General features: G+C 46.2%; 6 protein-coding genes and 1 long non-coding RNA gene across 8 annotated transcripts in view; 5 read left to right on the top strand and 2 right to left on the bottom strand.

Moving 5' to 3' along the window:
* Positions 1-6,887: 6,887 nt before the first annotated feature.
* LOC101758294 lies at positions 6,888-8,443 on the top strand. Its single transcript, XM_004973270.3, has one exon. It carries the CDS (start codon positions 7,017-7,019, stop codon positions 8,247-8,249), a length of 1,233 nt encoding a protein of 410 aa, XP_004973327.1. The 5' UTR covers positions 6,888-7,016; the 3' UTR covers positions 8,250-8,443.
* Positions 8,444-17,280: 8,837 nt separating this feature from the next.
* On the top strand, positions 17,281-20,349 carry LOC105914639. The gene is made up of 5 exons (XR_001164310.2): positions 17,281-18,295; positions 18,395-18,918; positions 19,103-19,229; positions 19,890-20,070; positions 20,215-20,349. It is a non-coding gene; the product is annotated as an uncharacterized LOC105914639 (long non-coding RNA).
* Positions 19,438-23,492, bottom strand: LOC101755192 (probable LRR receptor-like serine/threonine-protein kinase At3g47570). Of its 2 annotated transcripts, XM_022827374.1 has the most exons (3): positions 22,870-23,492; positions 20,194-22,782; positions 19,438-20,038 (listed from the first exon to the last, which is right to left on the bottom strand). In XM_022827374.1, exons 1-3 carry the CDS (start codon positions 23,207-23,209, stop codon positions 19,635-19,637), a joined length of 3,333 nt encoding a protein of 1,110 aa, XP_022683109.1. In that variant the 5' UTR covers positions 23,210-23,492; the 3' UTR covers positions 19,438-19,634. The 2 variants fall into 2 exon arrangements, with proteins under 2 accessions (XP_022683109.1, XP_004974655.3); XM_004974598.4 differs by having other exon boundaries at positions 20,194-23,492.
* Positions 23,493-38,122: 14,630 nt separating this feature from the next.
* LOC101757876 (putative pentatricopeptide repeat-containing protein At3g25970) lies at positions 38,123-41,883 on the top strand. Its single transcript, XM_004973269.4, has one exon. It carries the CDS (start codon positions 38,188-38,190, stop codon positions 40,279-40,281), a length of 2,094 nt encoding a protein of 697 aa, XP_004973326.1. The 5' UTR covers positions 38,123-38,187; the 3' UTR covers positions 40,282-41,883.
* A 1,492-nt stretch (positions 41,884-43,375) lies between these two features.
* LOC101757481 (nudix hydrolase 15, mitochondrial) lies at positions 43,376-49,882 on the top strand. Its single transcript, XM_004973268.3, has 4 exons — positions 43,376-43,695; positions 44,457-44,599; positions 48,966-49,085; positions 49,355-49,882. The coding sequence occupies exons 1-4, from the start codon at positions 43,455-43,457 to the stop codon at positions 49,595-49,597; spliced, it is 747 nt and encodes a 248-aa protein (XP_004973325.1). The 5' UTR covers positions 43,376-43,454; the 3' UTR covers positions 49,598-49,882.
* Positions 49,883-63,483: 13,601 nt separating this feature from the next.
* LOC101757090 (nudix hydrolase 15, mitochondrial) lies at positions 63,484-66,685 on the top strand. The gene is made up of 4 exons (XM_004973267.3): positions 63,484-63,845; positions 64,126-64,268; positions 65,739-65,858; positions 66,156-66,685. The coding sequence occupies exons 1-4, from the start codon at positions 63,611-63,613 to the stop codon at positions 66,378-66,380; spliced, it is 723 nt and encodes a 240-aa protein (XP_004973324.1). The 5' UTR covers positions 63,484-63,610; the 3' UTR covers positions 66,381-66,685.
* A 2,831-nt stretch (positions 66,686-69,516) lies between these two features.
* The window catches only part of LOC101756670 (receptor-like protein kinase HSL1), a 3,601-nt gene continuing 2,465 nt past the window's right edge, over positions 69,517-70,652 (bottom strand). Inside the window, 2 exon segments of the mRNA XM_022827430.1 lie at positions 69,517-70,172; positions 70,273-70,652. The exon segment at positions 70,273-70,652 is cut by the window's right edge and continues 278 nt beyond it. Coding sequence (XP_022683165.1) covers positions 69,814-70,172; positions 70,273-70,652 — 739 coding nt within the window. The 3' untranslated portion in view covers positions 69,517-69,813.

Raw genomic sequence — 70,652 nt, 5'->3', positions numbered from 1 at the left:
TTCCTTTTAGTACTGAATTAGCAGTACCGGTTATGAAACCGGTACTAAAGGCACGTTCCTAGTAGTGTGAGTGTCCCCTCCATCTCCATCTCAAACGCAGCACGGGCTTTGAGTCCAGCATGGTGTAGTGTCTATCTCGGCCATGTAGGCACCTCGACGAGCGCCGATGCCACCACCTGCCGCTTGGACCTGTCCCCAAACGCGTGACTCAGCCAGTCAGCCTGCCCTACACCCCCACGCCGCGGTGCCCACCCGCCCTAGTCATCCTACCCTCACCTCCAAATGCCGGGAGGAAGCGGGCAGGAGCTCCTCGACTCAGCGGCTGAGTACCAAACATCACCGTTGGCAAGGACCATCAGGTCGTTGTGGTTGTGGGGGTGCTCGACGATGGCGAACAGCAGTCCGTGCACCTTGGCCATCAGCAGATTAGCGAAGGTTAACGTTTGGAGCTCGTCTCCCCGATAACCCGTTCGATGAAATGCCCAGCCAGAAGATGAAGAGGGACGAGAGAGGAGATGCCCAATCATCGTGTCGTGTTAGCGCTCGGTGCACATGTGGAGGTGTTTGGATCTAAATAACACAATATTAAAAGTTTATGGATCTAGAAATGCTTAATAGTTTTTGAGTCTAACCTTTACGAACCCTAGTGCATTTTACTCCAAAAGAAAATAGTAAAAATAAAGAGTACACGCCTCGCATAGTTACACGTAACACGGATATGGGGACATAAGCAAATTAACAAGGGATACATAAGCAAATTAACCACTAAATGCCACAGCATAAATGTACGGCAGGTCACGGCGTCAACTGCTCAGAGGCTACCACAAGAAAACAGGGGCAGGCAGGAGAGCTGCCAATTATATTAATAAAGAAGATGAAATCTAGACTAGATGAAAAAAAGAAAAAAAGATGCAGGCACCGACACGTTAGATTAGGTCCTCAACGCATGCCGCACCACGCCCTCACACGCAACTCAACTCTACAACACCTTAGCTGGTTGGATTGGGATATCAACCGTCGCCGAACTCCACTCCTCACAACTCCTCGGCGATAGAACCGAAGCCTTACCGTAGCCCGTACCACCATACACACGGTTGAGAAGTCGCCCAAACCTTACAGTGAAACCTAGCATCGACGTAGAACCGAGAAGCAGATAGCACCACACTGAGAAGGTCACCACCATGCAGGACCCCCGCCGTAGTGCCGCTGTAACACCATTCTCCACCTAACAGGGTGATAGCACCGAATTCGGACCTATCGCAGGCTGCCTCGCAGTCGCCGCCATGATAACATAACGCGCGGGGGTCTCGACACATCCGTCGCTGGAATCCTCTCTCTCGTCGCCTCAAAGATACACCGTGCGCGAGGGCCTCGCTACGCCCCTACAGTACTCCACATCACGAATCCGTTTCTTTTGTCACTGTCAGAGTGTTGAGTGATATTGCCCCGCTCCCCAAGATCTTCACTGATTAGCCAAGCCACCTTAGTGTGTCGACCTTGCCTCGTTGCTTCACCCTCGTATATAGCCTTCTCCGCCGTGTCAGTAAGCCAGGGAAGTGGTTTGCGCCATCTTCCGACGATGTACCGTACCAAATAGTCCAGCTAGGCTGAGCAACCCGCCGTGATCCGCTGCAAGTCTAGCCGTCCCACGCTGTCGTTGCCACAAGCGCCATCCTCTGACGCAGTCCCACACCGTACTGATTGCTGCCAGGCAACGTTAGCCGTCGTGGTCTGCTGCAAGCAGCCAAATCCGACAACCGTGCAACAACCCCTGACAGCCACCATAACTTCAAACACCTGCACATGGGCTCAGCAACACCCATTCAGCTCACCACGCGATGGAGTTCCCACCCTCGGCTATGACCTCCCGTGACAATGGCTTAGTAGTGCCACGAACTAAGTTGGGTCTCTAGAGATGATGCCTCCGAAGAGGGTACGACGCCAATGACGCTGCCATCGCTCGTCCAGGATTTGGACAGGGTTTTCACCCAGAGAACCCCGTGCCGCAGGGTCATAGCTCCAACATGACGCCCCCAATGGGGAAGGCGACGTTCCACGCTGCCATCATGTCCACTAGCATGAGGGCTGGTGAGGGCTTTCGCCCGAAGCAATACAACCCCTCGCTGCACGTACCTGGTTCGGCACTCCCGGGCCACTGCTACGGCAACCCAGCCGAGGCGACGTAGCTGCCGCACCTCCACTCGCCATGCCACCGTACCTCCACCTCCATTTCTGTCGCCGTCCTCCATTGCTGCCTACGCACAGCACCCTCCACCGCCTGCACCTCCCTACTGATGCCGTGCGGCCGTTTGCCGTGCTCCTCTTGGCTGCCGCACTCCTCCTCGCCACCGCACGCTCTCCCGGCCGCGCAGCGCCCAGCTGCCTCCCTCTCCTGTCATTGCCTCCGCAACTCCTCAGCCAAGGAGAAAGGTGGCCCGACGACGCCCGTAGCACCACCCGGTGCCACAAGCGCACCTCTGCGCCAGGTGTCCCTGCCATGCCTCCATGGCATCACTGATACACCTTGTGCAAACCACCCCGACCACGACACCACGCCACCACCATTGAAGGCATGAAGGGACACGCAGCCAGCACGTCTCACCTCTGGCCATTGTCGAGGCCTCCACCGCCTCAGGGACGCACGAGGGCCGCACCTGCCGCAGCTAGCTCTCCACTCTCTGCAGCTTGGGCACGCCAGTCTTGCAGGAGGCGAGGTGGCAGCCGTCGTGGAGCCTGACCCTGGGCATCGTCACAGGCGGCCCTCCCTCAGTGCCACAGGCCCGTGGTGTGCGGGAGAGCCAGGCGTCGAGGGAGCCTAGCCTAGCGGCGTGGGTGAGACTGCGACGGCGGCACCCTTGGCCGCCCCCTCCTCGTCGAGGACCGTAGCACCTCCTCGCTGTCGCCGCCGACGTCGCGTCCTCCTCATCCTCAAGCCTAGGCCTTCCGTGCGTCCCAACTTCTTCGCGCCGCCACGCCACGCACGGCCACTTCTCCGTACCGCGTCGGGATTGGCTGGGGGCGGCAGATCCACGCCCCTGATGCCAGAAGCACGCCGGCGGCGGTGGCGGCCAACAACAGCGCATCGCCGCCCGCAAACCACATCCTTCTCCTCTGATGCAACCTCCTCCTCGTGCACCTTCGCCACCTCCTCTTCACCTCGGCGGCGGCCTCCTCCTCCACCCAACACCGCGCACCCCGAGCACCTCCGTCTCCTCACCCGGTCGTTGGCCGTCGCCACCCCCGCGCCGCCACACGCCGTAGATCCGGCACCGGTCTGCAAGGCCACGGATTCGCCGCCCTGCGCTGTCACTGGCACTCCGGCCAGCGAGGCCTCCGCACCGCTCCCCCGCCCGAGAGTGACGCACGCTGGTCACAATGCCCCACCACCGCCGTCCTAGGGGCCCGCGTGGACTTCTGGTTGGCTCCTCCGGCGGCGGCAGGGGAGGAGGAAGGGGAGAGGGGGCGGCGGAGAGCGGCGGCGCGGCCGTCACCCGAGTCGCCCGAGCGGGGGCGACGCGGGCACTTGTTTCTATGTTGATTTTTATTTGACACAGGGGCTTAGCCATAGGTAGCATCAAAGTGTTGGGGTAGTCAGTTGTCCAGTTTATTGATGTGAAACACCAGTCTAGCTACTCCAGGAGAGGCTCATCTTGCATGCTACTCCAAGTGAATTGCTCGCCTTTTAAAGGTATTTCAAGCAGACCTAAGTTACCGTGCGTTGAAGATATTCATGTCATTTATATTGCCCCCTGGCTTGTTTCTATCCTCTGATGGTCGATATTAATTGAAGTCTCCCACAAACATCCAATTTTCAAAGGTTTGATCTCTAAATCATAAAGCCATTGCACAAAATGGACTCTTTCTTCACCTTGATATGGACCATAGACAGTTGTAAGAGTCCAAGATTCTGCAATTGTGTCTTCATGAGAATTTAATTGTAACTGCAAAGTTTGAAATTTGTACTACTTGTCCAGAAAAAAGGTTGTCATTCCAACAGACTAGAATACCTCCAGAAGCTCCAACTGATGGAGCATAGGAAAATTTACTAAACCTTCTTGCAGCAACCTGCTTTATGAAAGAATTATCTATGAATGCCTTTTTGGTTTCCTGGATGCAAAAAATGCAACATGAGCTCTCTTCAATTTTAGCTCTCATGGCTTTGCATTTGTCCTCCATTTGTACATCAATTGGAATCGGTATGATCATAGCTGCATCCTCCGGCCAAAAATTATCCCAGATTAGTTTCTCATCCCATTCCCCTAGGGGTCATTAAGGTCATTAACTCTTGTCAACAAACCGGATCTCCTAGGGGTAACTGGCTTTCTTGTAGAGCCTCTGGGTAGCCAAGGGTCCTCCCATATCTTCACCTTTTCACCATTACCAATTCGCCATATAAGCCCTTCCTTCAGTAGTTGAGCCCCTCTCAAAATGCTTCTCCACATATATGAAATGCCACGTCGAGGTAAACAATGGAGAATATCTGAATTTGGGAAATATTTTGCCTTTAGGACTTTTCCACACAATGTATCAGGGGTAGCCAACAATCTCCATGCTTGTCTGCTCAACATTGCCAAATTAAATAAGTTCAGATCCTGAAATCCGAGACCACCCTTTTTCTTTGATCTTGTAAAGCTTTTCCCAACCAAGCCAATGAATTTTATTTATTTTATCCTGCTGACTCGACCAGTATCTTGCAATAATCATGCTCACATCATCACACATGCCCTTTGTAAGATCAAAACATGACATAGCATATGTGGGGATAGATTGTGCTACATGCCCTTTGTAAGATCAAACATGACATGCCCTTTGTAAGATCAAAACATGCCCTTTGTAAGAATTTCTTTACCAGCCTTTATTTGATGACAAAAGTTTCTCTTCCAGCCCTATATTCTGCTCCAGATATTTTTCTTGATGTACTCTCTTTTTTTCCCTACTGAAACTGGTAGTCCCAAGTATCATTCACTCCTTGCTTCAGACCCAATAGACTGGGTGGATCTCACATCTCAGTATGTCACTTAAACTTCGAGACTTGTGTTTGGACTGAACATAATAGATGATTTATCTCTATTGATAACCTGTCCAGAGGCCCTTTCATATACCTCCAAAAAATGTCAAAGTTCTTGTGTCACTTAATCTTGCTCTCATCAGTATCAAGGAGTCATCAGCAAAGAATAGATATGGTTTACACTTGGTGCACCTCGACAAATCTTAATGCCCTGAATCCTGCCCTCATGTTCAGCTTTTTGCAGCAGTGCTGATAAACCTTCTGCACATAAGATAAACAAATAAGGTGAAAGAGGATCACCCTGTCTTAAGCCTCTTTGAGGGAAAATTCGATGAGTATATAAACCATTAACCTTAATTTTATAAGAAACCGTGGTGACACATTTCGTTATAAGTTGCACCCATCTTTCATGAAAAACCATTTATGTCATAAAGAAAAAAAACATTCCACCCTATCATATGCCTTTTCTTTTACTGCTTAAAAAATGTGTTAACTCATAAGCCAACAGGACATGGTCCATGATTAATCTTCCTGGTACAAAAGCACTTTGAGATGGGGAAATGATATCTGACAGGATCTTCTTTAATCTATTAGCAAGGACCTTTGAGATGAGTTTATATGAAACAGTGCATAAACTAATTGGCCTCAAATCTCTTAGTGTTTGCGGTGAGCTTTGTTTTGGGAATCAACACAATAATAATAGTATCATTCCAGCCTTTGGCCCTCCATTAAGGACAGCTAGAACTTTTTGTTTAACATGATCACCAATTAAAGATCAAAACTTCTTGTAAAAAATAGAGGGCAAACCATCAGCACCGGGGGCCTTCAAGTCGCTTATACATTCAAGAGCCTTCCAAATCTCCTCCCTGTGTGACTCTATAGGGTCGACACAACCAAGCACCTCATCAAATTTCATACCTGCGGAAGACGTAAGCAATTGTTGATATTGATTAGTGATGAACCTCCACCACACCTCCATTCTCATCTTTCAACTTACTCATCCAGTCCAATAAGAGCCCCTATGGCAGGGCTTTTAAAACAGCTCCACGGACGGCTTCACCTGAAGTTGTACCAAAGAGAAAAAATGTCCATGCAAGAAACACATGGTGAAGCCGTTTCATTTTGAACTGGGGAGAGGGAGCCAAAACAGGGTGGAGCTATTCTGCCAAATATTTCTCAAAACGACTTCAGCTCCACTAGATAAGCCACTCCACTAGAGGAGCTAGAGCCGGAGCTATTTTAGGAGGAGCTGAGACCTAAATGTTATATTGGTCTTGCAAGTGTTCGAGCTTGCAAGTGTTCGAGCTTATAATGCAAGCAGGATTACTGTCTTGATAAAAGATAATAACATCCTACCTATTATTTACAAAGACCCTACCTATTTTTGCTGCCTCCTGAGACAAAGTTTAGCCAATACTACCACCAAGCACAAATCTAGTTATGTATATTTCATTTGGCAAGTATAAATGCTTCTGCATGTACCGAATACTTGACCGCAGGGCTGCTAAAATGTCGAACTCACGAACAAATTAAACAGAGCAGCACTGTTCACAAGTTGCAAAATCTGAGCACGTACGCATTTGTGCACTCCATATATTGCATGCCACTGCCAGCCAGATGAAATTGCCATGTTGAAGAAAATACTATTAAATGGAAGGGTGTAACACTATAGCTACCTTTAATCTTCCACAATTACCAAGCCATTCACTGAATTGTTACTTCTAATAAAGAAGGATAAAGAAAGGATTTGAAGATTTACAAGCATGACGGACGGGAAAGTCCAGTTCATTTGGGCCTTTTCCGCAGGCTGCGCCAGGAAAGTCAGCTCGGCTTGAAACGAAAGCCCAACAAATGTGGCAAGGCCGGACACATTTTTCTTATTTTCGAGAACCGCGCCGCCTCCCTGCCGCTCACCAAGTCCTCCAGTCCCCGCCACCACTCCACCTCGCGCCGCCGGAGCGAGGGGGTGAGCGGCCAAACCTCCCCTCCTCCCACCCGCCGCCACCAGATGCTTCGTCGGCGCCTCCCTGAGGCCCGCGCCATCCTCCGCCAGCTCCTCGGCCGCGTCTCACCCGAGGGCAGCACCGATGCCGCCGCCTCCCCACCTTTCAGGCATTTCGTCGAACGCCTCATAGGCGGCGGCGCGGCCCCGACCTCCCGCGCCGCCTCCGCCCTCGCCGACGCCGCCTCCGCGGGGGTCGGAACCGGAGGAGGCGACCCGGCCTCGCTCACGGTCCACTTCCTCCGCCACTCCTGCGGCCTCGCGGAAGCCGACGCCGCCAGGGCCGCCGAGCGCGTGCGCCTCCGCTCCACCAGGAACGCGCACGCCGTGCTCGCGCTCCTCCGCGACACCCTCGGCATGCCCCCCGCCTCCGTCGCGCGCCTCGTCGCCGCGTACCCCGCCGTCCTCTCCTCGGTCACCATCGGCGACAGGTTCGATTTCTACCTCCACGAGCTCGGCCTAGCGCCCGCCGAGGTCCGCCGCTTCGTCCTCGCGAGCCCCAACCGCTTCCTCACCGCGGGGATCGACAGCCGCCTCCGCCCCAATCACCGCCTCCTCAGGGATCTCCTCGGCTCCGACAAAAACGTGCTCACCGCCGTCAAGCAGTCCATTGAGCTCATCTATGACAACCTCGAGGTTGTGCTGCTCCCCAAGCTCCAGGCGCTCCGCGACCATGGCGTCACGGAGGAGGTCCTCGTCAAGCTCGTCACCACGCACCCCAAGGCGCTCGTGCACAGGGCCACCCGCTTTGATGAGGGCTTGGCTGCCATGAAGGAGTTTGGAGTGAGCCCGAACTCTGGCATCTTCCCCTACGCCTTTGGGGTGTTTGCCAAAATCTACCAGTCCAAGTGGGATCGCAGGGTGGAGAATTACCTCAGCCTGGGGTGGACAAAGGAGCAGATCAGGCGAGCGTTCATCAAGCACCCCTACTGCATGTCAGTGTCTGATGACAAGGTCAGACAGCTCATGGGCTTCCTCTCTGAGAAGCTTGGCTGGGACCCTGAGTACGTGTCATCGACCCCGACTGTTCTTTCTTTCAGCTACGAGAAGCGGACGCTGCTGAGGTACAAGGTGCTGGACATTCTGGTGTCCAGGGGTGTCCTCAAGAAGGGCATAAGGATGGGCCATCTGACAATGTCGGAGAAGAAGTTTGTGGAGAGGTATGTCAATAGATACCAGGAAGTGATACCTGAAGTACTGGAAGCTTACAGAGCCAGGACAGGTTGTGCTGTGAAGTAGCAGGATGATTCTGCCTTGCTCTACCTGGGTACAAAGGCACTGTCTTCTCCTTGTCCTCAATTGTTCGATGTTTGTTGTTTCATGCTTTTCTATGGTCATGAATGGCAATGCAGTACTGGAGTCAATGAATTACTTAGGTTCCTGTTAACTGTCCTTTAATACTGATTTATGGCATCCCTTTTGATGTTTTTTCCTCTGTGGGTTCTTTCTGTGAACAACAAAGCATTTCAAGCCTAAAGAGATTATGCTTAGAGTACTACATGACATGTCAAAATAGATCAATATTAATTATCAAATAACAATATTAAATAGCTAGAAAATCAATCAGCTTATAAAGATGGAGAACAAAATCTGAAGTGATCATGTTAATTGGCAAGGCCTTAATAAGTTACAAGATGCAATGCAGCTTCTTATAACCGAACAAGTGTTCAGTAGCAGTTGCTACAGTACTGTTTCAAGTTCCAACTCCAGAACCACAGATCTAGCACTCATACGCATCGACGTGAATAATTTTTGCTGCTATACTTACATGTGGCAAGCTGCCAGCTGACCAAGATAGAACTCAGCTTCTTGGAGTTTACACCATGGGCTAGGTCATCGTAAGGACATGGGGCATGCCCTAGAACTGAAACATATGATTCCCTACTTACGTGGCCCTGTGCCTCATGGTTGTGCTTAACAATGTGCTTTCCTATGTGCCAGAAATGGCTTATTTCCTAATGTTTGAATATTTATGCCGCATATTTTTCATAGCTTGTTCGGTTCATCCTTAATCTTGTCTTTCCCCCTCAAAGAATCTTGTTTCTAGAAGCTGCCTCGTCATTTCATATTTATGTTATGTTCATGCTTCCAAGATACCATTGATGATTTGCTTTTGTCGTTTCACCTGTTAGCAATGACATTTGTGGAGCACTGACATCAATAGCTAAATTTCTGTTATCAAGTTAGTATGAATTTCTGTTATCAAGTTAGTGTGTTTTTTATATATCTGCATTTATGCTCATATTTAATGTTTCCTTTTGTTTAAAGGAAATTTTAGTCGTTTTCTGTCCATCCTTCCACCTGTTATACATATAAGCTCAAGGTATAATTTCTGCTTACATTCGCCTTGTTGTCTATCATAGTTGGGTAAAATGAGGATGACTATTGACTCACCGTCCTTCCCCGACAGAAGGCATGTTAACTTTGCGTACATTGCTGATGGCACTGTCTCCATTGAGTCTTATGACCTATTCTCTTCATTGCCGCCCACACTCCACCATCATAGGCTGATGGATTATCCATTCACAATTCATATGAATATTATTTATGTGACAACCCTAGCTAAATTAACCTTGCTTAAGCTTGATTAGGGTAATTAGAAACCCAATTAGCACATGAAAGGTCTAAATTGCCCTTTAGAAGTTTAAATTTGGGGTCAATTTAAAACATGAAATTTTATATAGGAACTTGAGTTTTTGTCAATCTAAGAGTTGTATAACTTTACATTTCAAACAACTTTTCTTATTAGCACTTTGGCTAATTTGGAGAGGAAGAGGTTCAAAAACTAGATTTAAATTCAGAAGCAAATCAAACTCATACTCAAATTAGTCCTGAAAACATGGCTGAGTAGAGTAACTTAGCTCCTGTTATTTCGAATTCTAGACCTGGACTTGAGTTGGAGCTTTTACCAAAGTTTTAGAGTAAACTCTGAAGAACAAGTTTGACAATTAGAGCTTGAACTAAATCAATCTGGAACCTGCTCAAATCCTAGGCTAAACTCAGCATAATTCTCAAACTCAGCACTTTAAATCTAAAACAGTGAAAGACATCAACTTGGCGTGCAAATTTCTCACAGATGTGAAACTAAACTTGTGCTAGACCCAAAAGTTGGAGTACTAAAAGTCCACTACAACTCCACTAATTGGACCTATGCCCAAAACTCGGCAGAACCGTTTCAAATTCTGATCCAAAGTCAGCCAAAACACTGATTCAGCCCCAAACCTGAAAATCTGCTAAGTCCCATAACCTGGCTTTCCCACGAACTTTGACACCAAATATCTCTCGATTTAGCCCGAATTTGTGCCTAGTGCCTTTCTAGAACTTGTAGAGGGTAGTTTGAACTACAAGTTTGCCAAATGGAGTTTGCCGAGTTTCAATTCAAAATTTCACCCAAAAATCGTTCAAACCCGCGCCCTTCGCCCGGCCATGTGCGCGCGGATCCTCAAATCGCGCCCGGCGCGTCACCATGTTCCGTGTGGCGCCGCCCCATCGGCGTCCACGCCTTGCGCAACCCCGGCCAAGACAAGACCGGACGGGCACCCCAGCTGGCCAACGGCATTGCGAGCACATCCTCTCCCCCTTCGCCCACTACCCACCTTGCCCACACATGCTCGCGAACGCCAGAGCGCGCCATGACGTTGCCGCTCACCGGCTGACGCCCTCCACCCAATCTTCACGCTTGACACGACCCGACGGCGCCTGCAGTGGCCAACGAGCGCACCTGGCAAAGCAGCTCCCGCACGCCTCCTATCCCGTCGGGCCAATTGTTGAGGTATTGCCCATGAGCCCGCATCCTCTTCCGCCAATGCCCGCCACCGGCCACTCACTAGCCGCCCAGCTCTCCTTCCTCCGCTCTCTCCGGCCATGTCTTGCGCGAGCTTTGGCTCTGCATTGCTCCCGCGCATGCACCCGCGGTCATAAAAGGCATCAATGCCTCGCCAAAATACCTTCCTCGCGCCATTACTCCCGCGCAAGCTCTGCCGCCGCGAGACCTCACCGTCGACAGCCCCCTTCCGCTCAGCACCTCCACTCGCCACCGCCCCTAATCGCCTCCGCACAACCCTGCAAAGCTACCAGCGCCGCCAGTAGCTCGTCAGAGCCGACGAGTTCGCCGGAACAGAGAGGTTTCTCACCGCCGCCGCCCGTCGTTCTTTCCCAACATCGTTCGCCCTCTCTGAGCCGTCTCCACCGCATCGCCCTCCACACGCACGTGCCTAGCTACTTGTTCCCCTCGATTTCGCGATAGTTCGCCGGAATTCCATCGAGTTCACTACCGACCGCCGCGAGGGCATCGCTGTAAGGATTGAGTTTTGTCCAGGGACCTTCGAGTAATATTTTAGGGACCTATCCATGATGGTTTAAAAAGTTCAAGGGGCCGCCTGTAAAACTGCCAGTGCCTGTCTGGTTTAAATTTCATTTAAATAAATCAAACTTTGGAAATGCATAACTAAATGTAGAAAAATCAGAAAAATGTCAAACTACTTTTGCTAGATTCAGTGAGATATTTAGTTTCATAGAAAAGTATTTGTACACCTGTCACTGTTAGAAATATTTCTCTAGGTTTTATTTCTTGTCTAGGCCATTAAATGCATTTTAAATCACAGAAAAATGGTAAAATAGAAAATCTACCTTTGTTACCTTTGTTTCAGAGAACTTGTGCCGAGAAAAATGATTTGGACCCTGGCATAGATGTTTAAATCACTGTTTGAGTTTTATCTTTGTAATCTAGCTAAGAATCTTTCTTTTTGCATAAGTAATCCTATAGATCAGAGAAAAATATGAAACCACCTGGGTTAGATCACTTATGAAACATACTTGCTAGGAAAAATATTAGTCACTGAATGAAACTTGACAAAACATGCTTAACTTTTTGTACAAGTTTAAAAGAAGAAAAAATATGGAAAATAGATGTCCTTCACCAAAAATCCTGAAAAATTCACCAAAGACGTTGTTGCACCTATGTAACTCACTGTTAAAATTTCAGCAACAAACTCTTTGTGTAAAGCAAGATAAAAAATAGTTAAGTGCTTGCTACCTTAGGCTAATGAAATAGTTTTGATGATTTTTGTAATGATCAAATGATCTCCAAATTTTTACAGTAGCTTAGTAATTCTTTGGAGAAGTCTCTGTAAACGTTTCAACCCCATAGCTCGTTATGTGCAACTGAAGCAAAATTTGGAAGTTAAACGAAGAATAAATGAATGAAACAGATTAAATGGTAGTAAGGGTAGTAATTTTGGAAGAGGTACAGACAAATATTCAGAAGCAGGATAACTTTCCGATCTAAAAGTGTTATGAACATAATGTACATATAGGTATACACAATCACCATAAAAACCGAGCTAAGTATCTAAGTCACCAATACACTTTTAAACTATAGAGAAAAGGTAATTAGGTGTTTGTCTAAATATAGTCGGTCTCGAAATCAAGTTTACTTTACCATAATATATGAAATGACATTCAGACTTGTTAAATATGAAGCATTAATTTATCTGCATATGCATTACGTGTAGAAGTGAATCTCACCGACGGGACTTACGAGCTGCACCCAGCGCAAGAAGAAGACCCCCCAGTCGATCTACATCACTTGGAGGCCGAGCCCGTACAAGAGCAAGCTCCCGAAGACCCACTAACTCCCTCTGAACTTGAAGGCAAGCCCCGGAGCATGTCCCTGCTTTTTAAACTTATGCAATAATGTTGATGCTTATGATTGTGCATTTAAGTTATTAGGCGTTGTTTGAAAACTTAGCTGCATGAACTTAGTACCTATGATCTGAACATTAGCATGATAAGTCGAGTAGATGCCATGCTTAATAGGGCACGGTAAAAGTTGAGTGATTTCTTGTCACTCGCAAGTTATAGGCGTTGTTTATTTACTTATGTTACAACCATAAGGACGACGGGCGGGGTAGGGCCTTGGGAACTATTTTGGTGGTCGGTGGATTGCTCCATCTGTCCAAATGAAATTGTGCTAAGGTCAAACCGTGTCGGTGTTCGTGATCAAGTGTTTGAAAGTACTAATCTCATACCTAGTATGGGATGGGAAGCCTAGTACCTGATTGAATCGGGATGTGAGCGGACCGCCCTACTATCTCTGGAACTTAGTTCCCCTGGTGCATCATGTGGGTACAAGTGCAGTCACAGTACGGCGTCGACGGGGACCGTGGGGCATTGTATCCAAAGGAAGTAGACCCGACATGTAGCTAGGGATTGATGTGGATAGCTGATAAAGGAAGTGGACCCGGTGTGGTTCGCAGATGTCGTGAGGTTAGGTTCACCATGCAAGGTTTAATAAACTCGATTCAAATTGTCTCCATCTCATAGTTTGGGACTACTTGATCGCTATGCTGTACTGAGTAAGAAGTGAAATAGTTTGATGATAATATTGATGCTTGTATTTAAATGTTTGATCACCTTGCTTGACTAGATTAGGTGTTTACTTAGAATGGTAAATGAATATAGAACCTGATGGTAAAACTTGAAAATAAGGATCAGCTATTAGTCGCTTTTGGCAAAAACAAACACACAGCCAAAAAGCCTGCATGTCTAGAAGTTGGTGAAGTACTAATCGCCTGTCGGGTCAGTCTTGCTGAGTATTAGTTGCTCAGCGTTGTTTGTGGCTCACTTTTCGGGTGTTACTAATTTCAATGAAGTAGCTGCTAGTCTTACTTGGCCTACCCAACTCCCTCCGGGTTGGACGGTCGAGTGGAATCCCTCCTCGAACGGCGAGGATAGGGGTTATTGATATCGTGGTCAGCTTCGCTGTGATATTTCGTACCGACATTTAGCCTCCGCAAGACTTTAAATCTTCCGCTGTTGAACACTCTGCAAACTTGTTTGAATTTCAAAACTCTAATGTAATAAATTATCGTACAATCTTAATCTGGATGGATTGTTGTAATTTCTGGGGATAACACTCACCTTCGTGTGAGCCTGCTTTGTGATCAATCCGAGTTAGGTGGTGTATCGGGTGAAACTCGACAGATTGCCGAGTTAGCTTGATTAAAGTGTATGTTCGCGTGTGAGGCGATTCCAGTATACTTTAGCCAGGTTAATTTGGGGCGATCTGCCACAATTTTCCTCCTCCATGAGCTTAGAACCATGATATGCCCCCACTGTTGTTAACTTTTTATGACGTATGACATTATGCCTTTTGACCAAACAAAACTAAGGTACCGGATCCATCCGTGCACGCGCCCACACACACAAATAAATAAATAAATATAAGTGCTCGTGGTTGGGGACAGTGAGGGTGAAGACCGGGCTGGCCTGGTTCTGAAGCGAGCCAGCAACGCATGCGGTGAGTACCGAGTAAGAGTGACACAAAGCATAACAGCACGACCGTCTGAATCCTTGATCTTGCCAACCCGCAAAGATCCTGAGAATCAATATAATACGCCTAATCACGCACCCGCGCATACCATACCTCCTGAATAGTTGCTAAAAGCGACCTTGAATAGTTGCTCAATAGTGTGGAATAGTCCCCAGAATAAAGCCACCATATTTTTTGCTCATCCTGAGGTGCTCCACCCTCTCGTGGCCCGAGCGCTGTTCATATTCCTAATTTGAATAGTAAGCTCAATTTGAATAGTGCCTCTTAATTTGAATAGTAACCAGCGAATTTGAATGGTAACCTGAATTCCATAACCTGAAAATTTAAGTCGCTTGATTCCAGAGCTGGGCAAACCAACCACGTGACGCCACCTTATAGCTCAACCCACCCATCAGGAAATATTCATGCATGCATGAAATCTTTTCTTGATTTGAAACGAAAAAATACGATATCTCTTAAATCGCAGATCCGATTTTTGGTCCGTTTGAAGATTAACAAAGCGAGATCCATGAAGGCTATATTTGATGAATTTTTTTCAAGTACATAATTGTAATATGTTGTACGGTGAGTTACAAGCACTTCTACAATATAATTGTAATTTAGTTTAGCACTGGTTGAAACTAATTATAACCTAGTGTAACCTTGTTATTACTTCTAGTTGCAATTATTCACTACTCAGTTGCAACCTAGTTACTACTCTAATTGCAACCAGATATGCTTCCAACTCCGAATTGCAACCCGTTATCATGTGTTGCAACCAGTCACAACCTAATTGTTTCCCAACAAGTTACTGTCCGATTGCAAACCCAAATAGTAGTGGTTGCAACTCATTACTACACAATCACTACTTGTTGCAACCAGTTACTGCTACCGAATTGTAACCCAGTTACTACTTATGCAACTAGTTACTACTCAGCTGCAACATAGTTGCTACTCTGGTTGCAACAAGATATGCTTGCAACTTAGAATTGCAACTTGACAGGATTATAGTGACCAAATGCAGATAATACTAACTAGTTGCAACTAGGTGGTAGACAGAGTTACAATTGTTAGTACATAGAGATGCAACTCAATTAAACGATAAAAAATATATCCATATTGGATCTAGTTTTGTTAAGAATATTTTTTTTGAGTCGGATGCAACAAACGGTTTGTCAATCGGGGCTACGGTTTAGGAGAAAAATTGTTTCAAAGATTTGAACCAACAAAAGATTCCATGCATGCATGCATGCAGTCTGATAGGATTTGTATGTTAGGTGGCGTTACGTGGTAGGTTGAAGATACAAATTAATTTAGGAATCACGCACCCATGTTTGGCCTGGTGCGTCCACCGGGCTGGGTGCATTTTATGTACAGGATGCATCCGGGTGTATTATAGCAAAACATTATATAAGTTCATCTTCGATGCCCATAAAGCTGGCACTGATATGAGCGACTTGAAGGGAGGAAGATCTTGCATTTGAAAAATTCTTCTGTTTATTTCGGGGGTGTTTGGGAGACAGGGGCTAAACATGTCACATTGGATGTTCGGATGCTAATTAGGAGTATTAAATGTAGGCTAATTACAAAACTAATTGCACAATTCCTAGGCTAAATCGTGAGACGAATCTATTAAGCCTAATTAGTCCATGCCATTCGCTAATGATGGAGTAATTAGGCTTAATAGATTCGTCTCGCGATTTAGCCTAGGGGTTCTACTATTAGTTTTGTAATTAGCTTATGTTTAATCCTCCTAATTAGCATCCGAACGTCTAATGTGACAGCGCTAAAGTTTAGCCCCCTCCAAACACCCCGTCACCAGCAACTGTTTCCCTGAACTTATTGTTTGTCCGCCTGATACGCTGATCAAACCAATTCTTGATACCATGATGAGCGTTTTGGCATGGCATGTTGTGATGTTACATATTTCGAACCTTCTCCAAGACAGTTTCTGGCATGTTTATGAATTGTTACATTTTGCTAACCTCCAAGACAGGTTATGGCATGATTGTGAATTCTTACATTTTTTGAACCTTGTGCAAGACACCTTCCGGCATGTTTGTGAATTGTTACATTTCCGAACCTTCACCAGGACAGCTGCAAATTGCGTTCCTTGCAAAGATGGGCATTTCAACTTCCGCATAAGAGCTTTACAATTCCAATTGCTCTCCCAGTTATTTTTTTTAGTTCGCTTGCACTTTGAATTTTGTTGTGCAGAAGTAACGAAGAAATCACATTTAGGTTCCGTGTTTCCCTTGCAGATGTAGTATTTGGTAGAGAGATATGTTGTTAATTTAGGCGGTTATTCCTGGTTTGCTGAGGAGAATCAGATGATCTGGGCTTGCTCTCCCTCTTTGATCTGTGCCTGTTGTACATGTCATAAAGCATGATGAATCCCTCTAATCTCCCGTAAGTTTGTGATCATCTTCGGACATTTGATCCCACTGTGATTATGGAGCTAGTGTCGTTTAATAGGCGATCTCATACATTGACATATAATCTTGAGATGACTCAACAAACAACCCGTACAATGCGTTGTCTTATAAGTTATCTGGTAAAGCTGTATAATTCCTTAATTTTGGATATGAGAAAAGAAATATTATGAGTTGCATGACAACAACTTGCACAATGATTGTTAAGTTGTCTCAGTCCTAAAATTTAGCTTATGAGGCGGTTGTTTCGTGGAACAACGACCTCTTTCTCTCTCCTCGCTCTCTATCCTTCACATCATCAAAAATCTTACGTGGCACTATATGAGACGACCTATGAGACTGCTGATGTATAGCAATTTAGGTGGCAACACATCTTTTGAGCCTGACATGCCTGCGCCAACTCTCTAGAGACGTGTTTGTCGGCCATTCGGCCTGACGAGGTGCGGTATGGTTTCAACAGTGATTCCAATGCCATTCGATTCCGAGTGCTTTGCCGAATTTCTTGTATCATCTGTGAGTGAGCTCGTGTGATGTATGTAGGCCTATCTCTCGCCTCTCGGCACTTGGTCGGGTATTTCTTGTATTTGCATATTGCAGGTAATAAGGCTTGATGGTTTCCCAGAACTGAGCAACATGTGTTCGCACTTTGCAGAGGCAGGCATTACCGGTAAGCTCATTCATCTACATCAGGCTGCGCAAAAAGATTGCAGCAGCATCTGCAAATACCGGAGTTCTGAACCCTACAAATTTTGCAGCAGCATCCGCATGTATCGAAAATTTACGAAAATTTCTAGCAGAGAATGAAGGCAGCATCAGGAGAAACTGTAATCTCTCAATTTCTGGCCAGTTTATACGTCGTGGGTCTCGATTAGTTTGGCAATGTGCCAAACACAAATCATCCCACCCAGCTGCGCTCCGCAAATGCCCGCCCGCGCGTCCCAGTCACCCCGCCGCTGCGCATGCGCCGCCGCCGCCAGGTCCCACGCCGCCCTCCTCCCCACGCTCTGGAACCAGCTGCTCACCGGCTACTCCGCCGCCACCCTTCCCGGCTTCGGCCTCGCCGCCGCGCGCCGGGTGTTCGACGAGATCCCGCGCCCCGACGCGATCTCATGGAACGCGCACGTCGCCGCGGGCGCGCACCCGGACGCATGTCGCCTCCTCCGGGCCGTGCACGCGCGGGGCCTCGCCGCCAGCACTTTCGCCCTCGCCTCCGCGCTCCGCTCCGCCGTCTCCCCGCGCTCGGCGCCCAGCTGCAGCCGTTCGCCGTCAAGTCCGGCCTCGCCGACGACGTCATCCCCGCTAGCGCGTTCCTCGACGTTTACGCGAGATGTGGCCGCTTGAGCGATGCTCGCTGTGTGTTCGACGGAATGCCGGAGCGGAATACCGTCTCTTGGAACACGCTCATTGCTGGGTACGCGTAGTCTGGGAATCTGGCACAAGCGAAGGCGCAGATGAAGCCACATTTGCCCTTTTGCTCGTTGCAGTTGACAGTCTGTTTCTTGATGCAAGAGTTGGACGGGAATCACCAACACCTGGGACAAGTAAGCTTTCGTTTACGTCTCACTGACCGTCTGTTTCTTTCCGTATCGCCGTTGTCAAGGCTGTTTTTGCCGGCGTTTCAGCATGATCTCAATGTGTAGGCTGTCAATGCGGTTAGGAGGACGATGCAAACTGGTGGTGGTGCAGGATAATTGCACGAAATATGCTCAAAAGTGCCAACTGGCCGGCGATAGAGAATTGGTCAGATGGAGCGCTCCAGCTGCAAATACGCAATGTGCAAGTGTTGGAATGTGATCTTGACCAACACCAACATTACGTGCATATCCACCTGCACCAACAAACATAAGAGAGATTAGTGAGTTTGTTACTAGTGTCGTCATGATCGGCAGGCGACCCTAAGGGTTATCTGGAGTCGGCCCTGACCCCACAGTGCTATAAGTGAAGAGTTGATGCTTAATGCACCTAATCACGTCATTAGTCAAAACACGGGTCGGGCACTGGAGGGGTTGGAAGCCCAATTACCATGTCTGGAGGCTGCTCCTCTACTTCCAGATTCAGTTCTTCATTAACCAGGAGCAAGAAGCTCCTAATCTGGTGAAGAATAAGATTACTGCTTCATCTAAAACAATTCATCTACGACTACAGATGGCACTTCAAGACTCTGGTCAGTTTAATCTAAGTATTCCGCATTAATTAAGTTAGTGATCATGATTAGGCTAAGATTAAGATCATGTTTAAGTTAATGAATTAAATCTAGGAGTAAGTTGTCGGACGTCAGTCTAGAAGGCAATCGAGTCGTTATTAATGTCCCAATCCACTATTTGAAGCGAGATCATATTTAACTGCAGAGCAGCAAATTATGAGCTCAAAATCAGTCATGCTCATGGATCATGGTGTTGCACAGTAGAACAATAACGGCCTATTTGGTTTGGCAATTGATTCCATCCGGCATGGGCTGGTCCTGCATGCACACAGGTTAGCCTGGTCTGAATATTTTTTGCAGCACGAGTCTTGCATGTTGGCTTATGACTAACCCTGCACGAAACAACTTGTTCACGGACGGGGTGATGGGGTCCTGTGATACAAATCAAATCACCTTCTTTTTTTTATAGGACGACTCCGAATCATCCCTTGTCTGATTGTCTCAAACCAAGCACACTGTAATTCAATGAATCTCTGGATATCTATGTAAAATGTTTATCGTCTAAATTAGCACAACATTGAGGGTTGAAACTTAATAACATACACCAAATTGTTCTCTTGTGGAACAGAGATTGTCCATGTATTATTACAGTTTCCTATACTTGGAGCTTATCTATCAATTCTGTTTGCCTTGGAATTACATATTTATTTAATCCACTGCCTCAGATAAGTCTTTTCTCAGACACAACCATGATGCAAAAGTGAGACCACTACACTGGTATCCAGTTTAGCTGAAAACTCTTCTTTAATGGATAAGATTTCAGCATAAACATCCTCTGTTGTTGGCCGGTCCTTGGGAGACATCTCAGAGCATACCAGGCCAAGATTAGCTAGCTGCAGAGCACACTTTTGGATCCCACCCATTACTTGATCTATGTCTTCACCTTCAAGATATCGGGTGAGATTGGGTTCTAAGATCTCATTTATTTTCAGTGGAAGGGATGACTTCACGAAGCCGCGAAGGTTTATACCGTCCTTAAACATCTCATCGGTTGGACGCTTTCCTGTGATCATCTCTAGAAGCATGATTCCATAGCTGTAGATGTCACCCTCAATTGAAACTTTGCACCCCATGCCATACTCTGCAATATTGTGCAAAACTTTATAAAAAAAGGTATGCACTTAACTTTGTTCAATAGTAGAAAGTTGGTTCATATTGTATCAACTATCAACACATCTTTATGTGACAAATAATATGCATATATTACATCAAAGAAAAGACAATTTATGTCCCTACCTGGTGCAATGTATCCGACAGATCCTCTGGGTCCTGCAATGCTCGATGTTGAAGAGTCACTGGATAGAAACTTTGCAAGCCCAAAGTCACCAAGGCATGCAACCATTTCATCATTCAGAAGCACATTGCTTGGCTTTAGATCGCAATGAACCAAAGGAGGAGCGCATCGATTATGAAGATAATCTAGGGCAGCAGCAACATCCAAAGCTATTTTAAGCCGTGAGTCTAAACTCAGTGGTCCTTTTGTGCTCTTTCTGTATTCTTCTGGATGGAGCCAGCCCTCTAGGTTACCATTACCCATGTACTCAAGAATGAGCGCTTTGAATTCAGTTCCTATTGGATCAAAGGTTGAACATACACTTATCACTCTTAAAAGATTCCGATGGCGAGTGTTTCTTAGAGCCTCGCATTCAGAGAGGAAGTTGTTTGGTGCTCCAAGTTGGTCGGACCTGAATACCTTTATGGCTACTGCACATAATTCAAACTTCAACTGACCTTTGTATACCATTCCAAATCTTCCTGAACCAACAAGATTGTTTGGAGAGAAACCATCTGTTGCTTTGAATAAGTCAGTGTATGAGAAATTCTTGAACTGCTTGAGTGATTGGTCAGTGAGCGTCTTAGCTTGCCTTTTCTTCTTCAGAATAATGACTGCAACACATGCCGCGATGGCTGCAACCATAGTAGAAAGTGGAACTACTACAGATACAATATATTTTGTACTCTTCCTTTTATGTGCTGATGTCCTGCAGAGTGGTACATGCGGAATTGGAGAAGTTGCACACAGTTTGCTGTTTCCTCTGATGAACACGTCACTCGCATTGGCAAACACGCCACCTCCAGGGACGGCCCCCTCAAGGTCATTGAAGGATAGATTTAGAAAACGTAACAAGGTGAAGGACTCAAAATATTCAGGAATTCTACCTGACAAGTTATTCTGGGAAAGATCCATCTCAGAGATGCCTTGTAAGCTGATAAAAGAATTTGGGATGCTTCCTTTCAGGAAATTTTTCTCCAAGTGGAGAGAATCCAAAAGAAGGCACTGACCAAGTGTGGTGGGAATCTCACCTGATAATTGATTGTTGGAAAGACTTAGTAAATTCAGATTAATTAATCTACCAATCTCCAATGGTATGTCTCCAGTGAGTTGGTTATACGACAGGTCTAAGCCTTCAGAAAGCGTAGATATTGAAAATAGTTCCTCAGGTATAGCTCCGTATAAGCTATTGGAAGAAAGGTTGAGTGTCGTCAAACGTTTACAACCATTTATGCTAGAAGGTATGAGTCCAGTCAAATCATTTCCCCCAAAATTAAGCTTAGTAAGCTGATCCAATTTACCAATTGATTGTGGTATTTCTCCAGAAAGTTTGTTGCGGGATAAGGTTAGGATGGACAAGTTTCGGAGGTTTCCAAGCATGTCTGGAATATATCCTGAGAGTAAGTTGTTATCTACTTGAAGGACAGTGAGGTTCATGAAATTTCCAATCTCTGATGGTATAGGTCCTGTCAATTTATTTTCTATCAGCACGAGGACCTTTAAGCTTTTTGAAATATTGGTAATATAAGTAGATATTACTCCTTGAAGGTGGTTTCTATCCAACCATAATTGGAGTAACTGGGTGCTGTTTTTTAGAGAGGATAAGAAAGTCCAGTCTCCAGCTTCAAGCCTGTTAGCACCCAGATCTAGGTAACTCAATTTGGAAAGGGATCCTAGTGAAGGAATAACACCTGCGAATGTGTTGCTACGAAGGTTTAGAACTTGCAAGTTTGAGGCGTTGTCAAGGGAAGAAGGAATTGGCCCTTCAAACTTGTTCCCTTCCAATATCAAATTTGTGATGCTTGTAAGGGTGTTACCAATGTCGGCAGGAAGCCTCCCGACGAGTTGGTTGGCACCAAGGCCAAGAAAAATAAGAGAAGAGATGTTATAAAGTGCTGGTGGAACAGTGCCTGACAAGTTGTTATAATTGAGGTTTAGTGTTTTCAAACTTGTAAGGTTACTGAAGCTCTCTGGGATCTGTCCATGTAAATTGTTATGAGAAAGGAGTAATGAAGATAAGGAAGCAAGGTTACCAAGTGAGTGAGGAATCTCTCCAGAGAGCTTATTTTTATCTAAGCTAAGGTACTGCAGTACTGAGGACGATGCCTGCCACTGCCTGAAAGGCGGGACAGACCCAGAAAGGTTATTGTTTGAGAGATCTATGTAAGAAAGGGTTGTGCTGTTGAATAGAGCGGCTGGTATTCGTCCACTAAGGCTATTATTCTGTAGATTTACCCACGTCAGATAGTTGCTCTTCCCCAAAAACTCAGGAATGTTGCCTGTCAGATAATTGCTAGGGAGGAACAGGGCAGAAAGATTGGGAAGCAAGCCAAGTTCTGGAGGGATGCTCCCACGAAGATTGTTGTTGCTAAGAATAATACTTTTAAGAGACAAACACTGACTAAGACCTGGAGGGATCTCACCTTGTAATGCATTGCTATAAAGGTCGATGGCCTCAAGGCGAGAACACGAAGATATTGTCTCTGGTATCTCACCACTAAGGGAGTTCATGCTGAGGTTGAGGTACTGAAGCCAGGTTAATCGGCTGATGACTGGAGAAATATGGCCATTGAGCTGATTATTGGGCATGTGGATCCTTTCAAGGAAGCTGAGGTTAGCAACACATGGGAAGATGTTACCAGAAATGTCCTCCGATTCAAGATCCAGTGCGATGACTCGAGATGCGTTCTGTTTAGTGGCACATGTCACCCCGTGCCACTCGCAGAACGCAGGGGAGTCGTTTCTCCATGATGCTAGTGCTCCTCCTGGGTCGCGGAGCTGAGATTTGAGGCAGAGAAGGGCATCGGATTCATTGAAGGTTCCAGATGAGGCGTGCAAATTTGGACACAGGGCAAGTAAGCTGAAGAAGATGAAAGAAAGCGGTGGCAGGAAGGAGGCGTTGTAGATTGTTATGCGAGGCATCTTATTGCTGTGCATGGGTGTGTTTATCATTCTGCTTGATCTTATGTAGAGCCTCATGCCAATTCCGGAGCACGAGTCCGGCAACCAAGTTTACTACTGATGGTTTTGAATATTGTCTTGTGCAAGTTTAATTTCCCACCTAATGCAATACAATCGTCATCAGCTTTTACAGTGACACAAGCCTTGCAAGATCTTCAAGTCAAGAGTCATGGATGAATAGTCTATCACGTGACAGTTGGCGATGCAATTGTATCCGAAGTTTCAGCACTCGCTTTCCAATTTGAACGTAATTATTACTTAGCCGTCCAAACGCGGCCAATGTATAGTCGTCTCTTTTATGCGTGGGAGTCGGTGATTTTCGTATTGTGATGATGTATGATTATTGACGCCGATGTAATAATGCCCAAAGCTGCGTTCGTGCGTCATAAAGGACCAAAGAAACATACCGATTGAGATATCACATTCAACACGTTTTTTTGTTGAATTAGTGAATCCGCCTGCGGCTAGTACTAAATAAGAATATCCTGCTGCTATTTGCAAAATATTGATATTTAGATATGCAAAAAGAAATTCTATTTTACTATCCCCAGTTATTTGATTTTTCCATTTTCACTCCATACAAAATAGACTCGATTTAGTCCCAAAACTTTTCGAACCGGTTCAGATAACCCCATAATGAATTTTTTATTTTTTTCTCCATTATATCAAGTTGCATTTTAGGTTTAAATCACGTGGGTGAATATACATTATTATACCATATCGAATAAAATATTTCAGAAATTTTCATGATTATCTGGCAACCTTGAGCCATACCATCTATCGCGGTTGAACTTGTGGTCCAAGTCAAACCCTAAAATCTCAAGAACTATCCTAAAGAAATAGGACAGATTCACGTCACCATCTACATATTAGGTTCACGTCACCATCTGCATCTGCATATTAGGTCAGTTTTAGTAATAAGCCGACCAAACGAAACCCCACCTATCTAAGAACAGACACTCTAGGAATCTTGCTTTCCTAAAGTTTGGACGCATCCTCCCGCAAGAGGTCACTCCGGGAACGTAAAACTCTCCTCACAGGCTGAACATGGGCCATAGCAAATAGCTAAGGCATCTGCCATCCCCTTACACCAACATGCCATCCTCCTACAAGCATGGTACCACAATTGCTAGTCTCAGGCTGAACCTAGCCTCATACTAGCCACTCGGCCCTTAACTGCCAAAGCGAGGGTTATCGTTCAAAGTGTATCCAGTATCTACCACAGTTCTCTTGTCTCTAACAGGTAACGATGATCCATGAGGTCATAGTATAGGGCCTGTTTGGTAGAGCTCCACGCAGCTCCAGATCCTCAAAAATAGCCCTGCTCTAGATTTTTTCAACCAAACGGTTTGAGATCCAGCAACTCCACCACAGATCTGCTCCACGAAAATGGTGGATCTACCCCCAGATCCATGGATTTGGTGGAGCACCTCAGGGGGTGCTCCACGAAATCAAATTTGGTGGAGTTGGAGGAAATTACCCACCACTGCCACTCATTAGTGGAAAATGACCGGTTCGTTCTATTTCTGCATTGCTTCCTTCTCTGCTCGCGCTGCCATGGCCGCGCCCCGCTCGCCACAGCCCCGCCACGCCCCGCCCGCCGGAGCGCCACCCCGTACCCGCCGGAGCACCGCCCCGCCCGTCGGAGCGCCGTCTCGCTCCGCCGGCGGCCAGCGCACCCTGCCCTATCGAGCGCCGTCCCGCCCGCCGGAGCCCCGCCCCGCACCCGGCCGCCGGTGAGGCCGCGCCCGCCAGCCACCACGCCCCGCCCCGCCCCCGGCCGCCGGCGAGGCCGCGCCCGCCCGCGCGCGAGGCCGCCTGGCCGCCGGCGAGACTGTGCCCGCCAGCACCTCAACCGTGCGTGCAACAGCGCCAGGAAGGAGATTTTTTTATTCTGATGCATGGGCCCAAATTGCCAGTGAGATAAAGACAAGAATGGAGCTGTACCAAACGCTTTTTGAGATATTAGATCCACGGTGGAGCAGCTCTATGGTGGAGCTAACTGGATCTATGGATTTGGAGCTATTTTTTCAGAGCTGGAGCTCTACCAAACAGGCCCTATATAACCCGTTAGGTATCTTACACATGAAGAACTTCTCTTAAACAGATTTGCTCCATGTATGTTGCTTGCACTGTTACACACGGGTAAAGTTTTAGGACCGTAGGATTGTCATCAAATTGCTTTGATTAGTGTAAAATTGTTCACTGCGATACAAAAATCAGTCAACTAAATGAAATAAATGTTATTGTCTTGAAAAATACTCCAACAACAAAAATATTCTACGCAACAAAAGAAGGTTCTGCTTAATAAAATTAATGTTCCAAGTTACAACAAAAAGATATGTTCCCCTCGATAAAAAAAAATGTGTCAACCTCATGAGAAGTGTTCTAGATTACAACGGAAAATGTTCGCTTAATAAAAAATGTTTTAGCCACACGTGGAAAAACATGATTTTTAAAAAAAAATTAAGATCTCGACAATTCAACATAAATCTAATGGTCCAAGAGGTGACTTGCGCATATGAAAGAAATTAGTCAAGTCACAAAGATCCCACTGCAATCCCGCTTTGATGGTATCACATTGACTAGTCACATTTTAATTTATTGCACGCGCATTGTGTCAGTACAATGGCATCTCTGTGGAAAATTTGATTCTAAGTGGAGTGGTCAAACTGCACTGGCGATAAGCCATATTTTGACCGTTTCAAGGAATCAGGTTCAAAAGTTGCAAACTGGTTCTTCATGGCACTTGGCACCTTCCCAAGCTCTTCTTCCCTTCCAGTTTTTGATTTGTCTTGAGTCAAGCATTTTACCAAATCCAAGATAGTGAAATGGGATTCATAAACGCGTCCGAGGCTCCTATTTGAACTTGCTACGTCATACCTATGCAATGGCCGATGTTTAGGCATATACCTATATAGATAGCTCCTGGAACCACAAGGAATTAAAGCTTCTCGGTTCTCATACGATGATGTTGGGGTGCCCTTCCTTCCGTGTTACATTTTTTCTGGTGATCCAGCTAATTCTTATCAGCATGAGCAGCCTCGTTCCCCTAGCAGCCTCGAATCAGGGATGTAAGTGCTAAACTAAATATTTGTTTTTACTATGATTTTTACAGAAGTATGTATTGTAACCTTGGACGACAAGCTGATCCAAGGTTATGGATTTTGATCTCCTAGTTTTTACATGCTTTTAATCAAGAGCAGAGGCAGAGATAATAGATTGATGGTTTGTCTGAATCACACTAGGTTTGAAATCTGTTGATGACATGTCTCTACTTGTGGTTGAGCTTGTATATTCATAAGATCATCCTCTCCCGGCTCTCTGTGTAGAATAATATCAACCAATGCTATGTTTGGGTGATGCTTTTAAGGTGTCACAAATCTATTTAGACCACTAAAAGGTAGGACTAGCCCATCAACATTTAGCAAACATGGGTTGAAACTAGAAAACTAGTAAGGCCCCTTTTAGGGCTAACGCCCTCAGGTACTTACCCCAAATAACGGCACATAAGTACCGATGATCTCTTAGTGTAATAGTGGCCATGCCTTATCGCCTCACAGTAGTAATGTTAATTTTCCTCCATTGTTCCAAACCTCATGTCAAAGCTAGGTCTTTCTTTCCTTTCTTGAACTAATATGCAAGTTGCAAAAATGGAAAAAAAAACATTTGTTTATGGAACAAATTTACGTTTTATTTTTGTATCATGTAAATAAATTGAGACGAAGTCTGAAGTATTGTAAAGAGTGTATATATAGATGACATATTTTCCTTTTGGATCTTGGTGCAGGCGGTTGGGGCTCCTCTTCAACTCCATGCCCAGGAGACCCTCCAGTAACGAACTGCCCTCGGCCGCCCTGTCGACAATAGCCCTTTATGATCCATGAATATATGAATTTATACAGGTGTCATTGATACACGCGTCAATAGATTCGATGATTTCCAAATTTCATGTTATACGGGTTGTTGTCTTGTCCCCAAATTCAATATATATGTTACGTACAATCCTATATCACTTTTTGCGTTGATGTATATATCAATAAATCATTTTTAAATCATTTTTTAGGAGACGTATCAATATTTGATCACTTCATATACATAAAATCTATCTTCATTTTCAAATATATGTGAACTCTACTCTTTATATTATCATCTAATACTCAGAGGCTTATATCTATACTCATATATATAAAATCTATCTTATATGTAATATCTTTTTAAGGTACTTTTTAGACCGTGTAACCAAATGGTACATTTAAAACATCAGAGGCCTGTAACTATGTGTGAGGAGGAAATTCACGCTCAAAGTATGAGCTCAAGAGAACCCTCCAGCAGTAGTTAAGGTAGGAAAAGAATAATCTAAACAACATTATAAAATCATAGGCAGTTCTAGATCTTCTTTTGTTCCCTTGAGAGCACATGAGTTTGCTCTTCTCCTTAGCTTATTAAAAGGAATAGGCACTCGCGTGTATAACCCAAGATGGAGAATGAATGAATTAGATAAACTTAAAACTTTAAATAGCTTACACTACTTTGCATCGTAGTTCAGTAGAACATGCTATTTAGGAGTATATCTACGGTTGATCTATTGAGAAAGAACCCACCCATAAAAATATTTTGCAACAAAGAGTCAATCCTAACAAAAATTACTCTAAGTAAGAACTTAAGTTGTAAGTATGAAATGCGGGAAAACGTAAAGAAGTAGGTAAGAGAGGATGCAAACTTGGCACAACGATTTATGTCGTACTATTTGGTAGGTAAATGTCACCCCTAATCAATATTTAAGCTCCATCAACAATATATTGCATGATCATTTTTATAGTGGAGATGATGAGTTGAGATTGAGTCACTTAACAAAAGTCTGATGAGCCTGTTGCTGATTATATCAGAAGGTTTAGAGATGTAAAAAACCGTTGTTATAGTCTTGTTATCTCCGAGAGGGATCTAGCTGAATTAGCTTTTAATGGATTACGGTCCCATACCAAAGATGAATTGGAGGGTCATGAATTTGCTAATGTTACCCAAGTTTTGCAAAGAGCTTTGGCTCAGGAAAGCTGAACTAAGGATAATCTGATCGTCCCAACATGCATATGTTGAATTATGATTCCTCGGACGATGAGAGCAATGATGTTTTAACTGCTGAATTTGTATGGCCACGCAAGGATAAACCTAGTACTTGTACTTCTCTCAAGCTGGTCCGAAAGAATCGGCAAGAAGATATGAAATGTACTTTTGATGTAGCCAAGTGCGATAGGATCTTTGATGAATTGCTTAAAATTAGGCATCTAAAAATATCTCATACTATACCTCCATTTGAAGAGTTGAAGAGGAGGGCATATTGCAAGTTCCATAATACTTTTTTTCGCATGCCACTAATGATTGCAATGTGTTTCGCCAGCAAATACAATCGGCCATTAATGAAGGTCGTTTGACTCTTCATGAAATGCAAGTTGATCAAAATCCTTTTCCAGTGAATACTCTTGAATTGACAAATCCCAAAGGGCTAATTTGGCCAGATCAAACCGAAAAGGTTAAAGGGAAGAATGTGATTATTGGTGAAGGAAAGCCTGACAAAAAGGTGCCACTGGAAAAAGATCCCTCAAGTCACAGCAAAGACTTCTATGCTCGAGGGGCAAGGCAAAAGCAAGGCTGCCGGTTCTGCACAGACCAGTCTGACCGGTCAGGGAACCAATCTGACCGGTCATCCCAGAAAATCTGGAGCCAAGCGAAATCTGAAGAACAAGGCAAAGCTGCCTTTCAAGGATCTGTTGGCCAAATATGAGAAGGAAGCATCTGGTCGGAAACAAGGGGGTTAGCATAATAAAAGTAAAAATCAAAAACCATCTTGTTCTTGTGAATGTCATGCAAACTATGCTGCTGCATCACATACACCCTTTTGGCCGACTACGCCATGGTCTTGCCCGTACCCCTGCTATTATTCACCTCCTGATCATAAGGGTTTTTATATGCAACCATGTATTGCTTCATATTCTCCTGCATATTCAAACTATGGTTCATTGCAAAGATCGATTGTTGCTAGCAATAATCTTGTTAAAGGTGCACCCTTTGTTACTAAAGGTGGTAAGAAAGATAGCAAGGAAGATTCAAAATACCTGCAGCCGAGGTGGTGTCCCTGTGGCGGAACTGCCCTAATTAACTTAGCTAAAGCACACTTAAGTCGCCTGACATGCGATCATGTGCTTTAATCAAGTTAACTCGGCAGTCCATCGGGTTTCATCCGATAAACCACTATATAGGATCGAGAAAGCAGAGCTCACACGAAGGTGAGTGGTTCCAGAGAATACAATAGATCATCAAAGATAAAAGAGTACATTAATTTATTACAATACTCGGTTTGAAATTCAAACAAGTTTGCAGAGTTCTTAAGTAGCGAAAATAAACAAACGGAAGCTAGCGCCGGAGTCGGACGTCACGATGAGGCCGATCATGACATCAATGATCCCTGTCCTCGCCGTCCGAGGAGGGATCCCACTCGACCGTCCACCCAGGAGGAAGCTGGGGAGGCCAAGTGCCACAAGCAGCAAACTCAGGGGCTTCAACATCACCTAAAAGATGTGCCACAAGCAAGGCTGAGCAACTATGCTCAACAAGACTTAACCACGGGTGGTTCTAATCCACCAACTTCTAGACATGCAAGGCTTTTTGGCTGAGGGGTTTGTTTTGCCAAAAGCGACTACAGTAGATCCTTACTTTCAATATTTTCGCCACAAGTTCTACGTTCATTTACCAATCTAAGTTAGCAGCTATACTAAACAAGCAATGGTTTCCAAGCAATTAAACAAGTAACAATATTTAGATCACCATCATCTTCCATTCTTAGTGTAGCATAGCAATCAAGCAGTTCCAAACTGTGAGAGGCAGACGAATCGATTCGAATTTCTTAACCATGCATGGTGAACCTAATCTCACGACATCCGCGCACCACGAAGGATCACTTCATGTGTCAGCCGTCCCCGTCAATTCCCATGCGCGTGTCAGGTCCAAACCTCCTTTGTCATGCAATGCTCCACAGTCCCGGTCTCTACCGTACTGTGACCGCACTTGCATCCATATGATGCACCATGGGAACTACGTTCCAAGGACAACAGGGGTATAAGCCACTTGCCGGTTTAATTAGGTACTAGGCTTCCCCATCCCATACTAGGTATGAGATTAGTACTTTCAAACACTTGATCACAAACACCATCACTTTCCGACCTTAATCCAATTTCATCTAGACAGGCGGGGCAATCCACCGACCACCAAAATAGTTCACAGAGCCCTGCCCCATCCATCGTCCTTATGGTTGTAGCAAAACGAAGCAAGCAACTCCTATAACTCGCGAGTGACAGGAAATCACTCGACTTTTACAGAGTCCTGTTTAAGCATTGCAACTACTCGGCCTATCATACTAGTGTTCAGATCAAAGGGAAACTAAGTCATGCATCTACGGTTTCAATCAACTCCTGGAACGTAAATGCACACACATAACAACGGAAGGCATGCACAAGTTTAGGAAAAAAAACTGGGTTATGCTGCGGGGCTTGCCTTCAAGCGGGGCGGTAGCAAACTGATCCTCGGCGTGCACGGGCTCGACTCCTGCAAGCGGCGGCTCAGCTACGACTTTGTCTTCCGGCGCCGGGTGAAGCTCGTATGTGCCGTCGGCGAGATTCAGCTCTACACGAAATGCAATGCAAGGGTGAGACACTTAGACGGTGATTTCAACAGTAAGCAAGGATTTAAACCCAAAACTATAGAAAAACTGCAGGAAAAGGTGCGAAAACCACTTTATTGGATTCTACTCAGAACGAGGATTCCAACCCAAGTGATTTCACATATTTCTGATTTTTCCTCGATTTAAGATGTAATTTCCAAGCTTTTGTTGATTCCAAAAGAGTTAAAAGAGTCGGATCGGGAAAAACTTATGATCTGACCCTTAGACTTAAGGAATAACTGCACCGGGATCCTCAAATTTAATACAGAGGAGTCCTCGAAATTTTACATAGATACCCTCGATCAAAAGAAAAGACACAACCGAGCCCTCGGACGAGGCAGACAACACTCGGGCGAGTCGGGCGAGGCGGATAGCACTCGGGCGAGCTGGAAGGGTCGGGCGAGATGGACAGGGGTCGGCAGCTCACCTCCGGTCCTACTAACGAGGTCTCAGGGTCGGGAAGAAACAGGCCGAGGCGGAACGGGGGACAATGGCGTTTCGACGGTGGTTGTGCTTCTGGTGGACAACGAGCAAGGTCTAGAACTGCGCGAAAGGATGGCGAAGCGGCTGATGGGGTCGGCAAGGCGCGGTGTTGGGCAGAAGGGGGAGCTCCACAGAGAGCTCAGGCAGTAGCGCTTGAGCACGAAGCAGAGGAGTGTGCGGTGGCGAGTGCGGTGGAGAAGAACAGAGCAAGTAGTGTAGCAAAGGCGGTCGTAGCAAAGGGAACTCAGGTATGAGGATTCGGTACCCCTTTTATAGCTGCGCGGAAGCGCTCGAAGGAAGGAAATGAGCTCGAGCGGCGAGAGGATAAGATCGAGGGAGAAAAGGAGTGTTCTGCCGTGGTGGTGATTGGTCGGCGCCTCCATTGGCGAGCTCGGACGCAATCTTGCCCTGGTTGGGCAGCAAGGATTTTGAGCTGGGGCAAAGCGGGTTTGCTGGGCACGCGGATCTGCTAGGTTTGCGCGTGTGTGGGGTTACGACCATCCATGGCGGCGGCGCCATTGGCGGACAGGAGGGAGGGAAGGGCACTGCAAGCAAGGGCGTTGCAGGCGAGGTGACATGGCGAGCGGCGTGACGCGAGCATGCGCGGGACTAGCGGCTCTATCGGGGCATGCTACTGGTGAGGCGGGGGAAGGAGCTGTCACGACCTGCGCGGTGGTTGGCGGAGACGGTAGCGTCGTGGGGTACGTGCGCGGACAGCGCGACTGAGGTGTGACGGGAGGGCCAGAAGGTGTTGGGGTGCGCGGCCGGGGATCCGGGTGAGGCGGATGCGCTCGTGAGGTGAGGCGGTACCGGTGCGGCAGCGGCCGGTCTTCGGTCGCAAAGTGGCCGGGGCGACGGCGGAGCTGCGGGCAGTGCGCCTGGTGCGGCTGGCGAGGCCTTGGGCAAGACGAGACGGGGCGGAGGGGTCTGGAGGGCGCTTCTGCACGCGACTGGGAAAGAGGCGCGCTAATCTATCTTGTTGCGATTGGCGACTGGGCGAGGCGGCGCTCGCCAGCGAGATCACGCCATGCGGCAGTGGTGCTCTGCGGCGCGGCGCACGCGTGCTCTGGCGATGTCTGGCTGAAGGATCGGCGAGATCCTTTGCCGAGCCCATCTTCCAGCCTCTTGATCTCCCGATTTCCAAACTACGCCACGTTGCCTCCCTTTACAAGAGTTGCAGTACACAGACTAAGGTCCAACTCTTGTAATTTGACCGAGTTCAAAAACGCGGTGGATTTGGAGATTCAAAGCTCCAAAGTTTGGAGGAACACCGGTTTCAGGACTTAGAGAAAAGAGGCGGTTTTGACTAGTTTTCAGGGTTCGGGGCTGATTTGAGTTGCAGATTTGGGAAGCTTCAGAGGAGAATTGGACCAAGGTCCAATTAGCAAAGTTGTTGTAGAAACTTAGCTCTCCAACTTTTACAAAGGGACTTCTTGATGTTCAGTTTAACTTTCTAAAGATAAACCCGCCTTAAGGCGCCAGATCGGGCTAAATTCCAGACTTAGCCTGAATGGCTAAAGAGACTGAGTTGACCAAACTAGGAAACTTTGACCTGGATTTTGAAGGCTTTCGGGGCAGATTTCGAACTTGCTCCTTAAAGCAAAGTTGTTAGGGCCCCGAAGCTCTAAAACTTTGGTATAGGGCTTAGCTCAAGATGACATTAGAAACCTCTAAATAGAGAGCCCCCAAGCTTGGGCTTTACCTAAAAGTTGCCAAAGCTTTTCTTTAAGCACAAGGATCTTGCTCTTAAGATCAAAACACCTGTTTAAGCACCCAGGTTGTTACAGTCCCTCAGGCTTATCTCACACTCAAAAAAGAAGGTGACAACGGATGTGGAAGTAAGAATCAATGGAGCAGCAAGTAACGACTATACCGGCAAGGTCAGTAGCTACCAAGCAGGTATGGAGGCCAAAACAAATTGTTTCTTGAATCAAGAACAAGTTTATGGCCGATGAGACAATTATCGCCCTTAGAAAAAAAAATATGGCCAATGTTGTGTTCATCATCGTCCTTAGTCACTTTTGGACCAGGAGAGTATTTTATGGCACGCATGCTTTGCCAGAAAACAGGGGGCATGTGTTGGAGCCCAAAAGTAGTAGGTATGGGAAGATCTGGTCAGACCTATTTAGACCGGTCTCCCAACTAGTCAAACTGGTTTGGGAAAGTTCCCAAAATACAAATTGGATTTTACCATGGCGTAGCTCTCATTGAGACAATTGGTATGTATATATGGAACGTCCGATTTGAACTTCGGATGAGAAAAAGTTATGCCCTCGGGAAGATCAGCACCCCGTGCAGATAGGTTAAACCGGCTGACCCCACCAGTCAGACTGGTTAGATCAAAGTTCTTCAAATGAAGATTGGACTCTACCATTGTGTAGAACTCATCGAGTAAATCAAGATTTATATATAGAACGTCCGATTTGGAGTTCGGATGAGGGAGATACGACCTTCGCAAGATCTGCACACGGGCAGACCGGTTAGACAGGTTGCCCAGGCCGGTCTGACCAATCTGACTCTGTGTAATCCGAGTAGGAGTTGTAATTTAGCATGATTTGTATTAGGGTTTCGACTCCTGCGTGGGGAAGACCTTCCCTCCCTATAAATATAAAGGGATTCGGCCGATTGAGGGGATCCAACCCAATCAACAAAAACCAATCTATTATTTTGTTTCTTTTCCTTTATTCTTTTCCCCTGGCTTTTCTAATCTACTACTTGCTATTCTTCTTTCGTCTCGACGACATTTGAAGACGTTCTAGGTGGCCTGCCGATCCTAGAGCAACCCTACGTGCACCTGCCCTGACGTGACACCTCCCGGAAGAGCGTTCATTGGCCTACCGTCGGCCTGCCCAACAACCGGTCAGACCGGTCCCTGTAACCGATCAGACCGGCCTTCGTCGAGGTGTTGCAGCGAGCCCCTCCGTGCGCCGCACGATCGTGTGCGTTCGTGTGTTGACCTAAAAAACGTCAACACATTGACTAGTCACATTTTAATTTATTACACGCATATTGTGTAAGTACAATGGCATCTCTGGGGAAAATTTGATTCTAAGTGGAGTGGTCAAACTGCGCTGCCAATAAGCCATATTTTTGCCATGTCAGTTTCAAGGAATCAGGTTCAAAAGTCGCAAACTGGTTCTTCATGGCACTTGGCACCTTCCCAGGAAGCTTCTTCCCTTCCAGTTTTTTATTTGAGTCAAGCATTTTACCAAATCCAAGATAGTGAACTGGGATTCATAAACGCGTCCGAGGCTCCTATTTGAACTTGCTACGTCATACCTATGCAATGGCCGATGTTTAGTCATACCTATATAGAGAGAGCTCCTGGAACTACAAGGAATTAAAGCTTCTCGGTTCTCATAAGATGTTGTTGGGGTGCCCTTCCTTCCGTGTTACATTTTTTCTGGTGATCCAGTTAATTCTTATCAGCATGAGCAACCTCGTTCCCCTAGCAGCCTCGAATTCGACTTACGGATGTAAGTGCTAAACTAAATATTTGTTTTTACTATGGGCATGTTCGCTTCAGCTTATAAGCCAGCTGAAAAGCTGAAACGATTGATTTGTTGCGAGAGAAAAATACTGTTTGGTGACTGATAAGCCGGTTGAATAAGCTGAAGCGAACAGGCCCTATGATTTTTACGGAAGTATGTATTGTAACCTTGGACGACAAGCTGATCCAAGGTTATGGATTTTGATCCCCTAGTTTTTACATGCATTTGATCAAGAGCAGAGACAGAGATAATAGATTGATGGTTTGTTTGAATCATCCTAGGTTTGAAATCTGTCGATGACATGTCTCTAGTTGTGGTTGAGCTTGTATATTCGTAAGACCATCCTCTCGCGGCTCTCTGTATAGAATAATATCAACCAATGCTATGTTTGGGTGAGGTTTTTAAGGTGTCACAAATCAATTTAGACCACTAAAAGGTAGGCCTAGCCCATCAACATTTAGTAACATGGTTTGAAACTAGAAAACTAGTGAGGCTGTTTTAGGGCCCTCAGGTACTTACCCCAAATAATGGTACATAAGTACCGATGATCTCTCGGTGTAATAGTGGCCATGCCTTATCGCCTCACATTAGTAATGTTAATTTTCCTCCATTGTTCCAAACCTCATGTCAAAGCTAGGTCTTTCTTTCCTTTCTTGAACTAATATGCAAGTTGCAAAAATGAAAAAAAAAACCATTTGTTTATAGAACAAATTTATGTTTTATTTTTGTATCATGTAAATAAATTGAGACGAAGTCTGAAGTATTGTAAAGAGTGTATATATAGATGACATATTTTCCTTTTGGATCTTGGTGCAGGCGGTTGGGGCCCCTCTTTAACTCCATGCCCAGGAGACCCTCCAGTAATAAACTGCCATCGGCCGCCCTGTCGACATGGCTGATCCATGAATATATGAATTTATACAGGTGTTATTGATACACGCGTCAATAGATTCGATGTTTTCCAAATTTCATGTTATACGGGTTGTTCTCTTTTCCCCCAAATTCAATATATATGTTACGTACAATCCTATATCACTTCTTGCGTTGATGTATATATCAATAAATCATTTTTAAATCATTTTTTTGGATACGTATCAATATTTGATCACTTCATATACATAGAATCTATCTTCATTTTCAAATATATGTGAACTCTACTCTTTATATTATCATCTAATACTCAGAGGCTTATATCTATACTCATATATATAAAATCTATCTTATATGTAATATCTTTTTAAGATACTTTTTAGACCGTGTAACCAAATGGTACATTTAAAACATCAGAGGCCTGTAACTATGTGTGAGGAGGAAATTCACGCTCAAAGTATGAGCTCAAGAGAACCCTCCAGCAGTAGTTAAGGTAGGAAAAGGTTAATCTAAACATCATTATAAAATCATAGGCAGTTCTTGATCTTCTTTTGTTCCCTTGAGAGCACATGAGTTTGCGCTTCTCCTTAGCTTATTAAAAGGAATCGGCACTCGTATGTATAACCTTAGATGGAGAATGAGTGAATTAGATAAATTTAAAACTTTAATTTATAGCTTATACTACTTTGCATCGAAGTTCATTAGAACATGCTATTGAGGAGTATATCTATGGTTGATCTATTGTGAAAGAACCCACCCATAATAATATTTTGCAACGAAGAGCCAATCCTAACAAAAATTACTCTAAATAAGAACTCAAGTTGCAAGTATGAAATGTGGGAAAATGTAAAGAAGTGGGTAAGAGAGGATGCAAACTCGGCATGACGATTTATCTCGTAGAGTTGGTAGGTAAATGTCACCCCTAATCAATATTTGAGCTCCACCACGAATATATTCCCGATCACCAAGTCTCTCTTGGTTAAAATCTTGGACTCGCCACAAATACTCCCATCAAGCTAGATGAGAAGTTTGCCACAAAAGCAAGCCTTTACCATTCCCTTTCTTTTGATCACTTTAATGTTGTCTCTACTATAATAGTACATACACAATTCCACTTCAATATAGTCTAATAGAGTATCAAGCTAAACTTTCACGTTATAATACATGATACATCAACAAATACAACATCAAAAGTTCAGTAGATTAGTATATTTTAATACTTTAATAGAAGTTAGGTCTAAGGCTTTAATGGATTTCAGGCCTATGGGTGAAATTCTACACCCACCCCAACCTATGGGCAGGAGGTCGGATCTAGACCCATGGGTGAAATTTTACACCCACACTCAATCCACTGGGTGCCAAACCCATTAGCACGTGGACCTATAGGTGTGATTGCCATCCCTAAGAATTACAAAAGAACTGACACAAGTTGGTCAAACAAAAAATATGAACTACTCTATCCATCTATCGTATCAGGGAGCTCTAAAAATTCTGTAACATTACATATAACTATAATAAACCATGTGCGGCCTATTTTGCTTTGAATATTTGAAATAAAACTTTCCGAAATACCATACTTTAGTTTTCGGGTAAGCTGTCCCCTCAAAATGGTTTCTAAAATCCAAAAAACATCATCTAAATTCATGTTACGAAGAGTGCTATTTTATCTAGCTATCTCCGAGCATAGGTGCTATGGTGAAAATCTAAGTTCTAAGCATTTGTTAGCAAATCAAGTTTTAATTTAAATTCAAATTCAATATATTTCAATTAGGCTCAACTAATGCAAAGATGCTACAAATAATGCAAAGACTCACACTAATATATGCCATGACATGCTTAGAATTTCTGGATTGTTACCGGCCGAATCGCGAAACCACGTATTTCCTTCGTCCTAAAATAAGTGTTCTTTTAGCTTTTAAATTTTGTTGTTCTTTTAGCTCCTAGTAAGTCTCATCTAATTAAAGCAACGCTCACACTAATAAAAAACGTGTGGAGAAGTGTGTGAAGCTAATATAATCTAATGATCAATTGATTTTATTTCTCCAATTTTAATGTACGTGCAGGATCCAGAAAATCAAATAGATAAGACGGCTTTGAATCACAACTAGTATGAGTGTCTAACATGGTCATTTCTCAAAAGTATCGATGTGTCTAAATTTTTTTAAAAGGACACTTTTACAGCACTGTAACACAAAATAAACACAATCCAAAACAAATTTGTACTAATTTAAGCTCTCGCACCTATGAAAATAACTGTACATTTTTGATAGCTTTGGCAAAGTCATGGGTTCAATTTGGGGATCAAACCGGTTCGCTATTTTTGCCTCAATGACAGGTGGGACCGAGACCACCAGTTGTGGCCAACCCCATGGCTCCGCGCCTCCGCCTTCGCAAATGCCCGCGCAGTCGCCGCGCCGTCACCTCCGCTAACGCTGCGCATGCGCCGCCACCGTCACCACCTCACCCTTGCCGCGGCAAAGTCCCACGCCGCCCTCCTCAAGTCCGGCATCTCCTCCCCCACGCCCTGGAACCAGCTCCTCACGGCGTACTCCGCCTCCGGCTCCGGCCTCGCCTCCGCGCGCCGGGTTTTCGACGAGATTCCCCTCCCCGACGCGGTCTCCTGGAACTCCCTCCTCGCTGCGCACGTCGCCGCCGGCGCGCACCCGGAAGCATGGCGCCTCCTCCGGGACATGCACGCGCGGGGCCTCGCCGCCAGCACCTTCGCCCTCGGCTCCGCGCTCCGCTCCGCCGCCGCGGCGCGCCGCCCCGCGCTCGGCGCCCAGCTGCAGTCATTCGCCGTCAAGTCCGGCCTTGCCGACGACGTCATCCCCGCTAGCGCGTTGCTCGATGTCTACGCGAAATGCGGCCGGTTGAGCGATGCTCGCCGCGTGTTCGGTGGAATGCCCGAGCGGAATACCATCTCTTGGAACGCGCTCATTGCTGGGTACTCGGAGTCTGGGAATCTGGCACAGGCGATGGCGCTGTTTCTTGAGATGGAAAGGGAGGGGTTGGCCCCAGATGAAGCGACATTTGCCGCGTTGCTCGCTGCAGTTGAGGGTCCAAACTGCTGTTTCTTGATGCAAGAACTGCACGGGAAGATTGTAAAGTATGGAGAAACCTTGGGTTTGGTTGTGTTGAATGCAGCAATCACTGCGTACTCGCAGTGTGGGGCCCTTGCAGACTCTAGAAGGATCTTTGATGGAATTGAGAGTAGGGATTTGATATCATGGAATTCTATGCTTAGAGCCTATGCTTACCATGGGATGGATGATGAGGCAATGGAATTCTTTGTCAGGATGATGCAAGAGAGTGGAGTCCATCCTGACATGTATAGCTTCACAAGTATCATAAGTGTGTGTTCAGAGCACGGGCGTGACGATCACCGAGGGAGGGGAATTCATAGTTTGGTGATCAAGATTGGGTTGGAAGGAGTCACACATGTTTGCAATGCTCTGATTGCCATGTACACTAGGTTCACTGAGAACTGTATGATGGAAGATGCATACAAGTGCTTTAATTCTTTGGTGCTGAAGGACACAGTCTCCTGGAACTCTATGTTAACTGGATATTCACAGCATGGTTTGAATGCTGACGCTTTGAGATTCTTCAGATGCATGCAGTCAGAAAATATTAAGACAGATGAGTTTGCATTCTCTGCTGCTCTGCGGTCCTGCTCAGACCTTGCTGTGCTTCAGCTAGGTAGACAAATACACTGTTTAGTCATCCAATCTGGTTTTGCTTCCAATGATTTTGTTTCAAGCTCACTGATCTTCATGTATTCTAAGAGTGGAATGCTTGGTGATGCAAGAAAGTCCTTTGAAGAGGCAGATAAGAGTAGCTCGGTGCCCTGGAACTCTATGATGTTTGGTTATGCACAACATGGCCAGGCACAGGCAGTGACCAACCTGTTCAATGAAATGCTGGGACTGAAGGTTCCTCTGGATCATGTTACCTTTGTTGGCCTAATTACCACCTACAGTCATGCCGGTCTTGTAGATGAAGGGTCAGAAATTCTCAATACTATGGAAACTAGGTATGGAATTCCTCTGCGAATGGAGCACTATGCATGTGGTGTTGACCTCTATGGGAGGGCTGGGCAGCTTGACAAGGCAAAAGAGCTTATTGAGTCAATGCCATTCCAACCAGATGCCATGGTTTGGATGACCCTTTTAGGTGCTTGCAAAATCCATGGGAATATGGAACTAGCAAGCGACGTGGCAAGCCATTTACTTGTAGCAGAACCTCGACAGCACTCCACCTATGTTCTTCTCTCCAGCATGTATTCTGGTCTTGGTATGTGGAGTGACAGAGCAACATTGCAGAAGGTAATGAAGAATAGGGGATTAAGCAAAGTTCCTGGATGGAGCTGGATTGAGGTGAAAAATGAGCTGCATTCATTCAATGCAGAGGACAGATCACATCCAAGGATGGATGAAATCTATGAGATGCTAAGAACGCTGCTTCAGGTGGCACGGAGGCTTTGTTCTTTGGAAGACGCAGAGATTCTTGTGACAAAATCCAGTGATACATGACCTGCAACTTTTTGTTGTGTACGTTTCATTCTTATCCAGCTAGTGTTATACATTGTTTCTATTGGCATTGGGTAGAAATCTTTGGAAGTTATAGAATGCCTTAAAGTTAATGGAAGTTATAGAATCTCTTAAAGTTAATGTGGATCACAAAATAGATACTTTTTATGTTAATATTTATTTGATTCAACTTTTGTGCTTGTAATTTGCACCTAGGAGATCCAAAATCCAAATAGTAGTAAGAGCTTTAATTAACAGGGCAACTTTCAAGTTGTACATCTTCTAGTGATGTGGCTTGGCTATCTGCTATCATGCATGGTGAAGCCCTATGCAATTTGCTGCCTATATACATTTATGATGCAGATAGTAATAATTTTCATTTCTTATTCTGAGCTCTTATTCGTAATTAAACTTTTTCACATACTGCTTCCTTCTTGTCCCGTGCAAAGGGTACACATAGAGATTGGCATGGGCTTCTTTAATATGTTTGTCAGATGTCTCAATTGGTTTGCCACGACAGAAGCTTTTCTGGACTCCAGAGATCATGCAGTTGGTCTATGAAAGGCCAATAGTTCCAATTATTTTCTTGTGTACAACCACGTCTGGAATGTCATGAAGCTTAGATTCTTTTACTGAGGAAGTTTGTGAAAGTCTGACATTTGCGTAACTCCAGCCTGAGTACAATGGACGCTGGAAGCATGGAGAAAAGAAAAGAGTTGTTATAGAGAAACACAAGCGCTAAGCAACCATACTCATGGTAGGTAGCTTGTGATGCCCTAAGCTGTTTGCACCCAACATTCTCGCTTAAGTCAGGTTTGTAGGATTATGAAACACAACATGGCAAAAAGGGAGCCACAGTTTTTGTGGTGCCACTGTCCACCTTGGAGCAGCATTCTGGCCACCCCATGGCTGCGTATATGGCAATTGAGCACTGAAATCCCTTGGCAACAGGAATGATCTTCATACATGGTCACCTGTCATTGACGTGCATCATTGCACTTTCTGGCGCAATGATGGAGACTAATTTAGTTGAAGGTTGATCTCAGTACCGAGTGATACACATATGCACTTGGTGAAAGGAGTGCGTTCACAAGTGTTACTGTCCAGTTCTGTTATTCAATCAGTGTTAGTTACAAATGGGAGATGGTCTGCCTTGCTGTGTGTGCCTCTGCATTGAAACTGTAACTCTGGTGCAAACATGGGGATTCTGAAAGCATGTCTGATAATGATATGGCCATGTACGTATATGGCACAGTGAGGGCAGGAAAATCTATGTACTCATTTCCATTGTGAGGCCAACACCAAAATGGTCACAGGCCAATACATGAATCTGATGGTGGGTGAAACTTTGGACAAGATCAGAAGTGCGTGGATTCTCTATAAGAAGTCTGATTTCTGTTTGACTTATGATTGGAAGTGCCTAGATCAGTGTTCTCTAAAACAACCTCTGCTTTGTGTTTGACTTAGTTGTGACAAAGTATGTGCTGTAGTAGCTACCTAGTTACAGACATCCATTTGGCAAACTTTAAGCACACCATTGACATGTAGGAAATGTGATGACCTTAAGCTAAGGGAAATAGTGAATACAGAATTGCACATAGGCAACGACTTGGTACTCACACTTCAGAATATAATGCTCCCAGCCATGTCTTAAACTGTGTTGACCTCTCCTATATGCCTGGACTATAGGAGAGTTTGTTTCGACAAATGCAAAGATCTTCCCTCTGTGTCGTTTCATGAACAAATTGTGTGTGCCTTCTTATGTTCTGTTCAGGGCATATCAACCAGATGCATCTTCGGTGGCAGGGACTGACCAATTTAGGAAGATGTAGGACAGATGATCGAGCCAGATGCAAATCATGCTGTTCGTCGGAAGACGTTGGCTATTCTAAAGCCGCTTGGTCTTGTAGTTGCAGTTAAGCTTTGTCTTTGGCCATCATTAGCTAGTTCAGTGTACCTGTGAGCCACCTTTACTTTTTTCAAAAGAAAAAAAAAAGAATACTGCTAGAGACTGTGATATCGGGCATACTAGTTTTATGGCTTACAAGTTACAAGCAGTTTTAGTGTTACGTAGTTCATGCGATTTTTGTTGATTGTATCTCAATCTTGGTGGCCAACAACTTAGCTGCGGCACCTAAAGTTGATGGAAATCTATTGCATGAAAAAGAATCGCAACCTAGATTGGCATTTTTCAGGTAGGAAAAAATTGACGCACTGTGCTTGTAAGCTTGTTTCTGTGAATCAAAGAGAAGTACTTGGAGGATATCCATTGTTCTTTGTTAATTCAATTCCGACTTGAGTGAGCATAAGGTCTCTGCCTAGGTTGAAGACATGTTTTCATCATTCATGGGCCTATTCGCTTCAGCTTATAAACCGGTTGAAAAGCTGAAACGGCTGATTTGTTGTGAGAGGAAAACACTATTTGGTGGCTGATAAGTCAGCTGAATAAGCTGAAGCGAACAGGCCCCAAGAAACTTGGGCAAAGTGTAGCGTGCGCGCCGTAGTTTCTGTTCTTTCTTCTTCTTTCTTCCTTCCAAGAACACACCGCCCGCGGCCGATGGCGCCACACCGCCGTGCCGTGCCGTGCCGCTCCGCCCGCCTCCCACCCCCGCCCTTCCTAACCGCTGCCGTGACTCGCCCCACCGCCAGCATCGCCCATCGAGGATCCTCCACCACCCGGCCGGCGGTGCCATCGCCGCGCAACCTGCAACCACCACCGGGCCGCCACCGCCCCCGACCATCCTCTAAGGCCGCCGGCGATTGGAATCCCCCAACCCAACAACCCCAAACTTCTAACCCTGATCCCTCCACATTCGTCGGCAGTGGCCGGCAGCCACCCGCCCGCGGCCGCTCCATCCACCTCCCGCCTCAGCCGCCTTCACCCGGGCATCCTGGTCCTTGAGCGGTCGGCGTCTGAAGGAAGGGGACGGAGGGGCGGAAGCCTTGAACGGATAGGGTCGCACGTGCGTCGAGTCTTTGCGCGACGCGTGTCCGTTCGCTGTAGTTGGGTTGCGGCGCGCGCGCCCAATAGGGATTTCGGCGGAGGAGCCTCTTTTCATTAGGAAAACGTGGCAAAATGTCGGCATCAACCAATCAGCCACGAAACGGACACGGAAAGGTCACCGCCCAAACCAAACCCCCTTCGCCACTCCCACCAACTCCCCCCGATCTCGGCCATGGCGGGGGAGGGCTCCGGCGCCGGCGTGGAAATGGGCGCGCTCATCCGGCGGCTGAGGCTCCACCAGGCGGGGCCATCCCCTTACGACCCCGCACCGGCGGGGACCCCCGCGATCGACGGCGGCGAGCAGCTGTTCCGGCCGCGGAGGGCCGCCGTGCTCGTCTGCCTCTTCCGGGCTGCCGCCGGCGAGCTCCGCGTCATACTCACCAAGCGCTCGTCGTCACTCTCCACCCATTCCGGTGAGCGTCTCGCTCGCTTCCTCGCTTGCCCTTCTTCCGTCCTTTGCCTTCGTGTGGACTCGACTGGCGGATTGGGTACGGTTGATCCGAATCTTGGCACGATGTTAGAATCTTTTTGTACGGTGGAAACGTTTCGATGGTCCACGCGATGCTACAATCTTTTGTCTCTTCTTTTTCGTACTCTGGTAAGTCGCCGTTTCAGTCATGCAGCTTTGTGAATTTCCCGACTGAAAATGAGCCAAAGAATTAGGAGAATATAGCATATATTAAGCAAGTGAGAATTTCGAGTTCTTTTAGTGGTGTTTCAAATAGAAAATCTAGCTGACCGTTTAAAAGACTGCATTGCATTACCATTGTCCTCCTGCCTTAACTCTAGTGATGAGTCAGAACAAGCCTTTCATCTCAGGAACTAATTACTTGGATTTGTCCCTTGATGTAAATTAAGCTTAGCTGCCACCTAAATTCAGGCAACAAAGCTTCCTACCGTATTCAGATACTTCTTCTAAAAAACAATATAATAGCTTCTATAATTGGACAATCAAGTTTACAAATGGTGCACAGCTTCATCTCAAGACATGAGTGAATTTGTCCTATCTTCCTGTTTGCTCTAGAAAGCTTGCTGACCTCAAATCAGCTCCTACATTTGGGATTAACTTGCTACAGAAACGTGAAGAATGTAGTATTTGAATTCTTGGTTAAGTTTGTGTTGACCACTTCTATGCATTTGATTATGATTTTGTTTCCTCCATATGGGATTCCAGGTGAAGTTTCACTGCCAGGAGGGAAGGCAGAGGAGGGTGATGCAGATGACGTAGCAACAGCATTAAGGGAGTCAAAAGAGGAGATTGGGCTTGATCCAGCTCTGGTCACTGTTGTTGCATCTCTTGAACACTTCTTGTCCAAGGTGCAGTGCCTTTTGTTCTCACTTGAATCCCTAAGGATAATTATACCACAATGGGTACACTGTCTTATTTCATCAGTGGAAGAGTATGAAATTTTTTCTTTTTTTTGTTTTGACTCTGTAACCAAACATACATGTGCAGCTAAATCAATTTCACTCAGGATTGTTAATTGATGTCTCATGGATAAATGGATAGTACAGAGTCATAGACTATTTTTTCAAGAGTTCTTTACTGCCAGATCACAATAAATAACCATTTTTTACCTTCAGGTAGCAATCATTCTGCATCCCACAGAAATTCGTATTATTAGCCTTCAAGTGTCTTTGTTAGTTAAGTCTAGTAGCTCTATTAGTTATTATTCCTATTTTACCCCTTTACTCAGCCACCAAGTACCTCTTGGTTGGCAGCCTATATATGCACCAAAACTGGGGTATTGCCCTTAGAGGAATGAGAAAGAGATCCATTTGGGCCAACAATTGGTATCTAAAGCCCATCTTTCCCACCACCTCCCTCCTCTCCTGTGCTCCACCCACCTCTCACCCGAAACCCTAGCACCCGCGGTGGGCCCACCATGCGGCGGCGGCGGCGAGCTTCTCCGGCCAGATCCAACTGGCGGGGACTTTTCCCCACCTGTCCCGCGCACGGATCCAGCGGCGGCGGGCGTTCCCGTGGCGGATCGAGCGGCTCAGGAGGCGGGCGGCCTTCAGGTGCATGCGGGTGTCGAGCGGCTCGGGCAGCGGCGGTCTCCAGGCGCGTGCGGGCGTAGCGTGGCACGGGTGGAGGGCAACCAGCGGCAGCAGGCGGCGCCCGGTGGCCACAGGCAGCAACGGGCGGCGCGCACGGGCGCAGGCGGCGGCGTGCGGAGGAGGTCCGATGGCCGCTGCTCGGCTCAGGCTAGGCACAACGCGGTAAGCAGGAGCAACGGCTTCCAACGCGGGCAGCTCGGCAGTAGGAGCAACGGTGCGCGCGGGTGGCTCGGCAGCAGGAGCAGCGGCGACTTCTCCCTCGACCTCTTCACCGACCAGCTCTCCAGGAGAGCACTGGCCGCAGGTGGCGCGGGTGGCGCCGGCGCGCAGGGCGCGGGCGGTGCGGGCCCCGCGAACGCCGCGGCTATGATGGGCGACGTGGTGCAGGCACTCTCGGCTAGCACCAGGGGCTGCTCCCGTGCCTCCTCCCACCGCTCGGACACGAGCAGTGCGCGGCGCCGCAGGGTGGCGGCCGAGGAGGAGGAGCGGCGTGAGGAGGCGACGCCGCTGCCGCCGCGCGCCGGGAGCAGGAGCAGCACATTGCGGCCGAGGAGAAGGCAGCAATGGAGCGGCGCCGGGCACAACATGCGGCTGCGGCGCGCGAGGAGAAGGAGGAGCGGCGTGCAGAGGTCGCGAGGCGAGAGGACCGGCGCTGCGCGGCGGCGTTGCGCGACGCCGAGGTGCGAGAGGTGGCTGCAGCTCGAGCATCACGCGTAGCGGCTGTGGAGGCCGCGGTGGCGCGTGCAGCCGAGGCAGCTCGCCTATCCATGGAAAGGCACAGGTGGCTGCTGCCCAGCGGCGACCGGCCGCGCGAGGAGGCGGAGGCGACGCGCGAGATGGCGGGTCGTGATGAGATGGAGCTGAGGTGCGCGGTGTAGGGCGCCGGTGCCGAGGCGCACGGCGACCGTCCCGAGTCGGAGGAGGCGGGCCGGCGGTGGAACGTGGGGGTGGACCGGTGGGTCCAGGACTTGCGTCGAGGCGCGGACGCGGGGTTGGACTGGTGGGTCCAGGACTGAGTCGAGGCGCGGACGGCGGGTGTCCTCGGAGCAGGTGGAGCTCCATCCACGAGTCCGGCCTTGACTCCGACTGTGACTTCAACCTCGACTTCGGGCACCGACCCCTGAGGGTCGTGAAGACCATCACCCGGGAGTCCGTCGGCAGCATGCAGTGGCCGATGTTGACGAAGACCAACTACATGGAGTGGTCCTCGGTGATGAAGGTGAAGCTCTAGGTGCGGAAGATGTGGGATGCAGTCCGGTACGGCGATGTCGACAGCCACGAGGACCGGCGAGCACTCGAGGCGTTGCTCACCGCGGTCCCGATGGAGATGGCGGCGAACCTCTCGGGGAAGAGGACTGCCAAGGCCGCTTGGGACACTATCGTTGCGGCCCGAGTTGGCAGCGACCGTGCCCGCAAGTCCACTCTGCATAAGCTTCGGCAGGAGTGGGATCGACTGGCTTTCAAGCCGGGCGAGGACGTCAACGACTTCGCCCTTCGCCTCTCCATCCTGATGCAGCGGCTGGAGCGGTACGACGACGACGAGATCAACGAGGAAGTACTCGCAGCTCGCTATCTCCATCGAGACGCTGCTCGACCTCTCGACGTTGTCGATTGAGGAGCTGACGGGGCGACTCAAGGCGTTCGACGACCGCGACGAGCCTTCTTCGGTGGTCAGCTCCACCTCACTGAGGAGAGGTGGCTTGCCCGCCAAAAGGAGCGGAAGGAGGGGGAGTCTTCTTCCTCGACAGGTGACCGCAAGCGCAGCAAGCAGCACAAGGTGCCCAAGGCGTGAGGAGGCGCCGAGGGCGGCGCATGAGGAGGCGCCCAGGGCGGTGCCGCTGACGAGCGTGAGGCCGCTCAAGACGACACCTGCTACAACTGTGGTAGGACTGGCCACTAGGCCAGGAACTGCCGCCAGCCGAGGCGCAGCCAGGCCCACGTTGCGCAGGTTGTGGAGGAGGAGGAGCCGGCTCTGTTCCTGGCTCACAGGACCATCGAGCTTCTTCCCGCGGCACTGGCCGTGACGGCTATCCTCCACCTCAACGAGTTGCACCCGCACATCTCCCTCGGCGATGGTACCAGCGACGACAAGATTGATGGCTGGTTCCTGGATAGTGGTGCCTCACACCACATGACCGGGCGCCGGGAGTACTTCTCCAACTTGAATGTTGACGTGCGCGGCTCCGTCAAGTTCGGCGACTCTTCGGCCGTGGAGATCAAGGGCGTCGGCTCCGTCATCCTCGTCGCCAAGACTGGCGAGCACCGGCTCCTCACCGGTGTCTACTACATTCCCGCATTGAGGAACTCAATCATTAGCCTCGGGCAGCTGGATGAGAACGAGTCGCGCGTGGAGATCGACAGCGGAGTGCTCTGCATCTGGGATCGACGCCGCCACCTCCTTGACAAGGTGGATAGGGGGAAGAACAACATCTACATCCTCTACGCGGAGGTGGCACAGCTCGGCACCAAGGAGATGGTGCAGGGCAAGATGGTGGATAGTGGCTCGACATCGACGTACAGCTACTACACTCACTTCGAGGGAGCTGGGGGAGTGGGCAACTCTTCTTCGCCGAGCGTGCCTACCCCAGTCCCCGGGTTTCCACCGACTACGGCGAGCTCTTCACTGGACCGCTCTATGAGTTTTGCCGCTCCGCTCTCTCACGACGAGGACCACGTCAACGCGCACCACGATGGCGAGCCACTGCCAACCAGCCGGTGCTGGGACGGGTGCCGGGACGGGACGGGACCGGTGCCGTGCTTCACCTGACACGCGACAACGGTGAGTCTTGCTCCTTCGCTGAGGCTGAGGGACACGCGGCCTGGCGTATGCAGATGGACGCTGGATAGCAAGTCCGCTCAAGTTCGCTGAGGAAGGGAACGTCAAGGCAACCACATCAACACTCAGGAAGAGTTAAGTTCCAAGAGTTAGTGCCTATGTGCTCTTAGTGCCTGTGAGCACTAGTATCCGTGGGTGATTCGTGCCTACGTGCACCTTATCACCAATTATGCTTTCCTTTCTATGTAAAAGCTGCTAGATTTAGAGGGAGATTGTTAGTTAAGTCTAGTAGCTCTATTAGTTTTTATTCCTATTTTACCCCTTTGCTTAGCCACCAAGCTACCTCTTGGTTGGCAGCCTATATATGTACCAAAACTGGGCTATTGCCCTTAGAGGAATGAGAAAGAGATCCATTTGGGCCAACAGTCTTGGTCTCTTGGATCTAAATTTTATTGAATGGCATGCATATCAAGTGCTTTGCTAATCTGAGATGTGGAAAATTAACTGTATAATATGATTTAGACCAAATTTGTGCTGCTATTTGGCGTGGGAACTATTCAAATGGTGCACGATGTCATTACCTTTCAAGTAGTGGTGCCATGATCATTTTCTTACTCTTGGTACGAAATAGCCTTAACATTACTGTGGTCTTAAGAGGCCGGTAGAAAGGGAGGGAATAATTATTTCCTGCATTTTAAAATGCCCTATGGCCCTATCAGTAGGTCAATACTCAAGAGTTCCCTTTGTTTATGTACATTTTTCCTTCATTAGAGTGATAAGATTGTATTTAGCATTACTATTTAATCATAGGCTTCATCACTAAAGTATTCTCCATGTCCCTGGCAGCATCTTTTGGTGGTTGTTCCTGTTATTGGCATACTGTCAGATATACAAGCGTTTATACCTGTTCTTAATGTAGCTGAGGTGGACGAAATATTTGATGTACCCCTGGAGATGTTCCTCAAGGTTTGTAACCTTATCTTCTAACAATGCTAAGATTTACGATGGTGGCTGAACCTGAACCGCCTTCTGCAATTTACCAGAAAAATTACCCATGGTAACAGCATGTGCTACCTGCTGGATTTTGTTGTATGTATATCAAATTACTTTCTAGAATGGCAAAGTTGTGATAGGACTTATGGAATCAATAATTGCAAATACCCAGAAATCCACTTCCTTTGCATTGGTACCATGGACACATTTATCCCCTGAACCATTTGGGTTGAATGGCACAGGATGAGAACAGGACATCCGAGGAGCGGGAAAAGATGGGGCAGGCATTCACAGTTCATTACTTCACTTACACAAAAGGGAACCAGAAGTACTTAATCTGGGGTCTGACTGCCCGAATCCTTATCCATGCTGCTTCAGTTGTATACGAGCGACCACCAGACTTTCCTGAGGGAAATGCACATTTCAACTTGCCAAAGTACACAAAGGATTGCTCTTCAATGCTAGCAGGGCTTGCCAAACACTAGTGTCTATGACACTGCCTGAACTAGACTACTGGGGGCGTAGGAGGTTTCAACTACAAGGAATAGTTACAGAATCCAAGGGGAGTCCAAATCATATGGGGTCATAATTTAGATTCTTTGCACAATCTTCACTTAACACAATAGTTGATGCACGCCAAATGGTCCATTTGATGTTGTTAACGAGGTCCAATACTCAGCTCTGATGCAATTGAATTGTATGTATAAATCATATTGTTCTGCTTAATGCATTGTTCATTTGTTCTATAAGGATGAGAAGGTTCTGAACAACTTTATGTTCCTGATTATGTTGGTTCTGCAAATGGGCATCTTGAACTCTGCCTTTTTGGACATGGTGTGTTTGAAGTATCTATCACACTGGTTCTTAATGATGTTGAATTCAAATATCTAATGACCAAAATCTAGCACGAAAGGTGGCTGTTTCGGAATGGCCAATTTAATTGGAGACAGAAGTGCAAAGGAATAAGGAAGTTGACAAATAACTAGATTTGGTAGTGCCTCTCCGAATCTGCATGTGGATAGACCGCAGGGTAGTTTTTTTTTACTAGCAAACCCGTGCGTTGCAACGGAAGAAAAATATTAAATTTAAAATAACTACTTAAATAATTATATATTTGTGCAAATAATATTATCCCATGATTAATATACTCAGAAAAAACGATGGAGCATTCATTTACCGTTAGATTTTAAGTGATATGATCAAAAAAAATGACATATAATATATGTTTGTTGTGGCTATGAAATACGAATTCCTCTGCTCAAATATTAAGAAACCTAGGATCTTTTTGAAGATGTTTCTTCAAAATTGCATTTTAGGATTAGTCAGCAACACATTTTAGAACAACTACAGGAGCTTTCATGTAAATGTGCTAAGTCTTATCTCTGCCAGGCTTCCACCATCCATTTTCTACAATTATGAACCATCCGTCCAAGTGCATGCCTCGCCGCCACTTTGATGGCCGGCACCATTGTGAGCAGCGCTGGCAAGCACGCCGGTGGAGGCCAACGAGCTAGAGCTCCCAGTATTACTTCTGTAGGTTGGCCCCTCACCTTACCTCCCCTCCATCACGTTCTTCCTCCTGGCAAGCAAGCACCGCTGCAGCGGACCAGCATGTGGGGGCTAGAAGGGGCGCACCGTGCAGGTCAAGAGCCTCAGTGTTTTGGCCCATGGCGCATGGCGGAGTGCCGGAGGAGCACATCAGGCAGGGAGGCAGAGTTGCTGAGGGGCGGTGGTCGAGCTACAGGTCCATGGCAGCGGTTGGGATGCGGTGCTTGATTCCATGGCTGTTGTAGCCTGCAGCTTGATTCGCGCCGACAATGCTCGATTCGTTAGGCGGCAGTAAAGCCAACACCTCCTTGCTCCTCTTCCTCTAGCAGGAACACGCGAGCACCACCAAATCCGGGTCGAGCAACCAATTCACGCAAGCCAAATCTTCCTTCTCTCTGATCCCTCTTAGTTGTATTTCACATCAAGCAACGGAATCAGATAAGCCCCAATCCACCTGCAGATTGACAAGCGTGCAGTGCAGCTCCCAAATTCGATCTCCTACCGCTGTATCGCGCGTCCTCATGTAGGGAGGTGAGACGCAAATAGGTGGCGTGGGGAGTAGGAGAAGGGAGGTGACAAGCATTGTGCAGCCGGCTAACGGATAGGGTGAAGGGGAGCTTGCAGACCAAGATAACAGTTAGAGATTCGAACTCGTAAGCAGGGCGGGGACGGTCCGCGGTTGATGTGGGAACTGAGATAGAGTGGGAGGTGACATCAACGGTCAATGACGGATGGCTGAAACAGTCGATGATGGAGTTGGATTGCGGGTTGATTTTAGTAAAGTTCGAGGGTTTTTGCCAAAACAACCACGACGGTTGGAAGAAACAACCGCACTTTAATATTAGGCTAGCATAAATGCCCGTGTGTTGCTACACTTTCTTAGCTGCTCCCAAGTTGTCATCCGCTAGCTCCAGTTCGCTTGCTTCACTTCCTAATCTGGTTTAGGATGTTTCATAATATTTGTATACATCTCTGATAATAATAAGTGGACAACTCCTTTGAATTCTGCATGGCCAATTTGAATAGTGGAATCTCAATTTTTATACATTACAATGTGTCCTACATCTGGTTCAAACATGCATTAAAACTTCTGGTAAGATTCAGTGCTAATGCAACTCCTATCTTAGCTTTTATGAATATGCAAGTTATTATGAACTTGTCCATAAAACTTTCAGCCTATAAAAAGAAAAACCTGCAAGGCTAAAATAAATGCTCAATCCTTGATTATAATAAGCTCAATAATTCATACCTGAGTGTATACATCCTGACAACCTAACATCATGGTCTAGTTGTTCCAAGAAACATGAGCAATCAACCAATGCAAGTATCCTTCTGCAATTTGCTCCTCATAATATAGTCAATGATGACCAAATGTTCTACTTACAAATTAATTTTCACCTCATAATATAGTCAATGATGACCAAATGTTCTACCTACAAATTAATTTTCAGATTCAGATAGTAAAGGCATAGCAGTCGACCTACTATCTTGCGGCTGAAAATTTTAAAATGCAAGGACAAATCATATTTAAGATTTGATTGTCCATCAATGGGCTAAAATCCTTCATAACAAAAAACCATAATTATTGTTAGGCATACGAGAGAAGGCATTTTACTAAGATGAACACAAATTGTAGAAGACAAGTCACTGTACCTGAGTGACCATGAAGTGTGCCCCAAGAAGTACCACAGTACCCGAGTGACCCACGATAAGCTCCTCAATCATATTACAAAATAAGTGGAGCAAGAAGATCCCTCTTATCATTGATTTACCTCTCTTATCATTAATTCTTGTGACTTAAAAAGTACCCGTGCAGATCAGCAGCGACGTGCTCTAGTGAATTTTTCCTCATCATCCTACGCATATGGTTCCCAGTTGTGGATTGCCCTCCTGGTGATGCAGCAGTGGGCAGTGGAGCTTCTTGCTGAGGTCAAAGCGGCAGCCCCTTCTGGCAGGTGGCGGTGAGTGTTGCTGATGAAGATGACATCAGCTAGCACTGCCTCTAGTTGAGGACTATTGCTGGCCATGTGAGCAAATCCACACTGGTGGGTGGTGGCATACATCACTATGGCCATGTGTTGACGCCAGATTTCGTAACTAGTAAAATTGGTGCCAAGAAGAGAGAAGCACAGTTGGGAATCGGTCGAATGGTGCTACAGTGCGAGATCGGCCGATGACTTCTGTCTCGCTTCGGGTCGAACGTGCCGAAGTCCTAATCGGTTGTCTTTTGCCGATAAGGAATCGGCCGATTTGGAGGATGGGTTAGTTGGGCCTGTATGGGCTTGGAAAGGAATAAAAGGATGAGGGGGAAATCAGCCCATGAAGCGTGGAGTAACCAACCTGGCACGAATCGTGCTTGTAGATATTCGTTTTCTGTTTGAATTAGGGATAGAATTCTAGTTGGTTAAGAAGTTATCTGTACGGGGCTATAAATAGCTACCTTAGTAAATCTGTAATCATCAACCAATCAATACAACAAGCTACTTTTTCCTCGTACTTACTTTCAAGCAGGCGACTTCGCCATTACTTTCCTCTTTTTTCACGAGTTCGTGCGGGTTGGCAGGGCTGCATCATCTTGATCTCCGGCCGATTCTGTAAGTTCCGTTTATCGAGTAATATCTAAGCTTTAACTTCGGGCGTATCGCTGTTGTTTCGTTTAGATTTATTCACTAGTTATCGATATTTACTAGATTCATAGGGTTTTTGCCTGTTGTTCTAGTTTTATCACAAGTTATCCAGCTACGAATCGGTAGGTTCGGCTTCATTCACGTTCTGCTATTAAATTCATCTATTGCCGATTAGATCTATTCCTAGTGTTGTTATCATAGCTTTGTATCGATTACTCTAGTTATTTTTTGTCTACAAGGCTACAGTGATCAGCTTGCCTATAGCCGATTTCTTTATTACAGCAAATCGGCCGATTCGCTGATAAGCTCTCTCGAGATCGGAAACTTAGCCGATCGTGATTTCTGGACCTGACACGAATTCTTCCTTGCCAATCAACAGGTCAGATTGGCTGGCACGCCGCGCGAACCGCACCAGGGCAATCACCCGAACAGGAGTTAAGCAGATTCTCCCGGGTCGTGTGTCGGACGCTGGGATTCGGTTGACCGATTTCTAGCGCCAACACCATGCGAGATCTGTTGCACGTCATGGGGGAGCTCCTCCACCACTATGCTATGCCTGTGACGCCTCCCCCACCAGGATTAGCTTCAGATTCCAGCAAAGGGTGATAGCGATGCGACGCGCCACCACTACAGGGAGTCCCAGCGCCACCGTCGGGAAAGCCACCAGTCCGCCCTCGTCGGAAGCCGCGGCACCCCCATCCCCTACGTGCGGTGGCGTAGCTGCGCTAGGACCACCCCTCAAGCCGTCACCGGCCATTCCCGCGCCGGTTGCGCTGCTTCGCCAGGTGCTCAACTGTTGCTTTGTCCTCACCCTCGCGCTCAACGGTCATTACAAAAAAGCTGAGAGACTTTTTTGCATCAATGAACTACGGCAGTTTAACTCTCAGGATTGCGGGTTGATTGCGGGTTGATTACGAAAAAGTTGAGAGACTTTTTTGCAAAATAACTACGACGGTTGGAAAAAACAACCGCACGCATAGATATACTTAAGGACTCAATTATATTAATATAATAAAAATAGAGTACAAAGTTTTGAGATCTCCCCTCCCAAATGAAGGTGTAGCTTTTGAGCTACTACAAAAGAGTCAAACAGATAGCTCAAGTAAAAGAACTTAATCGCATGGGTACTTGGTCTAAAAATCCGAATTCTGCACTTCTGGTGGAGCAAGCATAGGTGATATCTCCAACGGGGGCGCTTGGCCAAGAAATGGTCACGCTAGAGATATCGAGGTTCCTCTATGTTGCAGTCTGATAGTACAGTCGGTGCTTCCCTCAGCCCTTGTTCACTTCCCACAAAACTTCCAACTTTGGCACTATGCAAAAAGAAGATTCCCCATCACATCAAACTTGCGGTACATGTATGGAGTACTAAATGTAGATGAAATCAAAAACTAATTGCACAGTTTTGTTGTACTTTGCGAGACGAATCTTTTGAGCCTAATTAGTCAATATTTGGACAATAATTCACAAATACAAACGAAACGCTACAGTGTTGCTACAGTAATTTGGCACCTCCCAAATTCTCCAAGTGAACAAGGGCTAAAGTGCAGAGCTTGTAATATGCGTAGATCGTATCCTTTCCCACCTTGAGGCTTCGTAGCTGCTGAGTGCTTGCGCTTGACTTGTGCAACTCACAGTAGAATGGGGGCCAGAGAATCTTGATGGCCAACAGCCACTGCCTACCAGAAAAGATTTGAAGAAGTCTGCGCCGCATAACTTGACTTGGACAGCATGGGCCCCACATGTGTAGCTGCCAATGCCCACCGGCGCATTGAAGGATGATGCAGGCCGAGAGAGCCAGAGGTAGCGCCCACACGCAGCGTGACTGTAGCATCAACGCACTAACGTAGAACTGATCTTCCATCCAACCTCTTTTGTCCCGGTTAACATTGGGCAACCTCTTTTGTTCCGGTTAATATTGGGCCCGTGACTAAAGGGCCTTTAATCCCGGGTCAAAAATGAGGGACTAAAAGGACATCGATGGGAAGGGTTTTAGTCCCATTTGAAAAGATCTGGGAGCAACGCTCCCTCCCTTTTTTCCCAATTGGTAATTCCAACCGGGAGAAAAGATTTAGTCCCGGTTGGTATTTCCAATCGGGATAAAAGGGAGGTTTTTGTCCCGGTTGAAAATATCAATCAGGACAAAACACAGGGGCGCGCACGTGCAAGTCCTTATCTTCACGCGCCCAAATCTTCCACGCACAAAAGTCCTTCCTCTCCCTACTTTCTTCTAGCACACAAGTCCTCCTCCTCCTCCTCCTCCTCCTCCTCCTCTCCAGCGCGGGTGGCCACCCCCTCCCCCTGTTGCCCCTCCCCTTCCCCCTCTGCTCGCCCCTCATTGGGAGTGAGGAGCGGCAACGGGGGGAGGGCAAGGCTGGCACGCGGGGGAGCCAAGCGACGGACGGTGGCAGCGTGGGGGGGAGCGAGGGGGAGCTGAGGCGGGCAGAGCGGTGGCGGTGGAGCGGGCGAGCAGGACGGAGGTGGGCGGCGGCGTGACGGAGCCGAGGCAGCGGGTGGGGCCGAGGTGGCGGCAGTGGAGCACTGGCGGGGCGGAGCGAGAACGGCCGGCGGGCATGGGCAGCTTTTTTTTTGTCCCGGGTGGATGACCCGGGACTAAAGGACCCCCCTTTTGTCTCGAAAAAATTATCCTAGATGGTTTTTGGAGAGATTTGGCCCCTACCAACCGGGACTAAATCCGAGGTTTCCAATAGTGACGAATTCCGTTGCCGCGCCGCTGAAGCAAAGGCCCGGCCGAAAGGAGCCACGGCCACGGCAGCCTGCTCAGGTGGTCTCACGGTTGCCGTTGAAGTTGACGATGAGCTTGGCGACAGCGGCGCCCCTACCAACCAGGCTCTCACCCGTGAGACCCGAGAAGAGGCCGTCGATGGTGACCTTGTCAGCCACGACGCTGCTGGTCGGGGTCTCGCCTGTGTGAGCCACGGACACGGCACTAGCATGGAGATCTAGCCGAAATGCGATAGGAGTAGGACTCCCATCACATCCGAAGCAGCATATAGGCAGGCACCATCCCAAGCCACCGACAGTAGTGGCAGCATGTTCGAGACCAAAATTGGCATCATAGAAGTTTGTTGTCTCAATCTGGGCAAACTGGTCTACAAACTGGTCAGACTGGTTTTACAAGCATTGTCAAATCTCTGATTGGACTTCACCATTGCATAAATCTCGTCGAGGAGATTGAAATGCTTATGTAGAACGTCCAATTTGGAATCTGGATGAGAGAGTTATGGCTATGGCAAGATTTAGCCCTATGCAGACCAGTCAGACAGGTTTGGATGGACGGTCTGACCGGTTTGACCAGCTTAATCCGAGTTAGAAGTTGTATTTTGACACGGGATTTATGTAACCTTTGACTCCTACTGGGGCAAGACCTCGCCACCCTATAAATACAAAGGGCTATGGCTGATTGAGGGCAACCCAAGTGAATCAATCTACTATGTATTTACTTTTTATCTCCTAAATTCCTTTTTCCAAAATCCATACTGTTCGTTTACTGATCTCCACAACCACAAATGGCGTCCTAGGCTTGTTGGTCAACCTAGGGCACGCTAGCGACGTCCACGCCCTGCCGGGGTCCCTCCCGAGTGAGAGCATCGACAACCTTTGCTACTTTGCTCATAAACTAGTTGTTCTTCACCGCGCAAGTGTGTTGATTATCCATTTGCTGGTTTGCTCGTAAATCTAGTCATCCTCCATCATGTAAGTGTGGTAGTTATCCTCTCGGACGATCGATTTAGGCTAAACCCTAGGAAACCAGTCTGATCGGCCTGTGCAACATCTTTGCTATTCAGTCTGTTCGTGACCCACATGCTCTAGTGCTTTCGTGTGTTGGTCCTAAATTTGCACCAACATATTTTGGCGACTCCGCGGGGAAAGAAAGATCGGGTTGCTCTAACCGTTTTACCAAACCCTTACCTTTTACCTAATTGATCTACTGTTTTGATTCGCCACTATTATTGCATCTGGTCTTTTTGGACCGATTGCATCTATACTTGTGACATTGCATCAGGCTGCTCAAGCCGATTGCATTGTGTTTTGCTTGCTGCTACATATTGAAGACTAAAAGAGAAGTAAAGTGTTGGTTATTGATTGCTTGGATTATCAAGGATATCTAGATTTGTTGGCCATAAGACCAGAAGCACCAAGACCTATTATGGAGGGCTATTCTTATGTTCCACAACAATATCACTACAGCGAGCCTAAGGTACAAGTCACAAATACATTACATAATAATTATTTGGCAAGTACCATGAATTCTCATGTTGATGTTGCTAGATATGATACTAGTAGGCATATTGCATCGGCTAGTATTTGTTGAGATGGAGTTACTTATGCAAATTATAATTTTGAATGTTATACGCAAAAGCCATTGTCAAATAATATACATGTTTTAAATTTTAATAGCACTAGCAACATACAACATTACTCTCACACATCGACTGTACAACAAGTTCAAGAGCTGGTGGGTAATTATCAAGGCCAAACTAACATGGTGAGTTTGGCCAATTATTTTGAGCCTTGTATGCAGCCTCAAACCCATGATCAATTGGCTAGCATATTAAGGGACAAGTTTGAAGTAGAACTAAGGGGCTTAAAATATCAAAATCCATACCCTGAGCATTATAATTCAGTTTTGTGCCCCGATTGTTTTAAAGTACCTAATTTTGTTAAATTTTCTGAAAAAGATGGAAAAGTTGTACAACTGAAAGTGCATGTGGCCCCCTAAGTGGGTTTTGATGTTAATGACATGCATAATTAAGGAAATAATGAATTTGTCGAGAAATTGACAGGTTTAAATCTTAAGAAATGAAAAGGTGCAAGAAAGGATCCCAATTTGTTTGAAGGACGGTGTTGAAGCATAAAGGAAGATCTTTTTATACTTTCTATCTTTGAATTTTTTATTATAGAAACGCCGTACTATAACGGGGGACGCGGATGGATAGCTTGAAGATGTTAAAGTGCTTATTTGAGATGCTAACCATCTACGAGAGACACCACTCAAACACTTGCACATTTAGATTCTCACAGTTTCTGTGAGTATTGGAAGTTCCAACATGGGGTCGAAAGTTCCGACATCTGCAGGAAGTTTTCAAAAACTTCCAACAGGGGGTGCTCAGTAGTTTTAAATGAACCGTGTCGGAAGTTCTGATCCAGTGTCGGAAGTTCCTATGATATGTGCCGGAAGTTCCCAGTAACTTCTAACAGGGGGTGCTCAACGTTTTAATTGAACAGTATCGAAAGTTTCGATCCTGTGTTGGAAGTTCCGATGATAGGTGCCGGAAGTTCCCAATAACTTGTGGCAGGAGTTGTTTAGCTGTTTTATTTGAATTATGTCGGAACTTTCGACCTAGTGTTGGAAGTTCTGACAATCACGTAACAGAATTGTAACAGCTAGTTTTTGGGGCTTAGGTATTTATATCCCCTCAGCCCCCCCCCCCCTCTCATTTGTTGTTGACCTAACCCAAGACAAACACCTCCTAGAGCATTTAATACTCCCCCCACTCCCTCCTTGAGCTAAATCTTTGAGAGTTTTGAGCTAGGGCTTCGGTGAGAGAAGGATTTGAGGTGTGTGACTCAAGCTTTGAGTGAGAGGTCAACCAAGTTCATCTCAAGAGCACTTGAAGCATCTTCGGTCTTTAATATACGTTTGTTACTCTTGAAGCTTGCTTCTAGACAGTTCGGTGTCGCCCGTTTGAGCACTCTCTCGTTATGGTGCGTCCAGGAAGTTTGAATTGCCCATCCTCTTGGAGGATTCATAGTAAGTGACTCAATCATCCTTTGTGGTTGATTGAGAGAGGTAAACGGTTTCCAATCATAAAGCCTAGAACTTCATCAATTAGTGCACTCTCTAGCGCTTCACAAGGATGGTCACATGCACTACCATAAATCTCAAACAACGGAGATGACGTCAACTGACATGGCCTGTAGAAAGTCAGATAAGCCTAGAGCTTGAAATCTCTAGTGCGTATCAGGTTTTCATTGGAGTAACTATAATTCAACACATCCAAAACTTGAGCCAGAATTGCATGAAAGCTCATTGCCGCCAAGGTTTGACCAAAAACATCCTAAAAAAAAGAGAATAACATGATGAAATTTAAAAGATGTAATATAATTAAAGATAAAAGGATTATTAGATATGTGTTCCATACCATGTCATGTTGATTCAGCTGACAAAGCCTCTCAGTATTCCTAGTCACATTGCTTTCTCCCTCCTCGAGCGCCTTTATTCGAAAATATGAGAAGTCTGGCATAAAGTACCCATGATCCTTAAGCTATTGTAGGCATACCTACATGGCGGTCCTTTCAAAAGTTACCCTACTTGATTCTAATTGACCCCATGCGGCAATTGAAACCAACGGGATAGGTTGTCCTAGTACTCTCATCCGGTTGGCATGTGTTTCTCCAACAGGTACTTGAAAAGAGATTTTTACTCTTTTAAAATTCTGTGGACCAACTATCTCGGATTGCACTAAAGGAGAACTACCACCTAGAGTTTCAACAACATCTTTCATCCATCTAATATTGTCGATAAGCTACATTATATGTAAGTAAATTTAGGAATTATTCATGTTGAGTAAAAACCAATTACAAGAAGGAAAGAATATTACTATGTTGGGAATTGTTCCTCTGCTTCGATCACATTTTGGCAAGTCCATGACACGATTAGGGAAGTGAATTCCTGGAGGACGAGGCAACGGTGGCTCCTTGAAAGTGTAGTGTCCACGGCCGCCACCACCACGGCGAGAAGAACTTCTACTTGCCATAGTTCGCCCAAACTCTCCAAATAAAATTATGATAAGATAACTTGCCACCATTTTTCTTAACCAGTCAATGTTGCCACCAATAATACGTTGTCTTATACACACATCATGTACATTGAAATAAATCTAGACCATCATTTCATAGCCATCCACAATTCTATCACAATGCTACCCGTGAATATCTACATGTCCTCTAAGAGATATAGCTTTATGCCACAATTATATCATAAAAAATAAATACTTAGCATCCAATACCAATTGGTATCCAATTCAAGCAAAATCATAGCCACTTTAATCCAATACGGGTAGCAAAATCATTTTAATGCATCAAAATCAAAAATATGAAAAAAAAAACTAACCGAGGAGGGCGCACGGGGGAGGCGGGGAAGGGAGAGGCGTGGTGGCGACCTGCGGGGGAGGCGGGGAAGGGAGAGGCGGGGCAGCGGGGATGGCGGCCAGGGACGAGGTGGTGGTGGTCGGGGACGGGGTGACGGCGACAGGGGCGACAGGCGACGGCGATGGGGATGGGGCGACAGGCGACAGTGATGCTGATGGAGACAGGGACGGGGATGGGACGGGGCGGCAGCGACAGCGATGGAGACGGGGACGGGACGGGACCGACGCAGCAGCGGTGGGCGACGACGATGGTGATAGCGATGAGGATGAGGTGGCGACGGCGGTGGGCGAGGGCGATGGGGACAGGGCAGGCGCGGTACAGAGGGAGGAACTGCTATTTTTTGAAAACTACTAAGTGTTTGGAGAAGACGAAGTATTTGTAGGCGGAACACTTTAGAACCGGTGCTAGCCTTTGCCCGGTACTAAATTCCTCCATTTAGTACCGGGCAGGGTTCCCAACTGGTACTAAACTTGCTAAATGGCGGGATCTGAAATTAGGGGCATTTAGTACCGGTTCCAGCTTTTGCCGGTACTAAATTCCTCCATTTAGTACCGGGCATGCTTCCAACCGGTACTAAAGTTGCTAAATTGGCGGGAGCTGAAACTGTCCACCACTAGCACTTTTCTTTCCAGTGCACACTATCTTAATTCTAATAAAATGTTTCAATCATTACGACAAGGTTGTCACATGTATATATACATATGTATATATGTGTGTGTATATATATATGAAATAGTAGAGATAAAAAATCATCACAAATATTAACTAGAGTACATTACATATGAAATTCATCGTACATATTAAATCTTTACATAAATGAGATGCTTAGAACCTAGGATCGTCCACATCATGACCGTTAATCATCGCAACATACAAACTACGATTTATATCGATAATGTTGATTCCTAAGAACCTATCGACATAATCTATTCAGTCTTACATAAATAAGATATTTAGAACATAGAATCGTCCACATCATGACCATTAATTTGGGAGATAAAAAGATACACCAATCCTAAAATAATAGTACAACATGATATCTACGAGTCCACCTACTCTGGTTAAATATCATAAATAAATCTTAAAATAATTATTCAAATATCTTTTGGAGCAAGTGTCATATTTTCATAATAGAAGTACGGTGCCCCAATAGCCTGTCCAGGCAAAAAAAAACTATTCACTGAGCATGGCTCATTTTGTCAATCCAAAACTAACCATAAGCCAATGGATCAAGGTCAGTGAACAAATCTCTACCTGAACCGGCTATTGACCATCATACTTCTATTATGAAAATCTGGCTCCAAAAGGTGTTTGGAAAACTATTTCAAGATTCTTTTATGATGTCCATCCAGAGTTTGTGGACTCGAAGTTCTTCTGTTCTCTGCTATTGGAGGAGCGGAGATGTTACATTCATTGCCAGTCCATCAGCATCGTATTACATGAAAAATGGATATACACCTTCGTATTAGATAAATAACTTGATTAATATTAGGTAGGGGAAAGATAGAACAAATGTGTTTATAATATTTAGTCCTCGCTCTAAAAAACTCTCCATTTTTCTCGTTCTAAAATATCAACAAGTACTCCATTTGTAACATAAAACTCATTCTAGAAAACTCTTCATTCTTCTCACTCTAAAAAACTCTCCATTATCCTCATTCTAAAAGATAAACTCTCCATTATCCTCATTCTAAAAGATCAACAAGCTACTCAATTTGTAACATAAAACTCATTCTAAAAAACTCCCCATTCACCTCACTCTAAAAAACTCTCCATTCTTCTCGTTCTAAAAGATCAACAAGTACTCCATTTGTAACATAAAACTCATTCTGAAAAACTCCCCATTCTCCTCACTCTAAAAAAGCAACAAGTCCTTATTTGTAACATAAACCTAGCTCATTCAAAAAAAAACCAAGAATACTATGACTAGATGAGGGAGAACGAAGTTGCTAACCGGTCTAGTGAAAAAAATGAAGCCTGAGCAAATGATGAGCTTGCTCATGGAGGAAGCTAAGAAAGCAGTTCATTTATATAGAGAGCAAATGGTTGAAGCTACGAGCCGGTACTAAATGGCATTCTCACCATTTAGTACTGGCTGAGTATCGGCTGAAGCTACTAGCCGGTACTAAATGGTTTCCTGGGGAATCTAGCTGTTGGTCACACGGTCCACGTGCCGCCATTTAATACCGACTGAGGCTGCAAACCGGTAGTATAGGGGTTCCGGTGGCATTGTGCGACAGCTCAGTTTTCTAGCAGTGAGTCGACCGTAGGGTAGTTGAATGCAGGGTGAAGGAAAAGGGTGTGCAGCATCTGTTGTAAACGTGAAATATATACGGTCAAACTTTAAACTTTCAGATGTTAATATGCATCGTTGGATAATAAAGAGGTACTGTAGCTTGTTTGTAGTCGGAGGAAGTAAATCGGCCGACCATCTGATACTGCCTTCACGTTTCACTTAAGAAACAACAAGGAAACTACTTTCTTCTCAACATTCGAAATGTTAAATTAGTACTACTAATTCAACACATAATTATAAATCTAAAATAATATATGAGGAAAGAAGCACATTTGGGATTTACCTCTTCCATGTCTAGTAGTAAAAGAGAAAAAATTACTTACTCTTGTAACATGAAAATGGTACTGTTAGCTAGATGTACGGCACATTGTCCAGTATGGCCGATCGTAGTCATGCTTGAGTATAATCATAAAGCACTCTTGGCTTAAAGCAAGATATTAGCTTATTCGTAATTTCATACTTTTAATACATAAGGTCTATGACCAATGTCATATGTTGAAAAAAAAAAAGCAAGTGAAGAAACTACCACCCTTTTTTTCAAAATTATTGACACTTCACGGTTCCTGAAATGCAGCTTTTCTATTTTACTGTTATAAAAGTACAATGGAAATGGTCTAGAAACACTAAAGATAGCTTAATGTGTTTTAGTCATTTTCATATTAATAGATGAATCGTCTTGGTAAATATTTATGAACAAGATATATGCTCCACCTGACACAACACACCGAGCGGAGGTCAAACCGTCACTGCACACGCTTGCTGTTAGTGTTGACCAATCCCTCCGGCACCGCCGACGCCGCTCCCACCAAGGCACCAACTCCCGGTCCTCCGATCCCGGGGCTCCCGAAGCCATGGAGGGGGAGGAGGGCCCCGGCGCGGACATGGAGGCGCTCGTCCGCCGCCTGAGGCTCCACCGCGCGGCCCCCTCCCCGTACGAACCCTCCGACGCGGTGGCCCCCGCTCCATGCGCCGGCGAGCTGTTCCGGCCGCGGAGGGCCGCCGTGCTCGTCTGCCTCTTCCGGGGCGCCGCCGGCGAGCTCCGCGTCATACTCACCAAGCGCTCCTCCTCCCTCTCCACCCACTCCGGTGAGCAGCTTCGGTCTCCTTGTCGGTAGTAATGGTTTGTCTCAGACTGTCAGACATGAATGGTTTGGTCCTGTGTTCCAATTGCCTTAAAGATTTTGCTAGCTGAATCAACATGCAATCGAGCTGATCCATGTGTAGCTTAACACAATTCATCCATAGCTTACTTTGAAACCATGACAAATTTTAGATGAATACTCAATTAGGTTCATGATGAATATGATAGATGACCACTTTTTCCATTGATTCATGATTTTTATTTTCTCCATCTGGGATTTTTCAGGGGAAGTTGCATTGCCAGGTGGAAAGGCTGAGGAGGGCGATGCTGATGATGCAGCAACAGCATTAAGGGAGTCAAAAGAGGAGATTGGGCTTGATCCATCTCTGGTTACCATTGTTACCTCTCTTGAACACTTCTTGTCCAAAGTATAGTTCCTTCTATTCTGACTTAATCCCTATGAAATAATTTCTTACATTTATGAGGTGTTTGGTTTGAGGAATTACCTCATCTAGAACGGAATGGTCCATCAAAGGGTCAACCCATGAGTTTTGGTGGGATGAACCCACTTATTATCAAGCTAACCATTCCATTCCCCAATTCTCAAACCAGGCACCCTGGTTAGTAAACTGATAATGCATCAATGGAAGAGTATAGGACATTTTTTCTGTTAAGAATTCAGATATCATAACCAAGTACATGTGTGCAGCTAAACCAACTTCACTCAGGATGTGCTTATAGATTTATTCAGAAAATGTGCAAGCAGATCATAATTACTCCATTAAGCAGATTTTTTGAACTCCAGGACAGCAATCATTTTGCATTATTTAGGAGGTCATATTTTCTTCTCCTTCCAGTGTCTAGGATTGCCATCATGAATTCTATAGATGAGTTGCATAGGAAGTGCTATACGCCTATACCTACCAGATATATGGAAATTTGATTTTGCTACTGATGTTAACCAATTTGTGCTGCCATTGCTATGTTTGAACTATGCAACTTTTCAAGATGGTATACATTATGTCATTATCTTTGTTCTTAAGGAGTCATATACACTATCATCTTCCTACTCTTGATGTTACTTAGGATTTGATTAGAGTGTGCCGTATGCCTGTTAGCCGTATCATCAATCTATCAAAGCATTGTTTCAGATTGACAGATTCGTGTGACAGTTTGGTCGTTGAATTGTTCTTATAAAATGTCTCATTAAGTCTTAAAATTACATTTGTACTTATCACATCATCACATGATGAGAGTTAGTTTTAAATTTATAGAAAAGATCATGCAGTTTTGTCAATCCATATCATTCAGACACAGAGCACATGCAAAGCTTCTCAGATTCAGCTTCAGATCTTCTAGTGTCTAATCAAGTTGGTCAGGATCCATGAGTTCTCTTTTCAGTGCAACACATGCATACAGAATTCTTTTCACCTCCAAAGAAGTGCAATTGTCCCTTTGTCTAATTTACATGTAACTCCATATTTCAGTGACTCATGGAATGACAGATTCTAGTGAATCCTGAAGTGCCAGTCTTTGATGTTACAGATAATTGATGCCCCTAACAAATTATTATGCCTGCCTCACTTTAACTTTAATTCCATAGTACTTCCTCCTATTGTAAATATAAGTTGTTTAAGATTGATGTCAGTCATATTTTTTCAACTTTGACCATTGATGTGTTAAGAATTAGATAGATTGATAATGTAAGGTAGATTCCTCATGAAAATTATTTTCATAACAAATAATCCTTTTCTTAAGACATCACACAATTTTATAGAAACTTCTAATCCAACTTCCATCTTGCAGACCTTGTCGCTATCCTAAATGACTTATATTTTTGATCAGAGGGAGTGCTTAAGATTCATCATTATAAATACTCTTATTTATGTCTTTGGCAGCATCTTCTGGTGGTTGTTCCTGTTGTTGGCATACTTTCATATATACAAGTGTTTAAACCCGTTCTTAATGCTGCTGAGGTGGATGAAATTTTTGATGTGCCACTGGAGATGTTCCTCAAGGTTAGCACCTTGTTTCTTACCATCTAAACTGCATGCTGGTGCAAGATTTATAATATAGCTTTTCTTTTTAACATTGCAGTGTTAGTGTAGCTGGTGTTCACCACAAAAAGAATTACTTGTTTGGTTAACCACATGCTGTATTGTAGGTTGTGATAATATGTATGCCTTAACATGCCAGAAATAGCAAATTGTGATAGGTATAGATTCTCATATAAAATTAGTACCTGTTTGCAATGATAGACAAAAAAGATCCCGTTCCATCTCCATTGGTTCTTTAGATTATGCTCAATGGTGCAGGATGAGAACAGGACATCTGATGAGCTAGAATGGATGGGGCAGGCGTTCACAATTCATCACTTCAATTATAAGAAAGGGAACAAGAAGTACAGAATCTGGGGCCTGACCGCCGGCATCCTGATCCATGCAGCTTCAGTCGTATATGAGCGACCACCAGACTTTGCTGAGAAAAGACCAAAGTTGAACTTGCCAAAGTACTCAAAGGAGTGCCGTTCAATGCCATGATCTGAGTCTGAGCACGAATCTCCATAATACAAAATCTCAGTTATATTGATTCTGGCACACAACAGACTACTACTAAACATTAAAAGTGGTTGTAGAAACTAAAGGGAAGTTAAAATCATATGGTTCCATATCATTCATATTCTTTTCAAAACTTTTCACATGATAGAGTAATAGCATCAGTATTTTAGAATAATGTTTGTTACTAAATACCATCATAGTACATCGTCGATTGGCTCCCCTACTGATACGGCCAAACACCTGCTGCAATAAAATTGGATTGCACGCAATTCAGATTGTTCTGCTGAGTGCATTGTCCAATGATGATGACAAGGTTTTTCAACACCTTTCACGTTGCTGATCCTACTGGACCTGCATTTGGCTCTGATGAATCTATGCTGGGCGGTCTTCAGTCTCCTTTTGACTATTTTGCTCACTTTTTTTTTTTTTTTTTGCCCCGGCCCCGTCAATCACACATTCACACTGGTGGTGTTCTGCTTCACAATGTTGATGTGTCTCGAATTCCACCGACCGTTGCTGGAGGTAACTTTTGAATGAGCTGTAACTAGGGACACTAAAGGCCAGTGAAGAAAGATTTTTCCGAGAACACGCAGGGAGCTGCGTAACTTTGCATTAAGAAGAAATTAGAGCATATAGTTTATGACGCAGGTCGCACATGGTTCAACAATTCACTCGGCGATTATACAGAGATTAATGCAACCTAAGTGACTAGTGTGCACTAGTACTATCTGATCGCTAGTGCTCCTACTGCCGCTGGCCACCCCAGACCAGTCATGGCGCCGGTGTTGATCCATAGCTGGCCTTCTTCTAGCTGGCCAGTGAAGAAAGATAACAAATGGTAGGTAATAGTAACAAATTGCTAGTGTGTGCTTCTCCAAGTCTGCATGCAGATCATGCGAGCTCTTTCGTGAAACCGAAAGGAGGGCAGTACCCCTTCCCTTTTCACCTTTATCAGTTGCACGTTTGACAAATGACAAACTCCACATCACATTTCTGTGGCCTTTTGTTGTGCTGGCTTTTGGACCTCATTGGGCTGGGTCGGTAGTGGCGTAGTGCAGGATTTTCCATCGGCACGCAGAAAGACTGGAACAGTTTTTTTTCCCCTCTTTACATTGTTCATTCACTTGTGATTCGAAAACAAGTTCTCGCACAAACAACACAGGTCCGGCAACACACCACAGTGGAGAATCGAGATCGAAATCCCAGTGAACATCTTCCTCATCTGCACTGCTCCTCGCCTCGTCTTTGTGGTTGGGACAGACAGGTGCTTGGTTCACTTGTGATTTGTGAAGGAAAAACGACAGCGTCACCTGGCACTGGCACACGCACACAAGCTAAAAAGAATACAGTGGAGTCGTAGGCAGTAGGGGGGTCATGGCTTGTCTTGGGAGGCCAGAGAGAGCAGAGCATCCCCCCGGCCGCTTTGCTCTGGCCAGGCAGGCGTGCGCCTGTGAGCAGTCTAGTCGTTTCATTTCAGTCCTCAGTCCCGTGCCAATGTGCCATGGTGCCCACTCTCCTCATCTGAAAAGACGGCAAGCAATGGAGCCCTCGGAGAAGAAACGAACACACAAGAGATGGCGATGTAGCTGTGTAGTACATACGGAGTAGCATGGAACAGCTAGGTGGCTCATGTGCGTGCCCTGTAGGGCAATCCTACAAAAATTCATGCTGACGCCACGTGCGTCATCGCGATGCCGAGAACGCGTCAGACCGATGCGTCAGAACCGGTCCTTCCCAAAATCCCATGTACGGAGAAGCCAAAGTTTGCAGCGGGATGAACACCCATCAGTACATCGCAAGCTACGCTTCCAACCCATCCCTTCCATCAGAGAAGAGAATCAAGCATACGATGAACTATTCATCCAACCCAGGCAGCAGAAAGCCTGAAACAACTCATGCATCAATTGAAGCCGTAATCCGGTGTCGGCATCAATTAAGCAGCAGCCCAAAAGATTGAGATTAGATGCGAAATCCCAACCTCCAAACCGCAGAGAGAATTTTTGTCACGGCTTCGAATGATTGAGCACATCAATACTTTTCATGCCTTTTCTTTCCATCTTCAGAGCCATCTCTCTGCACATGATTGCATTGTATACAAGCAGCCAAGCAAGCACCGCAAAGCCATGGTCCACCGCTGCACATCACACACATGGAGATGCAGGCTAAAGGCAAACACATCCTTCTTTGGACCCCAACACTGCAGGCAGCATATTGTATTTTTATTTTTCAGTGAGAGAGGAAACATGAATTAGAAGGTGCTGCTTCCTGTTCTCATGTTCCCCTACAGCTGATGAACGTTTCCTGCTCAAGGGCACATGGGAAAGGCTGCAACCTGATTCAGAAACGGCAACTGACAGCAGTGCTAGTTTAGGCCTTGTTTAGTTCTCAATTTAGGAGTGGTCAAATTGGTTTGGGAGTGGTCAAATTGGCATTTTGCTATAAATGCGCCACTGTAGCATTTCGTTTGTATTTGTGAATTATTGTCCAAACATTGACTAATTAGGCTCAAAAGATTCGTCTCGCAAAGTACAAGAAAATTGTGTAATTAGTTTTTGATTTCGTCTACATTTAGTATTCCATGCATGTACCGCAAGTTTGATGTGACGGGGAATCTTCTTTTTGCATAGTGTCAAAGTTGGGAATTTAGGGGGTAACAAACAGTAGTCCCATTCCTTACTCAGGCCTTGTTTACTTCTCCAGTTGGGAGTTGCAAAATTTGCATTTTGCCATAAATGCGACACTGTAGCGTTTCGTTTGTATTTGTGAATTATTGTCCAAATATTGACTAATTAGGCTCAAAAGATTCGTCTCGCAAAGTACAACAAAACTGTGCAATTAGTTTTTGATTTCGTCTACATTTAGTACTCCATGCATGTACCGCAAGTTTGATGTGATGGGGAATCTTCTTTTTGCATAGTGTCAAAGTTGGGAGTTTGGAGGGAAGTAAACAAGGGCTGAATGTGCAAACTATAAGCTCAAAAGCTGAGCTGCAGCAGAAGCACTTTTCAGGGACCAGAAATGAGCACTGACATATATACCTAATGGTCCACCAAGTCAAAGTGGTGTCATTTTCTTTGCCATTTGATAAACTAACATACTTCAAGAAACAAGTACATGATGAAGACACCAAAGTGGACTATTATAATGCAAAGTGAATCTCGATCAAACCGAGCTTCAAGTTCAGTTCAGTTTTAAAAGCAGCTACTGTGTGCTGGATTATGTACTACTCCCTCCGGATCGTTTTGAATTTTTTTAGTTCAAAATGATCTATAATTTGGAACGGATGGAGTACTGGTGTTTAATTATAACAAGAGCTAAAAATTCTCAAATGTGAACTATGGTGAGTAAGCTACAATTTCATTAAATCATCAGTCATGATCTACGAGGCAACCAGAAATTGTCCTGTCCGACAGCGTCAGACATCGAGAGGTTTCTCCTCGGCTGCCATCGCTGCCGGCGGCGCCGGCGTTGGCGCGGCCTCGTGCAGCAGCTTCACGACAGCCCTCATCGACGGGCGGTTGATCGGGAGGCTCGACGTGCAGAGCAGCGCGACGTGGAGCGCCCTCGCCATGTCGTCCCTGGACGCGCCTGCAAGCCTCGGGTCCAGCACCGAGTCCACGCCGCCGCGCTCGATGCCGCCGTGTACCCACCCCACCAGGTCCTTGTCCCCGAGCTCCGGCGACACGGGTTTCTTGCCGGTAACGAGCTCCAGCATCACCACGCCGAAGCTGTAGACGTCGCTCTTCTCCGTCACGCGCAGCGTGTACGAGTACTCTGGTCGATCAGGCGAACGCGCGGAGAAATCACAGTCAGGTCGCCGCCGTCGATCGGCAAATCACACGAAACATTACAATTTTTATTTTAGGTAGCTCACCGGGAGCGATGTAGCCGCATGAGCCGGCGATGGCGGTGACGGCGGCGTGGCCGTCGCCGAGGACCCTGGCGACCCCGAAGTCGGCAACCTTGGCGCCGAGGTCGGCGTCGAGGAGGATGTTGCTGGACTTGACGTCGCGGTGCAGGACCGGCGGCGTGCAGTCGTGGTGCAGGTACGCGAGGCCCTCGGCGGCGCCGGCCATGATCCGGTGCCGCGCCGGCCAGTCCAGGAGGCCGCTGCCCTTGCCGCCGTGGAGGAGGTCACCGAGGCTGCCGCCGGGCATGTACTCGTACACCAGCAGCCGGCAGTCGTCGCCGCCACGGAAGCAGCACCACAGCCTCACGATATTCTTGTGCCGGATCCTGCCCAGCGTCTCCACC

This window comes from Setaria italica, chromosome VI (genome assembly GCF_000263155.2).
Source record: "Setaria italica strain Yugu1 chromosome VI, Setaria_italica_v2.0, whole genome shotgun sequence".
NCBI lineage: Eukaryota > Viridiplantae > Streptophyta > Magnoliopsida > Poales > Poaceae > Setaria > Setaria italica.
Note: the sequence above shows the minus strand (reverse complement) of the source record. Positions and strands in the feature narration are given on the sequence as shown.

Coding starts and splice junctions, on each gene's coding strand:
- LOC101758294 (XM_004973270.3), top strand. CDS start 7,017: ATGCTTCGTCGGCGCCTCCCTGAGGCCCGCGCCATCCTCCGCCAGCTC.
- LOC101755192 (XM_004974598.4), bottom strand. CDS start 23,209: ATGAGGCTCTACATAAGATCAAGCAGAATGATAAACACACCCATGCAC. Junction 20,039..20,193: donor TGTCGGATACATTGCACCAG/GTAGGGACATAA, acceptor ACAATATTGCAG/AGTATGGCATGGGGTGCAAA.
- LOC101757876 (XM_004973269.4), top strand. CDS start 38,188: ATGCGCCGCCACCGTCACCACCTCACCCTTGCCGCGGCAAAGTCCCAC.
- LOC101757481 (XM_004973268.3), top strand. CDS start 43,455: ATGGCGGGGGAGGGCTCCGGCGCCGGCGTGGAAATGGGCGCGCTCATC. Junction 44,600..48,965: donor TTGAACACTTCTTGTCCAAG/GTGCAGTGCCTT, acceptor TGTCCCTGGCAG/CATCTTTTGGTGGTTGTTCC. Junction 49,086..49,354: donor CCCTGGAGATGTTCCTCAAG/GTTTGTAACCTT, acceptor TGAATGGCACAG/GATGAGAACAGGACATCCGA.
- LOC101757090 (XM_004973267.3), top strand. CDS start 63,611: ATGGAGGGGGAGGAGGGCCCCGGCGCGGACATGGAGGCGCTCGTCCGC. Junction 63,846..64,125: donor CTCCCTCTCCACCCACTCCG/GTGAGCAGCTTC, acceptor GGGATTTTTCAG/GGGAAGTTGCATTGCCAGGT. Junction 65,859..66,155: donor CACTGGAGATGTTCCTCAAG/GTTAGCACCTTG, acceptor TCAATGGTGCAG/GATGAGAACAGGACATCTGA.